Source organism: Motacilla alba, chromosome 5, assembly GCF_015832195.1.
Source record: "Motacilla alba alba isolate MOTALB_02 chromosome 5, Motacilla_alba_V1.0_pri, whole genome shotgun sequence".
In the NCBI taxonomy this organism is placed as follows: Eukaryota; Metazoa; Chordata; class Aves; order Passeriformes; family Motacillidae; genus Motacilla; species Motacilla alba.
This window is the reverse complement of record NC_052020.1, coordinates 9,695,964-9,756,911: the sequence shown is the minus strand read 5'-3', so window position 1 is coordinate 9,756,911 and position 60,948 is coordinate 9,695,964. Positions and strand designations below refer to the sequence as shown.

General features: G+C 51.5%; 2 protein-coding genes and 1 long non-coding RNA gene across 4 annotated transcripts in view; all 3 read left to right on the top strand.

The window, feature by feature from the left end:
* The first annotated feature begins 2,448 nt into the window (after positions 1-2,448).
* LOC119702152 lies at positions 2,449-11,517 on the top strand. The gene is made up of 3 exons (XR_005257263.1): positions 2,449-8,116; positions 9,301-9,344; positions 10,659-11,517. It is a non-coding gene; the product is annotated as an uncharacterized LOC119702152 (long non-coding RNA).
* A 505-nt stretch (positions 11,518-12,022) lies between these two features.
* BAHD1 (bromo adjacent homology domain containing 1) lies at positions 12,023-47,885 on the top strand. 2 transcript variants are annotated; one of them, XM_038138732.1, is made up of 7 exons: positions 12,023-12,324; positions 32,431-34,074; positions 37,166-37,527; positions 39,120-39,279; positions 40,242-40,318; positions 42,383-42,474; positions 44,701-47,885. In XM_038138732.1, exons 2-7 carry the CDS (start codon positions 32,448-32,450, stop codon positions 44,888-44,890), a joined length of 2,508 nt encoding a protein of 835 aa, XP_037994660.1. In that variant the 5' UTR covers positions 12,023-12,324; positions 32,431-32,447; the 3' UTR covers positions 44,891-47,885. The 2 variants fall into 2 exon arrangements, with proteins under 2 accessions (XP_037994660.1, XP_037994662.1); XM_038138734.1 differs by having other exon boundaries at positions 37,169-37,527; positions 44,701-44,890.
* An 11,063-nt stretch (positions 47,886-58,948) lies between these two features.
* CHST14 (carbohydrate sulfotransferase 14) overlaps positions 58,949-60,948 on the top strand; it is a 2,146-nt gene continuing 146 nt past the window's right edge. Inside the window, exon 1 of the mRNA XM_038139584.1 lies at positions 58,949-60,948. This exon is cut by the window's right edge and continues 146 nt beyond it. Within this exon, the coding sequence (XP_037995512.1) occupies positions 59,002-60,069 (1,068 nt within the window). The 5' untranslated portion in view covers positions 58,949-59,001 and the 3' untranslated portion in view covers positions 60,070-60,948.

Here is a 60,948-nt window from a genome sequence, read left to right as displayed (position 1 = left end):
GGTTGTCCAGCATTGTAATGGGCTCCCCATGGAAGCGGTGGAGTCTCCATCCCTATAGGTGTTCAAGGAACAATTGGACCTGGCACTCAGTGCTCTGGTCTGGTTGACAAGGTGGGGATTGGTCACCGGTTGAACTGGATGATCTTGGACATCTTTTCCAGCCTAAATAATTCTAGGATTCTCTGACCCTGCTGTTTCTGCTCACAGCCCCTGCTCTGGTAGGGACAATGACAGATAGATGTGCCCTGCACCACACGAGTCAGAGTGGCACTTGGATCACTCAGCATTGTCACCCGGAGGTGCTGAAGCACCTTGATCTCTCTGGGCTCTGCGGTGAGCACTGAACGACCCTGCTCAGCTCATCCATGGAACATCACTTCTGTCCCCAGCACTGTCCACATGGGCAGGGCACAGAGAGAACAGGGAGTTTCTGAAGGGTGTCTCAGTGGGCTGAGGGGCTCAGCACAAGCACAGCCTCCTCCTGTGTGCGGCTGTCTGGTGGCAGAGCTGGGACTGGCCAGAGGAGGATTTTCCACCCCTCTGCTGCAGCTGCCTCCCGGAAGAGAGGGCAGGAGTGAGCGTATTTTCCTGCAGCTGTTGGCAAGATGAAAATAATCCACGTGCCCTGGGTGTCTGCGGGTTGAAGGGGGCTGTATTGGATCGATGCTCCTCCCGTGAGCCAACCTGTGCCAGGGGCATTAGGAAACAGCCTGTGTCCTCTCTGTGCCTTGTTGCAGAGCTTGGAGCTTCTCCGGAGGGATGGTGTTGGTCTGAAGGAACGGAAGGAGTGGTAGCTGCCTGCTCAGTGCAATGCAGAGGAAAAAAGCAAATGGTTATTTTTGCAGCCCAGCAGAGGTCCTACTGTGATGTAGCACCTGGGCGCTCCTGCTGGCATGAGGAGAGGGAGCTGCAGAGAGGGGATGGCATGGCCCCATCCCTGCCGAGCAGACATGCTCAAGAAATCCCCAGGGATGATTTTTTTTGCTTGGGCATAGCTGCAGCTTCCAGCACGGGGAGCCCCCATGCAGCTCCCCTAGGCCCCACTTCCCGAGGGAGCTGGCATAGTGTCAGTGCTGAACACGCTCACCTGGGGCTGGTGTTCCCATGAGCCGGCGTTTCCAACACGGCTCCATGGAGCTCCCTTGTGGGACCGTGATGGTGTGTGCAACTGGAGGCTGGTAAGGTCTTTCCTGGATCTTTATGGGGACCATCTCCAGCTCTGGGGGCAGCCCTGGCTCTCACATACCTGCGGAGATGGGACATCACTCCCTTTGCAGGGGTCGCTGTGTCCACAGGAGTAGCCACTGTCTGCTGGGGACTTGGCACTGGTTTCTGCATCACAGCAGGCAGGAGCACCCACCCTCCTGTGTACCTACTCAGCTTGTCTTGGAAAACTGGAAGTCTTCCTGCAGCTTCCACAGGCTGATTTTGTTCTTAGAAAACCTCCTTCATCTCTATTTTCTCCACGGCAGCATCTCCCAGGAGTCATAGGTAGGATCGAGCCCTTTTTGCCTGGTGTCCTTTCCACACAGGTCAGAACCTCAGCACCCCTGAGTGCTCCAAAACTGCTGCTGGCAGCATACTGGATCCTCCTTCCTCTGCCACCAGTCCTGGGTCTAGCTGGAGGTGAACATCCTCAGAGGCAGGAATCCTTTGCTTACTGCCTTTTGCTGGATTTGCCTTTGCTCCCAAGCCAGGGTGCACCAGGAGAGAGGCTGTGCTCTGGCTTGGAGCTCATGCCAGGAAGCCACGAGGAGCCACAGACAGGCAGATGATTGAAAAGCCAACACATTCCAGCAGGGCTGGTCTGAATTGGAAAAAAAATCTGGTTTTGGTGAAATGTAAAAAATGCTGCAAGTTCAGGCAGGTCTCACCCCTGGGCTGTGGTTTGTGAGTGCATGGGGAGCACTGAGGCCCCAAAACTTAGGTTCTTGGAAGGGCACAGAGCAGAACCAGCCATAGCCTCCCTTGGGACAAGAGGGCTCATGAATTAGCAAGATCTTGGGATTCCAGGGAATCCTTACCTCCATGGCAGCTATGGGTTTGCCAGGGGAATTTATTCACCCCGCCTGGTGAGCACCTTCCCCAACAGAAGGACTGGGCCATGCTAAGGGGTTAAGTAACCTGCCCGAGGTTGCCAGGGTTGTCTGTAGCAGAGAAGGACAAAAATCCTGTGGGCTCCTGAGTCACCATCGCTTTTGATCCATCTTGTGATTAAAAAATGCAGTTTGGTCTGGGTCTGCATTTTGTGTCCAACCATCAATGGTTACTACACCTTTGTCTGTGGAATTACAATGCATTTTAAAGGCTCAACATATTCCCTTCCCTTCCAGAGCCCCAGGATAACCCAAACAGGCTCATTTCAACTGCAAGTGGACCAAGACCAAAATCAGCCTCATTTTCCTCTCCCTGCCTGATATTGAGGTAGAAAATCTCTTTATTGGGATAAAGAGGTAGAAAAGCCGCAGAACAGCCATAAAGGAAAGGCTGAGCACAGGCTGCATGGAGGCAAGTCACTGCTGCTCAGACCAGTGTCTTTAATTGCTGCATCTCTTCTGCCTGTGCCCAAGGAGCTGATCCCAGGTGACTCCAACAGACAATGTCATTTAAATCAATTATCTCCCTATTTGGAGCCATCCACCCTCTCCCTCCTTCACCATACAGCCACAAGCCCCATAATTTATTCATCCTCGGCTGCACTTAAACATCTGCTCCACTGCCATTTGAGTTTGGCAGAGCATTAGCTTTAAAATTTCATGAAACATAGTGCAGGTGGCAAAATCAGAAATTAAAGATTATAATCACGGCAAAGCTGGGTTTGTGAGCCAGCTCCAGCTCAGGACAAGAGGCGGCAGGAGAACCCCTGGGGATTTAATGCCCCTCAGGTGTTCAAATCACATTTTTATTCCCTTTTCCCAAAGCTTGTGGGGGGGATTTTTACATCACCACTGCTCTTAGGTAGATGTTAAAGTGAGGGAAGCATCTTGTGCTCATTGCTCCTTGGGTTTTGTTGCTCCACTGCTGCTGCCAGAAAATTTTTCTGGCCATCGGTTGTTTTTGTAGGCTGATGTGTCCCCTGAAAGGTGTCTGAAGACATCTTTGCTCACCAAATTTGGATTAGCAAGATTTAATGACATCCTCCACCCCTGCTGTGCTTGTGGGAAGAAAGAACCATGCTGGAACTGTGCCACAGTTCCCTCTCCAGCCCTAGGGATCGGCCACAAAGTAGGGATGAGGTGCTGGAGCAATGTTGGTTTTAAGAAAAAATCAGAAACCTATGTGTCCCCAATCCCTGCTTTCACCACAGAGCCACAACCCTCTAAAACACACTGGTTATCCGCAGTGGTTCCCTGTGTTTATAGCTAATGAAGAGAGATTTGGAAAGAAAATATTTGCTTTAGCAATTCCTCTTTCATCTATTAACCCAGTTTTCATCGTTGCGCAGAGCTGGGTCTGAGGGAAAAGGGACCAGGAGGGAGGGCAGGGGGCTAGCTGGGGAAGTTAGAGGGAATTGAGAGACCTCTGTGCCTCTAGATCTGGCACTGATGATGCTGAGGAGCTTCACCATCCAGCAATTTCTGAGCCATCAGGCATCCTGTCCCACAGAGGAGATCAACTCCTACTCCTCTTCCCAAGTGTTAAGAGGAAGACCAAGGGGATTATTTAGTGTTCAGCTGTACTTTGATGCCTGGGGAGCTTCTGGAGTACAGGAGATTTTAGATCTATTGAAGCACCTGGCAGCTAACCAGGTGATGAAAGAGCCAGCATGCATTTGTCACACAGAGATCACATCAAACCCTTGAATTCCCCTCTTTGCTGAGGAAACTGGATGTGTGGATGAAGACGCTGAAATGAGACACATCCTGACTTTAGGAAGGCCTTAGACCTCGTGTGACATTTTGGGAAGGAAATCAGGCTGTTTGGGCTGGACACAGACCCACAGTGCTGCACAGCTTGCTGGAAAATTCTCTCCCAAAGGCACAGCCGAGCTCCAGCCTTGGCAGGGCTCTGAGGGGCTTCCCTCCACACCAGCCTCCTAGTTGGTCCCCTGTGTTCAATCTCCCTGGATCAAGGATGTTGTTTTAAAGAGAGCAACCAGCCAGCTCTCCAAATCCAGTCCCTGCACAGCAGGAAGGACTTGCCTGCACACCACCAACTCTCAGTGCTGGGTGAGGAGGCACCAGCCTGGGCAGTCCAGGGCTGCACAGGTTCTAATGTGACAGAGAACAGCACAAGGACAGCTGGTACACAGATGATCCACTCGGACCCAAATTTAGGGCAAGACATAGGAGTAAACATGCACTGATGGAATTCTCAGGTTATGCTTTGAAGTCTTAATGATAGAAGGAAGGGAGGAGCCATCTCCAAGGGTTTGGGGCTTCAGTTTTATTGGGTTTATGGAAGGAAAACATGTGGGGGGAAAGAGGGTGACTTTTAACCAGTTTTATCTCCACAGGTTGGGACAAGACTCCCATCAGGACCTGCCTTGTTCCCCATTTTAGCTTTGAAACTTCCTACAGCTCTGGATTCTCACAAGTGCAAACTGAACTTTACACTAAGTAACCTTTTTGAGCAACTTTTCCTTCCATAAACTCGGAAAAGTGCTTTTATGGAGAGGGGTCTGGCTGGAACCTATACCAGCGTTCTGAGAGGACCAGTGCCCCAATTCCCCCTGGTTTTGAGGATAAGGCAGGGCTGGGGCAATCTCTGACCACAGTGATGGAATAAGGAGGATTTATCAGAGTTGCTGCTCTCAGGTGAAGTTTGGGAAGTTCTTACCTCACCAACCCCTCACACCCAAATGCATCCTCAGCACCCCCTGCAGATTTTTGTACTTCAAAAGCCTCCACTAGATCCTGCCTAAGCCCAGGCACGGACTCGAGGCTGCGAGGAGCCCCGGGCGTGGGTTCCTGGGCAGGAGCCTGTTTTGGGGTGTCGCTTGTGAGTAAGGAGCTGGGCGCAGCAGGATGGGACCTGGATGTGAATGGGCAATACTGGGGAAGGCTCTAAATAGGACAATCACAGTGGGACTCTTAGTACCTGAGGACCCCAAGGTACAGATCCAGCACTTCCATGTACCCCCAGTGAGCCAGGCTTGCCCAGGGCCTAACATCCAATTCAGAAACCAGGTCCCTGTGAGCGCGGAGCTGTCACTTTGACGGAGCGACCCGTAACTTCTCTGGCTAATTGTCAAAGCACAGCACTCAATCCAGGGCACTCTTCCCTCGGGAAAGTGGCTTCTCCTACCTGAACTGGCAGGAGAGCAGCCCTAGGAATTGGGAACATTGCATCATTCCCATGGCAACAGCCTGGGAGGCTGCGAATGGAGAATTATGACTTTGTTCCCCGTTCTGGCACGAGGAGAAGCTGGGCTTTACAGGATTAAGCAGATCCCAGCTCAAACATCCAGGGTACCACTGGAGGGAATAATGAATAGTAATAGCAGAATAAATGGGTTTTGATCCAAGGCTCTGTCCAAACAGTATGAACAACCCACTTTGTTTAAGTTTGGTCGGTTTCCAGGCCGAGTGTGAACCCGCCGGGGGTTTCTGAGCTGGGACACGAGCAAGGCTGTGCCACCATTCACTTCATGGACACTTCTGAGGAATAAACTGGTCATTAAACGTGAGGCCAAGAATGATCACTATCATCCAGGGTCTCCTGAATTAAAGTTCACTTTATTCTAGGCTCCTTTTTATCTCAAAAGAGCAGAATCTTCACACTGCAGGAATACTTTGGTAGACTATAAGTCCTCACGTGAGGATCTAATGAGGATATTTGGCTTAATGACTATTTTTGCAAGGGTTGCAGCAGCCAGGACTTTGGGATAAGCCTGTGGCTGAGCCCAGGGCTGTGGCCACCTGGAGCCATGGGGCTCACATCCTCCTCTGCAGCAGCTCCCCATTGTCCAGCACCCTCGTCATCCCTCATCCATCCCATGGGAAGATCCTGCCATTGGACATGTGGATAGGACCTCAACATCAATGGCTGTGGTAGCTCTGCCTGTTTTCCAGCTTTTTTGAGCATGGCTGTTCCTCCCTTGCTATGGTGTCTCTGCACCAGGGTTTTTCTCTGCTCTCCCCACTTGCTTGATGACTGTCAGCCCTGTGCAGCCCTGTGCCTCAAAACCCATCCTGTGTTTCAAAGTCTGGAGGAAATGATGCACAGACCCTTCCTTTCTTCCTTTCCTTTTTCTCTCTCACTGCTATCAAACAAGAGTGAGGAAAGATGTAGGGAAGGAAATTAAGGAGGTGCTGCCACCCAGGGCACAGCATTTTCCCCAGCCAATTGCACATCCTCCAGATCCATCCCCAATCCAGATGACACTCCACAGCAGCTCCAAATCCCTGAGCACTGCCTGATTTACTTCCCATAGGAGACCCCATCACCGGGCAAACCCTCCTTTGCTCCCGTCTCTCCCTTTCTGAGTATTTGTTATTTTAAGCCAACCCCTCAGGGATTCAATTTCTGTGCAGAATGTGGGGATTTAGCCACACAGCCCATGTTAATGCTAATAGGATTATCATTGAATCATGGAATCGTTTAGGTTGGAAAAGACCTTTAAGACCATCGAGTCCAACCGTTCCCCCGGCACTTGCGAGGCCGCCACTAAACCACGTCCCTAAGAGGGAGATTTGCACAGGGGAGCTCCAAACCTTCCCACCGAGTGCCTGATGTATGGCCAACAAGGAATGGAGATGCAGCAGCTTCAGACTGTGAGTGTTGAGCCCAAATTCAACCCCCGACCCCTGGGATGAAGCAGAGGATTAACAGATATGTGTGTATGTGTATTTTCCCCCAACACCGAGATGTTGTTATTGTCCTAATGAAGATTTTGGAGCTTTTCCTGATGTCCCACAAAAAGCCCATGGAGATATCAGTTCCTCCTTGTGCTGATCTTGCCTCCAGCTGCTGAAAGTAAGGAATGAAAAACAATGCTAAAGGCTGAAAACATCTCTGAATGGGACACTGGGTGGGCCTCAGGGTGCTGGACGTCTTTGGGAGCCTGGGGACAAGGAAAACAGTAAAGCATCCAGGAGTGATGTCTCCTTTTCACACAGAAAATTAGGAATGTCCCTGTGTCCCTGTGCTGGCAGGAGTGTGAAGGAGCAGACACATCTCCCCCACTGAGGAATGTCCCTGTCCGCATGTCCGTGTGCTGGCACGAGCTCCCGCCCACCTGAGGGACACAAAAGAGAGATGAAGATTTCCTGCTGATCCAGCTGTTTCTCTGGAAATGCAGATTGGCTGAGCGGTGCCTTTGGGATTTCTTATTAGGTTTTTCCTGTATTAATTCTGTGCAAGGAGTTGTACAAGCAGCCATGGGTTTGTTCCCACTGATTTTTCCAAGCAGACCACAGCTGAAGTGTTTGCCCCAGCCCAACAACCCGCAGAGGGGTGAAGGACCGGTGCTGGTTCTGCCACAGCCCATCCCACAGCACAGATGGTCCCATAATTGCTGCTCGCTTTCCCATCCTGACTTTCTGGGACATGTGTTTTGCATTGCGATCCCCTCAGCCTCCCTGGTTTTGTGAATCACACTTCATAAAAGAATGGCTACCTTGGGAACTCAAGGCAGGACATTTATTCTTCCTGTGCATGCGAGTTTGTCACTCCCTGCCACGGCCCAGCTCATAAAGCAGAGTCTTTGCTTTTAATCCTGATTTTTCAATGTACTGAAGTACACACATTCACCTCTACCCACCGTAACACTCAGGGAAGTTCTTAGCTCTTAGTCCTATGATTCTCTGCTTTAATTCAATCTGGTCTCATTTCCTGACTGTGCTGGTCCCCACTGAGCTATTCTCATTGTCCCTTGTTTTTGCCCTCCATCAATAAATTACAAATATTATATCTATTATATATTCCTTACTAAAGCACTTTAAAGTGTTGATGAGAGGTGAAATAAGAAATAGAACACAGTAATCCCCTTTCATTTGCTGAACTTCCTTGGCACTGCTGCTTCACAGACAATGTCAGACACAAACAGCACAAACTTTTCTAAAACTAAAATAAATTAAAATAAGTGATATATTAAACCTTTGTTGCAGCAACAGCACCAAAAAGCTGCAGATGATTCCCTGAGATGCCAATACAGTAATTTGGATTTTTCCAGGTAGGTAATGAGATCCTGTGTGACAGCTCTGTGCTTGCAGAGCCCTCTCCTGCAGCCTGAATCCCTTCTGGCTTCTTCCGGTGGAAAAAGGGGAATATTTCACCCAGCTAAAAATGAGCAAATGCTGATGTTTAAACAGAAATCTCAGAGGAAGCTGCCTCTGTAACCACAGCTGGTTTGCTGCAGACCTGAACACTCACAGCCAATTTGCTTTTTTGGTGTAATAGAATTCCAAGTCAGTCCATGGAGCTCCACAAGGGATTCATTTGGCCTTTTGCAGTTACTGGGTTAACCCTAGAAGGGAGAAGGAAAGGAGGGGACCATCAAAACCCATCTCTTTGCCAGCAAGTCAGTGCAGCACCAGCACCTTTTCTGTGGAGACATCAGGAGGCATGGGATCACACGGCTGGATTTGGGGATGTTTCTTGGTGGGCATATGCCTGGAAAGGGCAGGATCCCTATGGGATGCAGCTGAGATGCGCTGAATGAAAGACTTTTTAACCCAACCCTGTCACTGCTGCCTGACAGGGGCCACATAAAGACCCAAGGATGGGTTTATCCCCATCTGTGGCCACCAGGCTGTTTGGGAAGGTGGGGCTGGCCATCCTCCCCCTCGCAGATGTGCCTGCAGCCAAGTCCTTCCCTGAGGCCCAGCCAAGGAACCAGTTGGTGCAGGATCCTCCACACTGCTGCTCTTAGTGTGTGAGCTTACTCAGATTAAGGTTGTTGCTCAAGCTTCCATGCCTATTTGCAAGCTGCCAAGGCAAGGGAAGCTCTCCATCGGCTTGTGGCTGTGCAGGAAGCTCAGGTGTTCCCAGGGATGCACTGCCTCCCAACTTGGATTAAAAAGAGGTGCTGCCAGCCTCCTGCCATCATGGACACCAGAGCTCCAGGCTCCCTTTCTCTGTCCTTGCAGCCCTGCTGGGGGAGTTTACCTCTTGGATTTCCTGTGACTTTTAAAAACTCACCACAGTTGTTCCTGAAAGTCAGAGAGCTCTGAGAGTGCGGTGCAAACACCCTTCTCCCAGCCTGACCCACAGTGAGGTGCTTGGGCTCTTTCCCATTCTCCTGTGCGACAGCAGAAGTTTTTACTCCTGAAACTTAAAATCAGAAAATGCAAAGATCCTTTTCTCTGTTTTCCCTGTGTTAACGGTGAAATCCTCTTTTTCCTTCTTTCCCTTTAGTGCTGGCTCAGCTGTGTGTGCCTGTCCCACCCCAGTACCTGGAGGTAAGGTGGGCAATAAAGGATAATCTCTGAATCCCTGCTGGTTCCTGGCCCAGCTCCCCCACAGCCATGGGGGCTTTACAACTCTTTTTACCTCAGCAAGGTGCTGCCACAGCCCAACTTGTGAGTTGGGGACAAAGATTCTTGTTGTGCTACTGTTCAGGCAGTCTATAGCCCTGGATGTTATTATCCCTTTCCCAAAAAAATCAGGCCAGAATTTGGGGTAGGAAGATCTCGTGTTGGGGCTTTGGTGGTTTGTTCTTCCCAGTTAATAAGGGGAGAAAAAGCCCAAACGCTGTGTCTCGGCTGTGTCACTGCCTGACAGAGGCTGCAGCCCGGCAGACACACAGACATATTGTTCTGGAATCAGCAATTAGCTTCCCATTTTTCCCCCTCATCCCTCTGAGAAAGGGACAAGGAAAGGCTCCACTTGAGAATAAATTAGTATCTCAAAAGAGAGGGAGCTCTGCAGATGGCTCCGTTGTGCTTCCCACTCTTGTGCAGCTCTGGAGCACACAGTTCCCCATCCTCAACCTGTCCGTCGTTCAGATGTTCTCCTACTCCAGACACCTGGAGGAGGGAAGGTGGCCTCACCTCCATTTTCCCCAAAAAGCAGCTGTTAAAATGTATTTGTCATCAAACTTCAGCATAAATTTTGCCCAAGTGTTTCCCTCTGGAACACTGTGACACTGTGGATCTGCTGCTTGAGTTGCAGGGGGGTTTCAGAACTTTGGAATTCCCAGATTCTTCACTTTTCTGCTCAAATATCATTCTGTTTAGCTATGGGAGTCTGAGGTGGTAGATTTAGGAAGTCACTTGAACACATCTAACAACTGGAGTTAAGTGTGCTCTGTGTAACACCAACATTTAACTCTGATCTCAGAGTGCTGTGATTCCCCTCCTGTTCCTGTGGCTCACAGCAGAGGGAAAAACTCCAATAAAATATCATTTTTAAGGAACAATTTGACAGCACCATGAGCTGCCTTCTCTTTTCAGGTGGGGAGCAGCTCTGGTCTGAGGAGACAGAACCTTTGGGTATGTGGAGCAGCTCTTGGTGATGCCCAGCTGCATTAAACAGAGCCTGGAAAAGTCTCATCCAAAGGTTCCATTTCCAAAGGGCAGCAGTGAAATGGGGTAATCACAGAATATCCTGAAGTGGAAAGGATGCACAAGGATCATCCAAGTCCAACTCAAAAACAATATCAGAGAGTTTTTAAGGAGAGTAGCCCTACTGCACCTTGAGGGCTTCCAGGGGTGTAGCTGTTAAGTTAATTTATTTTTCCCTGCTCCATCACCAACGACTGGTATTTGTTTCAGGAATCAGTGTCTCCAAATGGCTGAATTTCCTCTCAAGCTTCTCCTGTGTAACATCTGGATCCTGCAATAATCATACCAGTGCTTGATCCTGCTGTTGTTTGCAAGATCCCTGTGGACCACCAGAACAAGGCAGGAAGTATTGCAGGCTCTTAGGTCTCCTGCAGTTTAGCTGAATTTCAAGCAGATCATCAGGGTCTCGCCCTCATTGTGTGTGTATTTATCTCCTGGAGCCCCATGGGTTGCTTGTTCCATGTGTCAGTTCCTTCCCAGCTGTTTCCCAAATTTAAGAGAAATAGGACAAATTTGGTACTGGAACAGGCTCCTTGGGGAAGCAGTCACAGCTACAAGCCTGAGGGAGCTCAAGAAGTGCTTGGACAATGCTCTCAGGCACATGGTGGGATTTTGGGGCTGTCCTGTGCAGGACTAGGAGTGAGGCTCGATTCCTGTGGATCCAGCTCAGGAGATTCCATGATTCTATGGAAAAACCCCATTCTGCAACTGATGGAGAGGCTTCAGTGATGGGGACTGTGGTACTGCTGAAGATACTGAACAAATAACTTCCGTGGCTTGCTGGGTCTGCTTTAGGGCTTTAAACTCATGTTTCCAGGAAAACATGGAGTTTTCCAGATGTTCTCATTGCTGCCATGTCACCTGTTGGTCAGACCATAGAAGCCATGGACACCTGAGTGTCCCAGTGAGGACAGGGTCTGTGGGGAAGCTCTGGGACACCTGAGAACTCCCTGTTGGCCTTATTCCCCCTAAAATGCAGCGGGATATTCCCCTGGTGCTGACTCACAAGGCTGCTCAGATACCACACAGGGGGTGTCCGTGGCCTTTCCAGTGCCCATTTCGGTGCGGGAATGACGGGCGCTCAAACCCGCTCTGCCTTTTGCCTCTCTCCCTGGCAGCTCTCAGCGGAGCTCCCGCCGGACCCCTGGGACATACAACTTTCCCAGAGTTTGGATGCAGGGCTCGGTTTGAGTGCGACTGCCCCCGGGATGCGCCGGGCACACCCGCGAGGTGTGAGGCGCCTCTGAGGGAACCATGGGGGGGGGGGGCCTGACTGGCGCGCGAGGCCGCCTCACGCCCCCGTCCTGTGAGGGAATCGCGGCCACCGGGGGCTACCCCAGAGCTCCGGCGGGGCGCTCATCCCGGCTTTCCCGGTTATCCCGCGCCACCGGCGAGGGGCGGCAGAGCGGGGGGCTCCGTGAGGGGAGTGGGGGGGCGCCGAGGGGGGCTCGGGGCGGGGGCGGGCGCGGCGGCGATTGGCCGGCGGCGGCGGGGAGAGGCGGCCGCGATTGGCCGGCGCGGCGGGGCGAGCGGCGGGCGGCGGGCGGCGATTGGCTGCGGACGAGGAAGCAGGAAGGAGGCCGGAGGCGCTCGCGGCTTGCGGGGAGTTCGCGGCGGCGGCGGCGCCCCCGGTCCCTCCTCCGGTCCCTTCTCCGCCCCCTCCTCCGCCCCTCCCGGCCCCTCCGCCGCCCGCTCCGGCCTCCGCCCGCCCGCTCCGCGACGCCCCGCGGCCAGGGGCGGGCGGCGGCGGTGGCGCCTCGTCCCCATCCCGCAGCCGAGGAGGCGGCGGCGCTGACGCAGCAGCAGCGCGGAGCTCGGGACTCGCGGCGCTCCCGCCGCTGGATTTCTCCCCCCCGGGGCCTGCGGCAGCCTCCCGGTGAGTCCACACGCGGTCCCCGCGGCGCCGGCTCGTTCCTCCGCCCCCGGGAACTCCGCCGGGCCGGGAGCAGGTGCCGCCGCCCCGGGGTTTGGGGGGCGGGGGGTACGCGGGGCCACCGGGAACTTCCCGCGGCGGCGGGGAAGCGCCGGGAGGGCACGGCGGGCTCGGTGGCGGGTGGGCCGGGCCGGGCCGCCGTTAACCCCGCGCGGTCCCCCCGGTGCGAGGCCGGATCGGCCCCGCCGAACCCCCCCGGGCTCCTCCGCCCCTGCCGCTCGGGCAGCACAAAGGCGGCGGGGCCGGGCGGGGGGGCCCGGGGGAGTTGCGGGGCTCGCGGCCCCGGGGGGCTCCTCGCCCCGGGGGCCGCTCGCGTCGGCATCGCCGGATCGGGGGCGATTCCCGGGGAAAGCCGTCGCTGTCCTCGGCCCCTCCGGATCTCGGAGCTGAGCCGGCGCTGCCCGGCCGGGAGTTGGCACAGGACGGGCCGGCCGGGGGTGGGTGTTTTGGGGCTCCCCACGCCCGAACGGGGCGATGAGCCCCTCCCCTGAGGGTTGTGCGGTTGAGCGCGTCGAGTTCCCGATGGTTTGCAGGATGTGATGCCGGGCGGGCTGTGCGCCCCGTGTCCCTGTCAAGCAGGTACCATCGAGCCTCTTTGGGGGACAGCGGAGCAGTTTTCATTTCCATCGTGATTTTTCCCACTCGCCGTGCGCTCCCCGTGGCTCTGGACATCTCTCCTTTCCTGCCGGCTGCTCCGGTGGCCGACGACTTGTTTCCTCTTCTCCTTTTGTGTAGCGGTGGCTCCTAATGGAGGCAGCTCCGCTGGCTCCCTCTTTTCCAGCTGCTTCTATAAGGCGCAGGAGCCAGCACATGTGACTGGGCAGATCTCGGGAAGACTAGCAAGTGCTCCCCGGGCTCCTGCTCGGCAGCCAGCCCCAACACGGGGATACCCACACCCCGATGTCCCTTTCCCTGCCCCGGCACAGGGAGACACAGGAACCCCCTCTCTTTCACGAGAGCACCCATGAAAACTTAAAAAATACGAGCATTTGGGATCTATTCTGTTTGCCTCTCCCCCTCCCCTCTCTCTTGCCACAAAATGCTTATCTGAAAGAGGTTCTGGTTGTGTTTTGTTTTAAAGAATCCAGCTGCCCCTCGTGCTCGCTCTCCATCTGAAGTCATCATTGTCAGGAGCAGGCGAACCTCAAAGCGAGAGGCTTTGCCGGGCTTTTGCTTGCCTGGTTAATTGATCTGTCCATCAGTTTGCCACAATTAGCGAGAGCTTGCTCCACGCTGAGGGGCTCTGTGGTGTTCTGGGGGGCTCGGGGTTTTATTTTAAGGCTTCTGGTCCTCGTGGTTGTGAGAAAGAGTGACACGAGCTGCGTGATAGACTGATGCTTTTGAAATCTTAATGTGATTTAAATACCAGCACGCTGCTGATCGCTTTAACAGAAATATCCTGCTCACATATTCATCCCGGGCCATCCTTCACGTTTGTCATGTCCTGGCTACCTGAATCGTTCCCGAGCTTCAGCTGGAACTGTCTAAATGTTTGCTGGTGATGGGAAATCATGCATTAGTGTGATTTACCAGGATGTTTTGGATTTAAGCATTGATTTCTGTTTGTTTTCCTCATGAAGTCAGTGCAGCATTTCCAACTGCTTTCCAGCTGGAGCAGAGCAGTGAAGTGTAGTGCTACTGATAGGTGTAAAATCAGCTGGAAAACACCAAGCCTGCAGGGAAAAATAATTCCCTGAACTTTGTGCCAGTGGATCCTTTCTGGATGCTTTGTTTGCTGGGGGTTGATGGTGACAGTTGCACAGAACAATAAGATGCAACTTAGAAATGTGGGGTTTGGGGGAAAAACAGTCACACTCTTGTGTCTTAAGAAATGTTATTTTGGAGGCCACTGACGTGTTCTCATCCAACTGAATCATTCACTTAAGTGTCGGTACTGTGTCCTTCTTGCCAGTTCATCTGCATCACCTTTCTGTTTCCACTCTGAAAGCCTCGGTGTTTATTTGCCTTTTTAACCAGTATCAGGGGACAGTTAGGGCTGGAAGGGCCTCTGGAGACCATCCCCACCTAGAGCAGGTGACACAGAAATGTGTCCAGGTGGGTTTGGAATGCCTCCCGAGAGGGACACAGCCTGAGCAGCCTGCTCCTGTGCTCTGCCACACTCAATGGAAAGTCCTTCCTCCTGTTGAGGTGGAACTTGTTGTGTTTTGGGTGATGCAGGTTAATTTTGTTTGCTGTGGTGGTGTTAATCGCTGTTGTGTGACTCGGAGGCTCTGTGGGACACGTGTGCTGGTCCAGTCTGGGGAGATCCGATTTAGGGAGCTCCTGGCCGTGATTTGGGGGGAAATCCACCCTTCAGCAAAAGCTTTTCTAATGCTGCTGCAGCACTAAAAATAAGCCCTTAGCAGCAAATCTGTCCAAAGTAAACAATTGAAAAATAATTAGGAGTGGTAGGCAAAGGCATGCTCGCTGCTTGGCATCATGTTCAGATCACAAGCAAATGAATGAATGATGAGATCTGGCGCTGCAAGAACAGGAAGGTGTGCTCAGATGTGCAAATATCACATCCAAAAGGAGCTGTGTGGGGCTTTTTTTTTGCCCCATCTCCCAGTTGGTTGTCTCCGTTTGGACATCAGGAGGGATTTCTTCCTGTAAAGGGTTGTCAGGCACTGGAAGGGGATGACAGCAGGGAGGTGGTGGAATGCCCATCCCTGCAGGTGTTCAAGGAAGGGCTGGATGTGGCACTCTGGGCTGAGTGACAGGGTGGTGGTTGGTCACAGGTTGGACTTGATGATCTCAGAGTTCTTTTCCAAGCTCATTGGTTCTGGGATCTCAGTTAACCATGGGGATTCAACTCGTGGAAGCAGCGGCAGAACAGCCTCGGCGTCACACCCAACCAGCCGAATGAAGAAGTCATAACTCTCATGTTGATAATAATAAATGTGGCAGTGTTCAGATGACTGGGAAATACAGGGGAAAAAAAAAACCCAACCAAAAATAAGCGGCCCAAAGAAGTCATAAATCTGAAAATAGCTTCAAACACAAGCTGTGAGCTGGCAGGGGCTGGGGTGGCTGGGCTGTGACAGAGAGGGATGTGCTTCGATCCTGGGGGATTGCCCCATCCGAGGACTCCCACCGTCTGGTTTGCTCTCCTGCTTGAACTCACCCTGTGAGTGATGATTTATGTGCCTGTTCCCAGCAGCTCATAGGTGAGCTGGTTATATACCCAGCTGCACATTTGGGCTGTCTTGAGCTGTTCTCTGAGTGTGAAGTCTGGAAGACGTCGCAGTTTTGGATGCAGGCAGTGTTTAAAGGGAAGACCAGGGGATGTTTAGTGGAGGATGCTCAGAAGGAATTGTTCCTTGTGCTTCAGCATGAGGACTGGAGGCTTTGGGTCCTTCAGCCATGATCACAGCTGTCCAGCATGGCAGCTCCTCTTTTATTGAGACCAGAGATGTGGATTTATTGGCAGAAAATATTGAAATTTGTGGCCAGATTGTTGTTCTCAGTGAATGAGTTACCTGTAAGAAGACCATCATAATTTAACTCTCTATGCTTTCACACTTGTACTGGCGCCTGATATCCTTGAAATGGGGAAAATACACTTAAATTTGATACTACTGGTTTTATTTCTTAAAACACTTCTTAAAACACTACAATCTTGAGATTGTATGGGACAATGCCATAACTTTGTCCAGTTGTTGCCCAGATTTGCTATTTTAGCATGGAGCTTTATTATACATAAAGTAGAATAGAGTCACAGTAATATTTCATGTGAATTTAAAAAACCCTTCCATTACAAGAACTAGACACTGGAAAACTTTATCATGCAATAAAGTGAAATGAGGGACTGAAGTTATTAAAAAGAGAAACCAAGGGTATCATTAAGAAAAATAAATATAAATCTGTTTTAAAATCAACTCATTTGGGCCCTGTCAATATTTGTGCCATTGGAGTTTAATTGATCTGTTCCATGTTATTTTTTCTCTGGCCATGTGGGTGAAACCCCTATAAAATCAGAGTATGGAGAGCTGGCAGGATATAAGAAGTGAGGTCAGCTGAGAGAACTGAACCTGAACCGCTTTGTGAAATCTCTGGTCTCTCAAAATTACAATTGTATAATTTCCAAAGAATGATTTGATTTAAATCATAGTGGAAGTCCCTCAGTGGGGATGGCAGTGCTGCTCTGCTTCTGAAGAAAAGCAGCTGAAAATGAGGATGGCTGCCCTGGAGGAGCAGTTGTTTTCCCTTCAATCTGCTACTTATTGATACACATTAAATTTCAGGACATCTTCCATAGAGGGCGGGTGGTTATTAACTCCACGTGGGTCAAAAATAATTCAAGGGACGCTGTTGATTTTGGCCTGATTTGTGAGCGACGCTCACATTTGGCGGTGCTGGGCTCTTGCTGGTTGATGGCGGGGGAAACGCGTGGATGTGTGTTTCCTTGAATGCAACCCGGTGGGAATGAGGGATGTAGCGCCCTGCGAGCCCGGTGGCAGCGGGCAGTCCGTCCCCCCTGGGCTCCGAGCCGTGCCGGTGGCGTGCAGCTCAATCAACACTGTTAAATGGGGAGGGAATGTGTGTCACTCCTCGGGAGCACGCCGTGCTCGGGGCCCTGCCGCTGCGCTTTTCCCACGTGGCACGGCCGGGAATGCCGCTTTTATCGCCTCTCTTAGCAGCTCTTAGATTAGAGGTGCATTTTCGGGAGAGGTGTTTGGCCGGACCCTGTCCGAGGGCTGCTTGGAATCCCTCGGTTTGTCATTCCCCTTCCTTCGCCGTTTAAAATTCCCAGTGCTTTTGGAGACTTGGCAGCGCGGGATTTTGAGGGGTGTTTGCTGTCACACGTGCAGCCAGGCGCCGTGACGGGAGTCTGGTGGCATTGGCAGGGTGTCAGCTCATCCCATGGGATGGCACAGCCGGCACGGGGATGCTGGCTGCAGGGAGGCTTCGGGATCCGTGTGTCTTGTGGCTCCCTGCTTCCCCTGCCAGAGAAGGGGATGCAGCCCAGGTGGGATTTTTCTCCTGCTGTATTCCCTGGGCACTGCCCTGTTGTGGACACAAGTGCTCCAGGAAAAGGCACGTGGAGAGCAGGTGGGATTTGTGTTAAACGTGTGGCGCTCGGGAATAAGATGATGCCTGGGCTCCGAGCTGCCGGGTGCTGCATTCCTCGTGTCCCAGTTCTCCTAAACAAAGGTATGACTAAAGAAAAGGATGATGTTTAGGTTTTCCCCCTTTGTAAGGCACATCACAGGAGCGCTCACTGGCACCCATTGTTCTTCCCGCAGTTTTTGAAGGGCTTTCTCACGCTCAGCTTTGAAACTCTACAGCTCAGCAGCCTTGATTTTTTTTTTTTTTAATGAAAGATCTTGGCTTTTAGAGGCTGCCTGTATCTCAATATTTCAAATTATTTACGAGGCTCTTAGAAATAAAAAGCAGACGTTTCCCTCTCATTGATTGCAATAAAACTGCTTTGCTGGCAGCTGATTTTTCAGTGTCTGAATTATCATCCTTGAAATAAAATCTCAGTGCTAGGGAAGCATCGAGATCCCAGGCATCGCTTCCTACTTACACCGTGCCTGGCCTTCTATTGTTCCTGCCTGTGGCCTGTGGGAAGCAGGGAAAATCGGGAGCTTCAGCCAGCCTTCCCGCAGCACAGCGTTATCCGGTGCTCGTCTTCATTGTGTCTCCGGGTGCCCGCGGAATACCTGGAACGGGCTTAAACCGACAGCGGAGGAGAGAAGCGGGGGGTTCCGGGATGCCAGGGAAGGATGGCTGAGCCGAGTTTCGGAGGCAGGAGGGAGCAGGCGGGTGAGCCGCGGGGAGCGCGGCCGATGCTGCTGGAGCCGGGAGCAGCCTCGCCCTCCCGGGCTCCACATCCTCGCCCTCCCGGGCTCCACATCCTCGCCCTCCCGGGCTCCACATCCTCGCACTCCCGGGCTCCACATCCTCGCACTCCCGGGCTCCACATCCTCGCACTCCCGGGCTCCACATCCTCGCCGGGCGAGTTCGGTGAACTAACGAGCATCCTAACGGGAAACGGATCGGGGCCACGTCCCTGAAATCCCTTCGGGAGCGCTCGCTCTGTTCGGGCACTTGGCAGGTTGAGCGTGTTGTGGCTGGCTCAGGGTTGGGAATTCTGTAAAAAAGAGCAGGATTTGAGGCGGGGTGGAGAGGAGCATCGAGGTCTCTGCTGAGGGAGGATGGAGAGGCGCCAGGGGGGAATGCAGGCAATGAGGATTAAGCTGCAATAATCACATATTGATAAATATGAATGGTTTAGAAGGAGAGAAAGCAGGAAAGTGTAGGCTTGTGGAGGGAACTAGTGGGCAGCAGGAGGTTTATTTTTAATGAATAGAAAACTCGTAGGAAACAGATGCAAGAGGCATGTTTGGGTTTGTTCCTTTGTTCAGCTCAGCCAAAGTCAGTGGAAGGATTCAAGGTTGGAGATGGCTCAGAGTGAGGAGACAGAGCAGCTCTCTCCAAGGTGAGCAGGATAGTAAAGGAAAAGGATTTGGCAGCTATAATCACGTGCAGACAGAGAAAAAAAGAGATTTTATTAAAATCCTGGCTAAATGCCAGGTGTCAGAACAGGTACAGAAATGCTGAGTTGGACAGGTAAACCCCAACCCGGGAATTCCTTAGCTTTCAGCAAATGGCACAAGCAGCAGAAGCAAACCAGGCATTTTGGGGATCTATTCCTTAAAAATTACTTGGTAACCCTGACTCTGTGGCATGTCCCTAATTCCTGGAGGTGGTGATTACCTGGAGATGGCCCCTGCCATAACCAAGCATGTGATGGGCAGAGCTCCTGGTGAGGGGGAGTATGCAATGCCTGCTGGCTGCCCCGCTGTTCCTTCCCAAGAACTCTGTCATGTTGTCCTTCCTGGATGCTGGATTTCATCAGGGATCTCTAGGGATGTAGTTATGTGGGATTTCTACTGTCCTCCTTGTGTTCTGGTTGGAAAGAGGCGAATCCTTTCCAATCCTGTCAGGGTAGACAGTGTGGTTGGGAAGCAATGTTTAGCCAACCTTACAAAAAAAAAAAAGCTATTTTCATTTCTTCAGGGTTCTGTTTCTTCTCATATAGTGGAAGAGGACCCAGGGAATAATTCCCACTTGAGAATAAATTGCCAGCTTTGCTGAAAGTGCAGTCCTGCCATCTCTGGGGCTGTAAAGGAGTGATACAAGCCCTGTCCCTCTCCGTGTCTGTGGGTCAGGATGAGTTACCAGGAATAACTTCAGCCTAGGGATGAAGTTTTGGATGCAAGTGGCTTAATTACAGTGCGAATGGAGCATCGCTGTCTGTGCTCAGCCCACATGTGATCTGCAGCAGTTCTCCTGCCTGAAACCACTAATGAGCTTAAGAACTCCCCTGTTTTCCCAGCGCTTAACAAAAATTAAATCCTTCCCTCCCAACAAAACTGGTCGCGTGCTCAGCCCGCTGCTTTCATCAGGAACAATGGGTGAGCGCTGACCTTCCTGAGATGCCACCTCAGAGCTCGTTACTGAATAATTAGGTGATCCTTCCCCTTCCCACAAAGCTCGGGGGCTGTTTTTTGTATTGATAACGTGACATATCCCAAGGCTTGGCCTTGAATTTCAGGCGCTGGGCTGTTCCAAACTCCATCTGTCCACTAAGTGAATGTCAATCCAATTTAAGCTTGCATATGTTTCCAAGGAAACCATGGGAGGCAGTGGGGAGAAATGGATCATGGAGGGGCAGGGAGGCTAGCGCAGCAGCAGCGCTTTGACTTTTCACTATTTAAATATAATTAAACCCCAGTTCAGTGTAATAACCCTACATAGAGCAGCGTCTGGAGGCCTTGAGGGTCAGATGGTTGATCTTGGCATAGCCTGTGTTATGTGTAAAGCAAACACAGTGAATTTAAAAATAAGAAAGGAAAAGGAAAGTGGCCTCAAGGAAAGTGGCTTCAGGTGCTTCTGTGAGGCCTCAGTCCAGCTCATAGAGCTCTGCACTTATAAAGATCCCAGAATCATTTAGGTTGGAAAAGACCTCCAAGATCATTGAGTTTTATGTGTTGCTGATCACTGACTTGTCAACCAGACCAGAGCACTGAGTGCCATGTCCAGTTATTCCTGAGACATCTCTAGGAATGGTGACTCCACCACTGTCCTGGGCAGCCACTTCCAATGCTTGAAATCATGGATTAGGGTAGTGAGGTCCTAATTTTCTTTCTCTCAGGCTGGAGAGCTCATGCAGCCATATAAAAACCTGTCCACCCTCAGCTGAACAAAGCAAGCTGTGAATAGACCCAAAGGAGTTGTCGTATGTGTATTTAGACCCCCACGAAAATATAAATGGAAAGTGTTTAGATAAATTTAAAACCAGTGTCCTGGTCAAGTTAAAAGGGCCAGGTTGGACGAGTCTTGCAGCAGCCTAGGCTAGTGGAAGTTGTCCCTGCTTGTGGGGGGTGGAATGGGATGATCATTGGGGTTCCTGCCCACCCCAAATCATTCCAGGATAAAACACCTTAACGCTGCACACTGATGTACTTGCGCTTGGAGGGCAGTAACTATGACAGGCCTTGCCTGGGGAGCAGGAAAGTCCGTGAATATTCGGATATTTGCTCCCGATCCCTCAGATAAGCTGCAGGTGCTGTGGCTCCCCAAGGGCTCATCCTTCACCAGAGGTGTGAGAACTTCCAGGCACACCCCAGCTCGAGCAGAGGCACAGAAGGAAAGCTGTGAGGTGACACTGAGCAGGAGGCCCCAGAGGTCATTTGGGATCTGTTCCTTTTGCAGACCCCATGTCAACCACAGCAGAGACCTGACAGAAGTTGTGGCATCCTCTAGGAAGTGTCACTCAGCTCTGCTGGTGCTCCCACGTGTGTGGCAAAGCTGTAAGCAGGGTGGGAAGCAGCAGGGCTGGAGGCTCAAACGTGGACTTTGTGCTTGGTTTCTGTTTAGAAGAAATGAGGGTTCTCCCGCCCCATTTCCAGGAATTCATCTTGGACTGAGAGTTTAAATGCTGCAGAAGGCCAGGGCTATAAGTCTGCCTGGCTTTCTGAAGCAAAGAGTGTTTCTACCTGTTAATACAGCTGTTAAATAAAATGTTTATCTTAGTTATTGAAATGAAAAGTGAGGAGCTAGCTTTGGAGCTCTAAAATGGGATATTATCTGTCATTTTACTTTGAAGAATGCCGCTGCCTTAAAATGTTTTACTGTGACAAATAGCTGGAGCTGAAATTCTGGTGTCTGGGGATATCCTGCGTGGATACATCTCTCCTTGTGCACTGTAACTGCAATCTGAGGCAGAAACTCCTCAGCTCTTAGTTCTTTGCAGCTGTTGTCCAGCATCAGATCCTCTTTGGAACAGATCTCCTGAGATTTGGACTGCCAGCAGCAAAACTGGCCGAGGGGAGATGTGTGCTGGGCACGGGCACTGGGAATCGTCCTTGGGCCAAGCTGTGGCATAGCAGGGGGGTTCTGGCTGCTTGGGGGGGCTTTGCAGCACATTCCTCCTTATCAGCTGTTTACCCTTCCACTCTGGGCACAGCCTGGGAAAGCAGAGCTTGCTGCAGCTTGCTTGGATCTTCCAGCAGCTCCTGGAAGCTTCCTACCAGCTCTCCCGACATTCGACCGGTAGCTGCGAGCGTCTCCCGCTGCCACTTTGGCTCTGCTTCAGCTGGCAGCTCGTGCAGCTCAGGAATCCCTCTGGGATGGCCGCTCCGGTCGCGTTGTCCGCGGTCTGGCTTCACACGTTGTCTCCTTGTGCCCCGCTGCTTGGAGCTCTGAACCGTGTGCATCTTGTACCCTGGTGCTCCTGTGCAGGTGACTGGGATGGGTGAGGGCAGTTTTCCCTTCCCCATCCCTCTGATCCACACATTGAACACCTCAGTGTGCAGTCAGCGTTCTCAAATCCTATCACTGATAATGAAGGGGATAATTCTGATTACTTTTTTGTTTCTCCGCTTGTCCGTGCTAGGAGTTCCTCAAAAGTTTTGCTGTTTTCTTCCCTGTAATGAATATTCTCCTCAAGGCTGGAGGAAGCACGTGGGGGGTGGTTTTGCAGTATCAGAGCATCATTTGGCAGAACAGTACTTGTAGGATTCTTCTCCCTGCTGCTGAGCGCACCTGGGTGTTTTGAAGCCACAGCCTGACTCCAAGGGATCTTCCTGAAAATTAGTTGGAGCACCTGTGGCATTTCCATAAAACTAGGCTGCACTGTTTAAGAGCTTTGTGGCTCCCCAGAGGAAGTTGTAATTAGGCTCCTTTGCCAGAGAGCTGATGGTTTATCCTCTGGGGTTCCCACTGGCTCCATGGTGACCTGCACTGGTGGGAGAATAGAAGCATTCAGCATCCCCCTGGAATTCAACCAAGAGCTCTTGGGACCAAGGCTGTGACTTAGTCATTGCTCTTAACCATTCCTGATGCTCTTGAGTCTATTTTCCTCCTGGCTGTGCAAGGTGCAGTGAAACTCAAGCAATATTTCAGTGTGACGGAGTCTATCAGACCCACCTTCTTGAAGAAGTCTGATCCTAGCCCTGGCTTGGAGAGCTGAGCGTGTTTAATTGCTGCCTTTCCGAACGGCCGAGCGGCATCACGCCCCGATAAATGCGCCTTAATGAGTGCATGTAAACCAGATCACTCCCAGCACGGGCTGCAAACCCTGGCCAGTCTGCTTAAAGGTGGTATTTGTTGCCTCGACTGATCAAACCTGGGGCACAAGCAAAGGTGTGTGTTTAAATACACCTCTAACGATGTGGGTAAGGGATGAAAGAGCTGGGGCAGCTCCTAATGGGAGTTAAACGGGCTCTCGGGGAAGCAGCGTTCCAGCAAGCTGGGCTTCTCCTGGTCTAAAGTGGCTGAATTGCCTGCGTTTGGCTTGTGGTTCCTGGGATTTTAACATGTTACAACATCCAGCTTCTGCTTGAGTTTTCTCTCACCAGATTTCTGATCTGTGCCAGCTGCTGGTTCCTAGAAATGCTCCTCTGGCTGTGCTCGGGACCTTTGGCAGCACTGAGTCCCCTGCTTCCTGGGCTTAAATGATCCAATTGGACCCAAATTTAAATGATTCCTCTGCTAACACCCTAGGAATTAAAGAACTTGTTCTCCTTGGAGATGTCAGCTGCTGCAGCACCATTCAGTTAGACAGGATATTGGGTTAGACAGGATATTGGGAGAAAATTCTTCCCTGTGAGGGTGGAGAGGCCCTGGTACAGATCACCCAGAGAAGCTGTGGCTGCTCCATCCCTGGAAGTGTCCAAGGCCAAGCTGGACAGAGCTTGAAGCAATCTGGGATGGTGGAAGATGTCCCTGCCTGTAGCGGGGTGTGGAACGAGATGATCCTTGGACGGACCTAATACCTGAAACCACTTGAGATGTGAAATTTTAAGTGGAAGTTCTTCCCTTACTTTGTGGGTTGCTGATTTGTAAATACTGTCTCTGGAACTAATGAGAGGGAGGAAAGGGATTAAAGCAGGTCTAGGTAGGCTTGGTAGTTCTGCCTTGGCTAAAACAGTGTCACTAGAAGGTGTGTGAATATGCACCAGTATTTGTGGTGGTGATTGGTCCTGTATTTTGTGAAGGAAAAAAAAAAAAGTGTATTTTTTTTATTCCAGAAGTTCCCAAACCATTCTTTGATTCATGGAATGCCAGAATGTTTTGGGTGGGAATGGACCTTAAAGCTCATTCATTTCCACCCCCTGCCATGGGCAGGGACATCTTCCACCAGCCTGTGCGAGGACCTCACCACCCTCACAGGGAAGAATTAGATTCTCTGATTCTAGTTGAAATCCAGTAAGGGTAGCTCTGGATTTAAGCTCTGCTCAGCATTCAGTGCAGCACTGTGGATTACAAGACATCAGGGAATGAGAGGCTTTGGTTCCAGGAGTTGCAGTGGGAATGCAAGAGTTCTGTAAAGTCTTTCTTTGACTTGAGTTTTGGATGGGGATTGGAACTCTCAAATGGAAAAATGCTCAGCATAACTCATCCTCTGTCACCTTTGTCCTCAGCTGGGAACGTGTGGGGTTAAAGCTGGTGTTTCAAGTGATGATCAGAAAGTGAGAATAAAGAAGTAGAAAGTCTGTTTTCTTTTGAAATGTCTGTTAAACTTTGAATAGAAAGAGGAATCAAAACCTTTTATGAAGGAAATCCCAGAGAGCTGTTTTACTGTATGGACAACTCGCTACCCAGCTGAGGGTGAAGTGGTGTGCTGCTACTTTTTAAACCATATAGAAAACAAAGGTATTTCCAGATGCAAGATGATACTGTCTGAAGTACTTATTCTAGAACTGAAAATAATTCAAGTAGCAGTTTTAGTCTGAAGAGGTAGTTCTGGTCAGTGTTTTTCATCTGGAGATGAGTCAGAACACAAGAATCCTCGAAAATACTACATGATCTTGTTCTTTAACAGAACTTAGTTTTGCCTGCTTGGGTTTAAATCTTCTGTGAATTTAAGTCGAGGTTATAAACATGCATGTCTGTTACATTTTCAAATTCAGGCTGCCTTTTGCACTCCTCAAAGATGATAATTCCTGGAGTCCATACCTGGAACCATAGTGCGAAGGATTTGGACATTGAGGTGGGGCACAGTCAGTTTTGAGGGACACTGAGGTGAGGAAAATAAGATTAAGATTATTTAAAGGAAAAAAAAAATTAAATCAAACATTTAGTTATATGTCACGTTGAATGAATGCTTTGCCCTTCCCTGAATTTCTTGCATTTCTTTTATCTCCCCTAAAGCCAGTTTTGAACTTGTGGAGTAGGAATGTGTTGTCTTTGGATCCTGAGGGTGCCGTGCCGGCAGTTCCCAGTCAGGAGAGAGTGAATGGAGACCTTTGCGGGAGAGATGTACCCGAGGGAGGAGAAGGGAAATCCACATCCAGAGATAGGATGGCAGTGACAGCTCCGTGACATGGAGAGGAGCTGGCAGGGATGCACCTGCCCTTGAAATTCCCACCGGCAGCACAGTTTGCAGCCGCACGTGTGGAGCACAGAATCGCGGCGCAGCTTGAATTATTTAAGCTCAGCAGTTTGAAGGAAGCTCCTAAAGCAGTCGTGGAAGGGTGTGATTATAATATATAGAAGAGCTTTTAATATTTACTATAGAAAAACCTTACACCTTGTTCTTCAAAATAAAGCCTTGGGAATAATTTGTTATTCCATTTTACCCGTGGAACAGGAAGGGTGCCAGAGCTATCTGAGCAAAGTGACATATGATTGATATTTTACCAGACTCAGCCTTCTGCCGCGAAGGAATCGAGTTTGCATTTTGCATATATGAAAAATCAGATGAGCAGGGCTTGTGTGGGTTATTTTTTTAAAAACCTTGATTGGCAAAGCTTGTGCTTTTTCTATAAACACGACTGTAAAAGCTGTCCCGGAATATTTTTGACTTGGTTTTTCAAACTACTTATAGGCATGTTTTAGGGTGTTGTTGGCATAGCTGTCACATGGCAGCTTTGTACAGAACCTATTTAAAGTTGTAACAGGCAATTCTGTGTAAAAGGGTGGTATTTAATAGATCTGGTATTTTATAGAGTCAGAGAATCCTAGAATTATTTGGGTTGGAAGGGTCCTTAAGGATCATCTCGTTCCACACTCTGCTACAGGCAGGGACACCTTCCACCATCCCAGATTGCTTCAAGCTCTGTCCAGCCTGGCCTTGGACACTTCCAGGGATGGAGCAGCCACAGCTTCTCTGGGTGATCTGTACCAGGGCCTCTCCACCTTCAGAGGGAAGAATTTCCTCCCAATATCCTGTCTAACCCTGTGCTCTGTCAGTGGGAAGCCATTCCCCCTTATCCTGGCACTACCTGCTCTTTCAAAAAGTCCCTTTCCTTCTCGCTGCGGATGTTCCCTGGGATATTTCAGGATTGCAATATCTGTGTAAGCTTCAGCCTTCTCTTTTTTCCAAGTGGTCTGGTGTGCACCTCCCATCCTTTCCCGTGTTTCTCTTGCCTAATCTCTGGACTCTGAATGCCTTCATTAAAAGGAAACCGTAGTAACTAGTTCACTGGGGAGTGATGCCTCAAAAGCCAAGTGTCAAAGCATCTCTTTCCATCCAATTGTCAGCCTGGAGACAAGCTCAGCCTCATTTCTACCCCCACATCCTTGTACTTACCTGCAAATGCCAGGGAATTCCTTTGCCCTACCCGGGCTTTCCTTTGCAGCAGCATGCTTAAGGCTGCTTATCCGTGGTTCTTCATGGGTTGCTGCTGCTGCTACAGCTGGGAGGGTCCTGTGGGAAGCACAAGTGATGGATGCTGTTTGGGAATTGCCATATGCTCTATCACACTCTAGAATCCATTAATTCCAAATTTCCTTCTCCTCCTGGTGCATCCCTCCCTAACTTGTTGAAAAGCAAAGAAAATACATCCCCTCTTGAGAGTAGGGAGGTAGTCATGTTATCCATCTCTGAGCAAACTAAGGGCACAGAAACAAGTCCTGGTCTCTGCTTCCAGTTTTTTTCCTGGCTTTGGAGTGGATTTGGAGTTTTGGGGAGGCAAGGATAGCTTTGCCTGTAAGTACAGCGTTTGCATCTCTTCTGCACAGAGTGTGGAACTGTGGCTGTGCCGTTGCCTCTCGAGCTCTGACCCCACTCGAGCCAATTTCAGTGGGATTTGGAAGGCTGTGAAGAGCAGAAGAGGCACCAGAGCTTCCAGAGACACACAGAACAACACTGCTTTATGTTGGGGTCACAAGCAAAAGGCTTGTGACAGCGCTTGGGGTGGAAATCTGCAGTTCTTCAAGGCTGTAGGAAGTGGTTTTGCCAGTGTTGATCACGGGTGTTCAGTGAAGGCATTGCTCTCAGAAACTTGGGGTTTGCTTTAATGCAGGTATGTGCCAGACCCCAAAGCTTTGGGGCTCCATACTTGGTCGGGGTTTGGTGCCTGATGTTGGAGTTGCTGAGGTCACTTATCAGTCCCCACATTAGTTTTTCACTTCATCATTTCCTGCCTATTTTGCCGGGTGGCAGCCTGTCAGTGGCGACGTGACACAGTGTTACAGCTTCTTGCCATGGGTAAAGGGGAAAGGAAAGCCGGTGCCTATGAGAAGGAATGTGCTTTTCCCGGGGTTGTGTTAGTTGCCCAAACAACCTGCCCTGCTGTGGATTTTGAGGAAATATCCTGTGACTCTCCCCCACGCTTGTACATTGATCACATCCACTGGTATTTTCCCACTCTTCCCCTTATTTCCTGCCCTCTTTTCCCACCCCATTGTCACCCCCATTCCCCCCCCACTTTTTCCATTTTCCCCCACTTTTTCACCCCCCCTATTTCTTTTCCCCTTCTTTTTATCCCCCTCTTCTTTTTCCCCCCTCTGCTTTTCCCCTTTTTTTTTCCCCCTTTCCTCTTCCCTGAGAATGCTGCTTGCTGAGGCTGCAGAGAGTGTGAGAACAGCCGGAGAAATGTAATTTTGGCTTCCCCAGACGGAGCACTGCCACTAGGCAAGATCTGAAACCAGATAGCCGAGGCTGAGGCAGACCTTCCCAAGGAATCAGCCGGGGAGCTCCTCGGGGTGTTCCCAGCTGTGGCTCCGGGCTCAGGCCTGCGCCCAGCCGGATTCGCTCCCTGTGCCGCTGCTGTCGGACACATTTGGCACTCGGGGTGTGAAGCCCCGGGCTCTCATTGCAGTTGTCTGTGATTTATCACGGCCACACACGGGCTGCAGAACTCCCAGCCGGGTGGCTGGAGCACACACAGGCTTTCGCAATGGGGGGATAATTACGGGCGTTGGAGCAGGGAGTGAAGCAGAGCCCAGTCTGGGACAGCTCCCAGAGATCCTCTGGGCTGTGCCAGAGTTGCCCCACATCCCTTTTGATGAGCCTTTGGAAGCTGTGGAGGCTGCGTGTCCACATGGCTTTTCAGGAGCTGCTGGCAGTGAATCATAGAATCCTGGGATGGTTTGAATTGGAAGGGATCTTAAAGATCCATCTCCCTGCCATGGCCAGGGACATCTTCCACTATTCCAGGTTGCTCCAAGCCCCATCCAGCCTGGCCTTGGACACTTCCAGGGATCATGGGGCAGCCACAGCTTGTCTGGGCAACCTGTGCCAGTGCCTGAGCACCCTCACGGGGAAGAATTTCTTCCCAGTTTCCCATTTAACCCTGCTCTGGTACAATGGTCAGAGCTATGCTGATGAGTGAGAGAAGCCAGCCCTTGCTGCAGCCTAATGAGCTCTGTATAAACAGTTTCCTCCAGAGCATGTGAATGATGGAGCTTTCAATGGATCTCAGGAGAAAAATCAGGACTGGACCCTGGGAAGACAAATTGTAGCTTCCAACAGCTACAGATTTTCTGAATGTTTGAGAGGGAGGCGATGTTTCCACTCACAGGATGTGCATGGCATTCAAGGAACTCAGCCTGGGATACCTGACGCTGCTGCGATTTATCTGGATTTCCCAAAGCTCCCGCAAGGCTTCTTCCACGCAGCACGTTCCTTAGAGCACTGGGAATTACTCGCCTGCAAAAGCAGCAGGGAGAATGGAGCCAATCCTCCAGATACTCACAGTTATAGGGCTGTTGTCACAGCAGAAGCTGTTCCAATGGAAATGGATAGACAGGATTCGAGTAGATGGGGCTGAGAATCATCGGAGCGGTGCCGTGTGTGGAGAGGAGGATTGGTGTTGTCGTAACTCTTTGTGTGTTATTGAAGTGCCAAATGGATTAGGAGCTTTAAAAGCTTTAATTTCTGTGCTTTTGGCATCGTCTCTTGGAACGCACGCGTCTCCGTAGTGAAGCTCTGGAGAGGAAATGGGGCTTGAAGGGGTAGTCCCAGACTAGTTTCTTCTAATTTCACTTGCAATCAAGTGCTGGAGAGAGAGAGACAGATGCTGCAGCTGCATGATTACAGAACATGCAGCTGTTATCCCACTTGCTTCTTTTCCTGCTAATGAGGCATCAACTCTCTCCTGAGTTTGCTGTTTGGGTAATGGTTTTATTCTAGCACGAAACTAGAAGTGGTTTTATTTTTTCTTGATTCTGGTTTGGGTTCAGCAGCTGGAAAGATGGTTTTTCAGAAGAAGTCTGGTTTGAGGAAGGGATTGCCCAGAGAAGCTGTAGCTGCCCCATCCCTGGAAGTGTTCAAGACCAGGTTGGATGGGATTTGGAGCAACTTGGGCCAGTGGAAGATGTCCCTGGCCACAGCAGGGAGTTGGAATGGGATGAGCTTTAAGGTTCCTTCCAATTCAAACCATTCTGTGATTGTATGATAAGGAGGCAGCAATTTCAACCAGCTTTAAAGTGCTTGGTGGACTCTGGATGCAGCTGGATAGACTGAGCTGCTTTAAACTTTAATTTCCAACACCTCAATGTCTTCTCACCATTGATCCAGTTCCTCAGCCACGAGCAATAAATGGGTGGCTCTGATTTAAGTAGCTTTCAGTTCTTCACATTGTTTCGCACTTTCTTGGAGACTTCTGGGCACAGGCAGCTTTTCTGTGCTTTGTGAAGCAACACAAAGGTGGAGAGAGGATGAAGAGCTCTGCCACTCTCCCTTCCCAGCTGGCAGGAGCACAATACTCGCTGGAAGGAAGCTCGGCAGGACTCTAATTTTGAGGAACGATGCATTTGCCTGTCAGAGGGCTGAGTTTGAGCTGCGTTCAAAAGCTCTGTCTCTGTGTTGTGCTGAGGGAAGAGGAGCGATTGCTGGATCCCAGGTGAGCTGGGAGCAGGAGCATCCCCCTCACAAAGCAATCCATGCAGTGCAGGTGATTGCGGAGGTGTGGAAAAGCCTCTGAGTAGTCCATACTGAGGATAGGTTTTGTTCCATAGGTGCTGGCAGTGAATCATAGAATCCTGGAATGGATTGGGTTGGAAGGGATCTTAAAGCTCAAACAGTTCCACCCCCTGCCATGGGCAGGGACACCTTCCACTATCCAAGGTTGCTCCAAGCCACATCCAACTTAGCCGTGGACCCTGCCAGGGATGGAGCAGCCACAGCTTTTTTGGGCAACCTGTGTCAGGGTCTCACCACCCTCACAGGGAGTTTATTCCTAATATGCCATCTAACCCAGCCCTCTGTCAGGGTGAAGCCATTCCCCCTTATCCTGTCACTCCAGGCCCTTGTTCAAAGCCCCCGTCCAACTTCCCTGTTGGCCCCTTCAGCTCCTGGAATGGACAATTAGGTCACCTCAAAGCTTCTCCAGGCTGAACAATCCCAGTTCTCTTACACCCCCTTCCCTCAGTCTCTCCCAGCCTTTTCCCAGCTTTAGAGCCTCTGTGGCATGGACAGTCACAGCTACAGCACCCAGTTTTTAGCAGTTACCCCAACTCATGTGAGCACAAATCCCCCAGGATGTGTGGTGCTAGGCTGGGTCAGGCTCCTGCCTGTGGACACCTGAGAAGAACAAGGTGCCTGATGCTGGCTTTAAGGCAAACCATGCCTTTTTATTTTGGGATTTTCACCTCTGCCAGAGGCTCAGTCGCTCAGTAGGGACAGTAGAAAATAGGATCAAAGTTGCAAGGAAATCACTGGTCCATATAGCCTGTGAAGAGTTGTCCTCCCCAGGGCATGTTCTGCAGGATACCTTTTCTGCCTCTGCCAAATCCTGCTCTACCTGATCCATTTTTTAAAATTGTAGTCCCCTTCCAAGCTCCAGAGGTTGCATGTGGTCAGTTTAGCCTTTTGTGTAAGAGTAATTCAATTCTGGAGGAATTTCTGTCTGACTTGATCCTCCTAATTCCCAGAGCCTGATTTTCTAATAAGAAAAATGTAGACATATATAAGTGTTTGTTCCCCACCAAGCTCTCTTCCTGGGGCACCGCCATGGGATATACCCTGTTTAACGGGGTGGAGGAACTCAGTCACCCCAAAAACACATTGCCAAGAGGATGACATCTAGAAAAGCACCATGCAAACCCCAGCGGGTTTCAATTCCTGAATTTCCCTTAGTTAATGCATATATAAGTAAGGCAATTAAAACACATTGGGCTTATTTCAAATAGATAATCTAATTATCAGCTTGATTAAACCATATCAAATGAACAGTTCTTGTAATTCGGGAGCTTTGTTCTAATCACTGCCAAAGCAGTAGGAGCTTTAATTAAAAGCCTCAAAAGTGGCAGACCAGTGTCAATTGAGGGGAGTTACAGCCTGAATCCTGATTGCAGGGAAGAGCAAACCCATCCTAGGTGGATGCTGATAAAAAGATCAGCTCTTTGCTGCCAATAAATGGAATTTGACTGTTTTGTAAATACCATTGAATGAAAGTAATTGTCCTTTGCTGCTGTTTCTGGTGCTCAGAGACAAACTTCATTAAATCTATTCCACTATCGCTCATTTACACTGACATTTTTAATGTCTGTAGGTTGGTATCACCCAGCCATATCCTGTCTCAGCCTTGGACCTACAGCTTCTTTATGCTAACATGTGCTCCTTCAGACTGTAGAATTTTTTAATTAAAAATTGGGCGCTGGATAACTCGGGAAGCCCAGGCTTCTTTTTCCTGCCATGAATGTATCTTTGGGGCCTCTCTGCTCTGCCCATTGTGATTTGGTGTTCAATGCCCACAACTTTTATAAAACACAACTACAGGGAATGACAAGAGCAGTGGGCAGCCAGGTTCCAACCTGCACAGAGATTTGCATGTATTTAATTTATTAATCTTGGCAGGTCTCTGCTTAATAGCCCAAGTTTTCTTTTCACCTGAGTAGGTGGACTTTTTGTTTTTCCTTTGCCTAATTGTCTCAGAAAATGAATCTGGAACAGCCTGCCTGTATCAACATGCAGGCAGTCACAGGCCGGGGGTTATTTCTGCTCCGTGCCCTGGACCAGCCTTCAGATTTTGGAGATTTGATGGGAATTTGTGAGGCGTTAGGAACAGTATCAGTGGAAGAGGGAGCTGGGTGGACAGCTCTCTGTCCGGACCCAGCTTTCCCCAGCTGCTGTGGCATTTGCCATCACCCCCTTGCTTTTAATTACTGTCGTGTTCCGTGGCTTAATATTAAACCACATCTAATTGCATCCTGTCTCTTAATTGGCTTAACTGGCCATCACCCAAATAGACTCTGCTGTATAGAAACAAGCTTCCCCAAATATTTCCTAATTGGCAGTTGGTGCTTTGTGAGGAGATGGGACCCTCTCAGCGATATTAATAGATGTTTTCTCCCGTTCGTTCCCAGGATTGGACATTGATCCTATGACGCATGCCCGGAAAAAACAACTTTTCCTTCTGAAACATCCAGCTGGTTCTGCTGGCCAGGCCTCGTCGCCAACAGGCAGCAGGAGGATGGACAGGGCCAACGCAGAGCAGCGGGACGGAGATGCCTCGGAGGCTCCAAAGTGTCCCAGTGGGTTTGTAGGGAATAACAAAAGCAAGAGTTTGCGTGAAGTGCGAAAGACATACCCGCTGCGGAGGCGGCTGCTCCCCTCGGTGAGCAAAAAGACCTGCAAGGTCCTCCTCACCAGGCTGGAGGATGTGGCTGGCTCTCTGTCCAAACAGACCCCGAGCTGTAAAAAAAAGCACCTTACCAGCTGGGTTGAGGGTTTGGGATCTGCTTTGTTCTCGGAACAAGTTCAGCCTGTGGGAGCGGGCAAGAGTGACTCATCCGGGGAGAAGTGCACAGTAACTTATCCCGGGCTGGAGCAGGACTTTGATCCTGCTCCCTCGGAGCCCAGGAAGCGGCGGCTGGCCTCGCTGAACGCCGAGGCGGTGAACAACCTGCTGTTCGAACGGGACGATGGCTTGTTATCCGGCAGGCGCTTCCGCAGGGACTCTGGGAAGGCTGCTGGGGACTGTACCCTCAAGGGCTTGCAGTGCAAAGCCGGTGACAACTGGCCTGCCCTGGAAAAACCGGCTGTGAAAACAGGGAAGGGAAAGAACCGGCATGAGCCCAGTCAGAAATGCAATAGCTGTGAGCATTCGCTGGATGAGGTCTTTGATGATGGGGCAAAGAGGGAGGATGGTGCCGTCTCCTACCATCCCACCCCAAAGAGACTGGCCAGCCTGAACGCCGTGGCCTTCCTGAAGCTGACCCACGAGAAAGACCAACCCCTGAAACAGAGGAGTAAATCGGACGGGGAGGGCAAGTCCGAGAACCACTGTTCGAAATCCACACTTAAGTGGGCCAAAGGCGGACGGAAGAACTGTGTTAAATCCAAGAAGGAAGTGGCTAGCTTAAAAGTGGATGGGCAGCACGGCTGGCAAGGCCAGACCCTGGGCACGTTTGGGAAAGGGGAGCAGCGGGACTCTTCCAGGCTCTATGGGACGACAGAGCCCGTCCCCTACGAGTCGCTGTCTGGCTCCTACGCCAGCACGGAGGGCTTCTACCACAGACTGCCTTTGCTCATGGGAGGACAAGCTTCCATGAAGCCGGAGTATGGAAGACCTGGAGAGAAATCCCCAACCCCCAAACAGGAATTTCATCAGCCTTCCTTTCCCGTGCAGCAGTTCCCTCCCTTGCCTGTGCCCGGGAATCCCGCGGATTGTGCATGTCTCTATGAATCCTCAGATCTGACTCCGTTGAACGGGTTTTATGTTTATTATGGCCAAAGTGGATACAGTGGCTATTCCCCCTGCTCCGTTTATCCCAAGGACGAGCTGTCGCAGGCTGCGACCTGCGAGGGGCTCCTGGTATCTTCCGGTTCCTTGCCATCAGGTGCTCATTTCCAGCCCCTGCACTGGTGCAGCTCTCCGTACTGCTGCGGGGAGGGAGCAGCCGTGAGCAGCTACAGCGTCTGCGGCGTGGTGCAGGTGCCGGAGGGCAGGATCGGCAGCGTGCATGCGGGACGGAACAGCTACCCCTACAAAATGCCTTTTGCAGCAGGTAAGGTGCAAAGTGCGCGCAAATCCCGGCCGGCGTTCCCGGGAGAAGAGGGTGGCTCGGCGCGGTGCCTGCTTGCCCGGAGGCTGGTTCCCTCTGCGAGCAGTTCTCAGCTCCACGGCCGAGCTGCGGCTTGGAAGGGATCCGCCTTCCACCTCCCCTTCCCCCGTTTTTTTGCCCGGAGGGTTTTTCCCACCGAAAGGTCTTGTTGGTGTGGAAAGCGGAGAATCGGTGAAAGGATTTTGGCAGCGAGGAGTTGACTCAGGGTTTGTCACGCTGGAGCTGAGGCTGAGCTTTGATCTGTGTCAAACGAGCAGGGTTCAGTTCCTGCACGCCATGCCGCCGTGCCGCTCTGAGCGCGGGGCCGGGAGCGCACCGGCATGAGTTACTCCTCCCAGCCCAAAACCTCGCTCCGGGGGCTCAGGCATCCTCACAGAGCCTGTGGAGAAGCAGGCATTGCCTCTGCTGTTAGACTGTAGTGGTGCCAGCCGGGGGCTGCAGGCTTTTTGGATTCCATGGATGGATCAGAGCTGGCAGGGCTGCATAGGGAGTTTTGCTGTGGTGGTCTAAGTGCCAGGCACACTGTTAGTTTGGGAATTCTCGAGCCCATCTTTGCTTTCTGTCTGACAATGAAGCACTGGAATGAGGAGCGGTGAGGGGGTATGGAAACGTCATTACCTGCTTGGCTCTCCTCTGTCCCCGCCTGCTTCTCAGACTTCCTGCTTTATCTTGGAGCTTTGCCGCTGCCATTGAAAAATACCTTTTTAAATATTTAAAAGTGGAGTGCTGTGTGGGGGTTATCAGACACCAGTACTGTGTGTAACGCTGGGCTGGACAGTGCTGCAAACGGTCGGTCTGTAGAGGAGGCTGCTCTCCAGCTGCTGGGAGTGCCAGCGTGGGATCTTTCCACTAACCACGTGTTCCAGCCAGGAGCTGGCATGACTTACCCACTGAGAACAGATTTGCAGGTAGGTGGATGGAGTTTTGGTTCAAGCAAGGCTTTGTCATCTTCCTTCGCTGGAGGAAGCTGCTGAAGCTCAGGAGCGTTTGGTTGAAGTGTAATTTCTGTTTTCCCGAAATATCCCCGCTGTCATGGTGCTGCTTCCTACGGCAACAGCCAAGCAGGGCTTACTGGTGGCTGCAGAGCTCTTGAAAGGGGAATGCTCACAAGACAACCAGCTCAGCAGTGTGTTCTTGCCTGACAGTTTCTGTGTAGTGCCCCGAGGTCATACCAGTCTACTTTGTTCCTCAGCTTTTGCATGCTAGTGCCTCTGATTTTGTGCAGCCAGAAGGATGCAGGCAGACACAGACAGAGTATTTTCCAGAGCTCAGCCCTCCCTGTGGATTCAGTGATTTCTCCTGGTGCTGGCAAGGGCAGCAGCAGTTCCAGGAGTGGGTATTTGCTAGTGAGATCTCACCCTGCTACTGAGATCTCCCTTGCTGCGATTTCCTTGCTGGGAGCGACTTGGATTTAAAAACCTGTAACATCAGAATCTTTGACATTTTGGTTTGTGGGTTGAAGAATATAAGGAGGTCTCAGAGAATATTGATGGAGACTCAGGCTTAGGGATTGATTTTTATATAATTATGCACCTCTGAAACATTTTCCTTCCCTAGAGTGGGGCATTTTAGTGAACTGAAGGAGCACTTTGGCTGCAAGCAGCAGGCTCCCATCAGAGAGGGATCCAGCCTGACATGCCGAATGCCGTGTGTTACAGCTGTCCGATTTGGTGTCTTCCAGGTGTTTGTAGGAAAATACCAGCGTCTGTGTGGTACAAATCCAGGGACTGGGCTGTGATCTTGGGCAATGGTTGGGCAGTGTGGGAGCAGAGTGGTGGAAAGGAGCTGGGACAGGCTGTGAGAGCTGCTTTAGTGCCAGTGCTGTTGGAGAGGCTGGAAGTGTGTATGACCAAGGAAGGAGTCCCAGGGGTGCCAGCAAGAGCAGTTCTGCACCAGGGCTCTGGCGTTCAGTAAAGATTTTTGTGAAGCTTTATCCTGCTCTAGCTCAAGCTTAAAAGCTGCTTTTGTAAGCAGAATACCTGAGAGGTGATTCCTTGCTCCATGTGTCCTGTGCCTGCCAGTGCCTGCATCCTAATGTCCAGGCACTCTTGGGGGTTCCTGTGGTGTTTGCTACACGGGGTTGATTTGATTGATTGATTGATTGATGAGGATGATCTGTGGCATCCCTTGCACTCACGGCTCCACAGTGACTTGCCTGCGGCCCTTAGGGAGGGTAAGGTGGGGAGGCAGGAGTCCCAGCAGTTCTTTGGCTGGAGCTGTGTGGCTTTGGGTGGAATTTTCCCTTCAGATTTGCAAGCTCTGCACTGAGGCATCTCCCGGAGCCTGACTGGAGCTGTGCTTTGGTCACCCCAAAAAGCACAGTCTCCTCTTTAGAGAACGGGGTGGTTGATGTATTGGTCCAGGAGCTCTTTTCCCGCTGATGGGGCGTAATTACAACTGGTTCTTCCATTGGCCTGGGTTGAGACTTGTTTGTGACTCCTGAGCAGAACAATGTATTTCTGGGATGCTCTGAGAGGCGGCGTCAGCCAAATTCCAACCTGCTGAGGTTCCTGTGTCTGCTGCAGGGACACAGTTTTGCTGAGGATGCAGCATCTTGTGGTTGTGTTCCACCTTGTTTCATCTTTCTGGACTTAATTTGGAGAATCTTCTCAATTTTCCCTGATTAGTAGAATTTGGCTTTTTGAAAGAAGCTGGCTGCTTTTGGCAGTGTGATTTAATCCTTCTCATTGTTTTGATAAGCCTTTTATTTCTTTTATACATATTGACAGGCAGGAACTGCTTTGGACACTGGCCAGCCTTGTGTGTATTCCTGGCTGGCATTACTTGGGATTCAGATGGGTTTGTTGTGGTGCAGTGTCATCCGCGGAGCGCTGGAACACGCAAGCTCGGGAATGGCTTTGCTTTTACAATCCAGTGACAGTGCAAAATGAAATTACAGCCTGGAGAGTCTTTACAGCTATAATGCAATAAAGGGGATTTCGGGCAAAAGCGGCCGTGGTGTGGGACAGTCCCGGCTGCGGAGTTTCTTTATGTTCCAGATGAGATCCGTGACTCATTTCTTCCCTTCCCTTAGAAGGCTGCAAGTCTCTGGACCAGCTGAACCTCACAATCCCGGTGGCAGGACACCCCGCGTCGCCTGCCCACCCGCTCTCAGGATGTCCTGTGCCCAGCGTGCCGCCAGCCGCAGAGCCCGTTCCTCACCTGCAGACCCCCAACTCTGACCCTCAGACCATGGCCCGGGAATGCCCTCAGAGCTCCAAGCCTCCCAGCGGCTCCAAGTCTGGGCTGCGGAATACTCCGGGCTGCCTGCACGCCTCCAACAGCAAAGCGGCGGGGGGCCATTCCCACCCCAAGCAGCAGCGGATCAGCCGGCGCAGAGCCACCAACGGCTGGATCCCCGTGGGCACGGCCTGCGAGAAGGCTGTCTATGTCGTGGTAGGTGTCTGAGTGCTGGGGCTGGGCGGGGGCAGCTGCCTGTGAACCTCCAGGCGAGAAGGCTTGGGAGTTGTGGGGCCCTCTCCCAGCTGGAGATGGTCGCTAGGTGCTGTCTAGAACCTCCCGGTGACATTCTGATGGGAGCAGAGGCACTGCTGGCTCTGTTCCCTGTGTGTCCTGGTGTTACCTTGCACGGCGTGGTTTGGGAGGGGAGGAGAACCTGCTGCTCCTGTGCTGGCCTCAGCTCAAAGGTGACGAATCCTCCCAGCTCCGGCATGTACGAGGGTGGCACCCGAGGCACGTGGGAGTCCATCCTACTGGGATCATCCTCCAGCTGCTTTCTCCTGGGTAGGGCAAACCTGTCCGAGAAGCTGAGGGTTGTTGTAGCCTCAATTATAAGGGGCACATCTAGAGGCAGCTCTCATAAGGTGGCTCTCACTTAGGGTGTCTGTAGCCCCTCAAGAATCTCCCAGCCTACAGAGGACTGAGACAGTATAGTGGCTCCCAGCTGGAATTTTTCTAGCACCCAAAATCCCCTTTCTTGTAACTTGCATGGTGGCACGTCCAGTTGCTTCTCCAGGGATTTCCTGTCTGTACTTTCCCATTTGTTGCATTCAGGGGCAGAGACTGGTTCCTGTAAGATGGGAGATTTCCTGCCAGAGAATTCAATTAGGTCCAGTCAAGTCCACTTCAATTGTGAGAGAAGGCAATATCCTTCATCTTATTAAAGCATAAGAGCTTGAAATGGGCCCCACGTGGTGTCTGGGAAGGTGGGACAAGGCACTGATGTGCAGTAGATGTCAGGAGGAAGGAAGGCCATGGTCCAGGCAGGATCTGTGCTGCTGCTTGGTGTGGTGGCGCAACCTCAGGCTGCTGCTGAGAGCAGCAGCCAGGGCAGGTTTTGGAGCTCTAGCTTTTGGGAGTGTGTCCAGGTGCCAAGGACTGTGTCAGAATGAAGCCTGTCAAGGCCAGGGACTGGCCTTGTGCATCCATCCCTCAGGCTGTCACACCCCAAAGGAGCAGTGAGGTGTTAATCTCCTTAAGATGCTTCCAATCCTGCCTGGGAGATCTGGCAAGAGGTTAAACCATCCTGCTCAGGCATTCTGAAATGAAACTCATAGCAAAAGCAAACTAAAAATGCCTGGTTCACAGTCCCAAAAGTGATTATTTTGTACTGTCAGAGGGTACAAAGGAATTATTGGCAGTCCTGCTAAGGAAGGCTTTGTGCCACAGCCTCCCTGCCACTCCCTGCCTTGCTTTTGTCAAATATTTCATGTCTTATTGGTTTTTACCATGTTTGTATCAGAGAAACAGCATTCAAAACACACCTAGTTTTTGGTGCCTTTGAATGGGAAGGAAAAGCAGGCCTCCAGGTGGAAAGGTGATTTTCCTGAAGATTGTGATTTTGCGGGCAGAATGGAAGGAGCGAGTGTGCTTTGATTTGACATCAGAGTATTAATGTCAGCAATTAGGGCTTTTGTGAGATGTGCTGTCCCCCCGGTGAGCTGCTCCTCACTGCCAGCACTGTGGAGGAGAGCCGTGAAGTCTCCCTTTGCCCGTTGACTGGGTTGTTTTGGTTCCTGTGTGTGCAGAACGAGCCGGAGCCGGCCGTGCGCAAGAGCTACCAGGCCGTGGAGAGGGACGGGGAGATCATCCGGGTGCGCGACACCGTGCTCCTCAAATCGGGGCCCCGCAAGAAATCCATGCCCTACGTCGCCAAGATCTCTGCACTCTGGGAGGACCCCAAGACAGGTACTGTGCCAGGAGAGTGTGCGTGTGCTCGACAGAGAGAGCTGGAAGCGGGGAAGGAACGGATCTAGGGAGAGCTGCGGGCTGGTTAGGGTACCAGGGTTATGGAGAGGAGATGAGCGCCATGGCTTCCATTTGGATTGTTCCAGGAACTGAAGTGCTCCTTAATCACTTGTCTGGGGCTGATAAATGGAAATCTTCCTGGATATGGAAGCACAGAATATTTGCCAAGTGCCCGTCTTAGCAGCCCTCTCCTGCATTATTTCATTGCTCAAACATCGAGGGAGCTGCTGTTTGCTCCAATCCAACATCTGGTCTGGGAGCTGTTGGAAACAGGGCTCTTCTGCAGCAGCTCTGATGGACCCCAGCAGAGCTGGGGATGGGAGTTGTGGGGACTTGCGGTGAGATCTGGTGTCTGACTGGCAATCCCTGAGCCAAGGATGCTGAGCCAAATGCTTTCAAATAGAGGTTGTGCTTAAAATTGGGGAAAAGAAACCCCAAAAATTCTGTGTAAAAGACATAAATCGAGGTGTGGTGAGGCCCATTGTGGTTGTGTCAGTGCAGCAGCAATTCTGCCCTGAACCTGGGAATCAATGCTGCAAGTTCCCACCTTTGGACGAGCATCTTTTCCAGCTTGTGTGCTGAATAGATTGCTTTTTTGGCAGGTGAAAGCATTTGATTTTTGAATCTTCGGGGAGTTGTTTGTGCCTGACTTCTGTGGGATGTTGTAACCTGAGTAGAAGGAGGCGAAGGTGTAGTAGGAAAGCAACACGACCGACTCCATGCAGCTTCTTGCTGTAACAAAGGGACACCTAGTTCAGCATGAAATATTTATCAGCCACAGCTGCCTCTCCGTGAGCACTGTGGGAATGGAGGGGATGGAGCAGCAGGAGGAAGCCAGGAATGAGTGGGAAAACACTCACAGAAAGCTGAGGCTTGACTTGTTTTAATCTGTGCTGTTGCAGGGGAGCTGATGATGAGCCTCCTGTGGTACTACAGACCAGAGCACACTCAGGGAGGCCGCAACCCCAGCATGCACCAGGTGAGTCTGGATCAGGGCAGGGCATCCCGGGCTCTCCGTGCTCCTGCAGGAGGAGGGCACTGCCCCAGCGTCTCCCTGCATTCCTGGGTGGCCTCAAGCTGAGTACAGCAGAGCGCTCTTGGCTGTCATGCAGCTGTTGCCAGATGTGCTGAGTGGTGGTGTCCTATAGTTGGGCTTTTCCCCCAGATTTATTGTCCTGTGGAGAAAATCTGGGCTCTCAGAAAAGCTGCCGAGTTCCTTATATGGAGGCTCTAACAGAAACTGCTGAGTGTTGGTGATTCTCCCTTTAATCCACATATGAGTAAATTCCACATATTAAGTAAAAAGTAATTTTGACTGTTACCTTAAGAATAAGGAAGAAGTTTATACTGAATCAAGATCAGACACCTTTCCAAAAGCATATTCTAATTCCCAAAGGACTGCAGAGCCTGATGCAAAAGCTCCTGCTGCCATTTTGCAGGAAACTGAAGTGCCTGTGTCATGTGCTGCCTTTTAATAAATCCCTTAATCTGCTTCTTAAACTCCAAAAACGTGTTAGTTTTGTACAGAAGCGTGGATGCATCATCCATGCCCTGCATAGATTTAAGATGAGAACTAAAGTCTGGCTTGAGGATGCTGTGCCAGGATAATGGAGTTGCTTTTTAAAGAAAAAACGTGTGAATCACTGTGACTTCACGCCTTGCTCTGCTTTGCATGGGCTTGTGTTGGGTGACAGAGCGAGCTGGTTTTAACTGGGAGTGAAGAATTCACTGCTGTGTTCAACCCAATTTTAAAAACTTGGTGCTTTCTTTATTTCTATTACTTTTTTAAATAAAAAGGGAGGGAGGGTTTGAGAGCAGCACTCGTGAGCAGCCAGGGAATTGTAACTGCCTCGTTCGCAGGGCACAGGTGAGTTTCTAAACCAAAATGTGGCACTTTATAAATGAAAGGTGAGCGTGTATCCAGTTGTATTTCAGTCCAGGGAAAATGCCAGGAGGAATTTTTGCAAACCCGTTTAAATTACACAGTTCTTCAAACAAGAGAGAGCTTGGGCTGAGGGCTGGGCCAGGCTTGCCAGGGTGACTCAGGTAGTTTTGACTCAAGGAGTAAACCAGAACCCCAAGGTGCAGAAGGCAGGTGTGGCATTCCCAGTGTCCCTGATCAACCCTGTCCCCAGATGTTCAGTCTTTTGTGAGTTTTCCCTTCCAGCAAAGCAGAAATGGAGCCTGCAGGGAATGCTTCCAGACTTGTGCAGGGCATCCACGTTCCCAGAGATCATCTGTGCTGATCTAACTATACCTGAAATTCTTCTCAGTGCCTCTGTCTGGGTTACCCTGTGTATAACCAATCCTGCCTGCTGCAGAGCCAAATTCCCAAAATTACTCTGGGAAAAATTGAAGAGAAGTTTGCCGGTAGAGGTTGTGGCTGATCCTGCTTGGATGTGTTCCAGGCCAGGTTGGATGGGGCTGGAAGCAACCTGGTCTAGTGGAAGGTGTCCCTGCCCATGGCAGATGGTGGAATGGGATAATCCTTAAGGTCCCTACCAACCCAAACCAGAGCAGGATTCTATTCCAGGATTCTGAAAAAAGCTGTTGCTACTTCTTTCACTAAACCAGCCTTTTTAATTAAATTGGGAGAAGGAAGTGATTGGATAAAAAGGGTTTCTTTAAGTTTTTAAGACATAAAGATGGATTAGAGAATCCAGGAGGAAAGGGGAGACCGAGGGGTGCAGCCAGCCACGGCCTTGCTGCTGAAGAGCTTTGTGACATTGGAAATTCATGGGACATTGGAGCACTTGGTCTCACAAAATGTGCTGGGCAGGGTGAGATGGCGGGAGAGTCCTTTGCTCACTGCTGCTGGATAAAACTGTGGTGCACAGAGCACAGGGCAGGTGCCTGGTTTGTGTGGGACACTGGCTCTGAAGAGTGTTCACCGTGGGCGTGCTTTGGTGACTCCACGTGGAGGTGATGGGTGAAGGTGCAGAGCTCCCCATTCCCTCTCTGGGTGGGCGAGGGTGTGGGGCTGGCCGTGCCTCCCGGGGCTCCGGGCCAGCTGGGTGACCTGTCCCCTCCCCTCCTCGCCCAGAACGAGATCTTTGCGTCGCGGCACCAGGACGAGAACAGCGTCGCCTGCATCGAGGAGAAGTGCTACGTGCTGACCTTCGCAGAGTACTGCAGGTAGGTGGAGCTCTGAACCTGCTGCACTTCCCAAACCTCCCCCTGCCTCCAGCCTCTCTCACCCTGCCCGTTCCAGCCAGCCCAGCTGTCCCAGCCCTGCGGGCTGTGGTGTGCCTGCAGCTGGGGTAGTGACACTTGCTCTGCTGCAGGCAGGGGGCTTCTCCTGCTCCAGATCCATTACACGTCTGGATCGTGTAGGATCGTGGAATCTTTTGGGTTGGAAAAGACCCTTAAGAGATCATCGAGTCCAGCTGTTCCCCTAGAGCTGCCAAGGCCACCACTGACCCATGTCCCCAAGTGCCACATCCACACAGCTTTTAAATCCTCCAGGGATGGGGACTCCACCACAGCCTGTTCCAAGGCCTGGCCACCCTTTCCCTGAAGGAATTTTCCCAATATCCAGCCTAAATCTCCCCTGGTGCAACTTGAGGCTGCTTCCTCTCAACCTGTCCCTTGTTCCCTCGGAGCAGAGCCTGACAGCCAGCCTCTGGCTGTTAGGGAGTTGTGGAGAGCCAGAAAGTCCTTTTCTCCAGGCTGAGCCCCCCCAGCTTCCTCAGCTACTCCGGGTGCTCCAAACCCTTCCCCAGCCTCTTTGTGCTCCTCTCAAAGGACTCCCAGATATTGATGCTTGTATGACCACTGCACGTGGTTTCAAGGAAAACAAGAACAGGTTACAGGAAAACATGGAACTTAAGAGCTAAAAACTAAGTGAGCTAGGAAGGGATCCTATATATCCATCCCTTGGAGGACACAGGTGCCAGACTACCCAAAAACCTGCTGATACAAGTGCCAGTGTTCATGCTGGATGCCAGATCCTGGGATTTTGGCAGCAGCACCCCTTGGAGCAGTGACTTGGGCTGTTATAGTTGAGCTCTTGCTGATTGAATTGCAGCTTTGTCAGTCAGAACTTCCCAGCATCCATGTTCCAGCCTGCCATCCTGTGATGGATACACAGAGCTGAAGGAAAATAGGGATTGAACGGGCACAAACCCATCATGCAAACCAGTGCTTTAAATCTCTCAGTTCTGCTGGGTGCCTCTTGTGGTCTGTGCAGCCCTGCCACGGAGGGGATGCCTGAGGCCTCCTCCTCACCCTGCTCCTTGCCCAGGGCTCTGCTCTTGGAGTTTCTAAAAAACAAACTGGCTTACAAACTCTTTAGTAGCTGAATTTTGATCTTTCTTTTGAGAACACTAAAGAACTCCAAACAAACAAAAAATACCCCAACCTAACCCCAAGAATAACAAACCAAACAAAGCCAACCAAACAAAATCCCCCATCCCCAAGCTTTGGATCAAAGCAGTTCCTTTCCATTCTAACACCCCAGTCTTCTGGAACAGCTACTGGCAGGAATTCTTTCATGCTCTTGTGGGTCAGGTCACCTTTGAGAGATGTTCCCTGAAGGCATCCTGAATTCTTTGTTTTCCTAAATATTGGTTCATAAGCATTTATTAGGGGCTAATTAGCAAAAATTAGGCCAGAGCAGTAAAAAACAAGGTTTCAAAACTTTTTTTTTTTTTAATTGCTATCATCTTTGGTGCTGTACAATATTCACCAGTATGGAAATGCAAACTTGTGTTGCTTCCTGCAGGAGTTCTCTTTGAACAAAGCTTTGTCCACATTCCTTCCCTTCCCCTTGTCCTCCAGCAGCTGCAGTTGCGGCTCCCAGCAGGACACAGGCAGCAGGAGAGGGAATGAGTTCATGATCCCCAGCACAGGAAGGACACGGACCTGTTGGAGCGAGTCCAGAGGAGGCCAGCAGGTCGATCAGAGGGATGGAGCACCTCTCCTATGAGGAAAGGCTGAGAAAATAGGGATTGTTCATCCTGAAAAAGTGAAGGCTTTGGAGTGACCTAATTTCCCCTTCCAGTACCTCAAGGGAGCCTACAGGAAAAAGGGAGAAAGGCTGTTTACAAGGGCCTGGAGTGCCAGGACAAGGGGGAACGGCTTCACACTGCCAGAGGTCAGAGATAGATGGGATATTAGGAAAAAGTTCCTCCCCGTGAGGGTGGTGAGGCCCTGGCTCAGAGAAGCTCTGGCTGCCCCATCCCTGGAAGGGTCCAGAACCAGGTTGGATGGGGCTTGGAGCAACCTGGACTAGTGGAAGGTGGAACCTAGTGGAAGGTTCCTGCCCTCGGCAGGGGTGGGACTGGATGAGCCTTTATGTCCGTTCCAACCCAAAGCATTCCAGGATCCTCTGATAACTCTTCCGATGTGATTGCCCCGCAGATTTTGTGCCTTGGCAAAGCGTCGAGTCGAAGGGATCCCGGGCAGGAAAACCATCATGGTTCCTCCCTCGGAGGAGTATTCCACCCCTCTGCACCGCAAGGTGCCCGAGGACACGGACCCCGAGCTGGTTTTCCTCTGTCGTCACGTCTACGACTTCAGGCACGGGCGCATCCTGAAGAACCCGCAGTAGCACAGCCTTGGGTCGGAGCGCGGCGGCAGCGGAGCGCCCACGGCCTGGGACACCTGTGCACTGTCACCCACCTCATGCTGCTGCAGGTGGGAGCGCCCAGCGCTCCGCCCTGGGACTCGGGAGCGTGCGAGGAGCGGAGCCCGTGGAGGGGGAGGCAGCAGTTGAAAGCACAGCACTTCATTAAAAGCATAAATGAAAATATATACGTAAAAAAAATAAATATATGTATATAGATATAGGGATTTGCATAAGTAAATCTATATCTATATATGTATGTAGAGCTGCATCTGTCGGGAGGGTTTGCAGGGGATAAAAGCCAGGAAGCAGTGCAGAGCCGTGGCTGGGGGAACGGCGCGAAGGTGCAGGAGGGATGTGTCAGTGCAGCGTTTGTGGAGTCTGGCTGGGACAGCCGGTGGTTTCTGGGTCCTGAACTGAGCCCAGTTCTTGGCAGAGCACAGGAGAGTCTCCTTGGTCCCGCAGGACAGACTCTGAGGATTCCCACGGTGAGAGCTTCAAAATGCAGCTTTGGGAGCTGCCTGGGTGCAGAGTGGCCTTGTGTCATGCTTGGATAGGTGTTGCTCCAGCAGGGGAAGAGGTGACCCCTGTTCCTCCCTCGTCTTTTCCCTCCCCTCACCTCGCTGCTCTGTGATTCACCACCTAGACTGGGGCTCGGAGCCTGCTCCGTGGTGGAGCAGAGGGAGCTGGCAAGGTGGCAGGTGTCACACTGCAGTGTAGGGTTAGAACTGGTCCTGTCCCAGGTGTCCTGACCGAGCCCACAGGATTTTATGCCCCATTCCCCAGCCCCAGCACTCACGGGCACTCGTTGCTTGGAAGCTTGGAGCTCACAAAGTGGGCACTGCTGGGGGGAACCATGTTTCTTCTTCTCTTCTGAGTGTTGCTCTTCCTCTGATGGCTCAGGGGGCCCTGGATTTTCTCTTTCTTCCCAGTTTGTTTCCTGTAATGTCGTTTACAGACCCTGCTTATCCCCGTGTGTCTGCAGTGGGAAGAAGCCAGAGGGGGAAGTGGCAAACCCTTTTCTTGCGTGTTTTTGGCTTTTTAAAATTCCTTCCCCGTGTGACTGTCCTGATGCTGGGAGTGCTGTTGAAGCCATCAGCAGCCTCTCCCCCTCCAAACTCATCCCGGTGTCCGAGCAAGCTCACCAAAGTGGCTTTGTGGCTCCTGAAAGGACCTGAGCATCGGGAAAGGTTCGCACGGACCACGCGAGCCCCGCAGGTCCTGCCTCTTGCCTTACCTGTACAGATCCCAGACAGACCTTAGATCCCAGACAGATCTTAGCTTATCTCAACGCTAACTTGGAGTTAATCCCAAAGCAAACCAAAGGACAGTGTCACACCCTGGGGAGTCACTGCGCCAGGCTGGGAGCCCAGCCCGAGATTGCACTAACTTACAGCAGAACTGACTCCGTGCCACCCACGTTCCTGCTGGCTGGAGCCACTCACTGAAATGAGGGATCTGCGTTCTCCCAGTCTTCTGGGGCTTCTGAACGTGTGTTCCGTGGTGGAAGCGTCCATTCTGTTTTAATGTCCTATCAGTGGAAGCAGCACTCCCCAGAGTACTCCCTGGGGACACAGGGCTTGTCACCTTGCTCCAGTGGCCGCACACCTGCCTGGCCTGGAGAAAAAGCCCATGGCATCCAGTTCCTTCCATGGAATAGTTCAGGCACGCAGGAGTTCTCCAGAGATTTGCTCTACATACCAAAGAGGGGACCGTGTCCGGAGGCGATGGCTTGAGGGGATGACAAGGTCTGGCGCCCGCCGCAGCGGGCGGGCATCTCCCTGCAGCTGGTGGACGATTCCTGCTGGAAAATTCCTGTTTATTCCCACCTGCGTAGCCCGGGGAGAACACGCAGCTCCAAGAAGGGGGATCCCAGGTGTGCGAGCAAGAATTGTCAGGTGAAGCATCTTCTCTCACTTATACCTCAAGATACTGTGGGTGTCAAAGGGATTGCCCAGATCTCTCCTGAACAATTCGCTTGGCACTGGGGGTCTCTTGGAATGATGTGGTGGGGCTGTGTTGGGTTGGGAAGTGGTGGCACTGTGGGGACACTCGGATGAAGGGCTGCAAGGAGACCTTGGAGATCGCGGTCTCTGATGCTTCTGGGGGAGGATATGAAGTGGTTTTCCCCTGTAGCAGGGAGGGAGGATGCTGGAGAAGTGGAACTGCTCCTGCCTGTGACACGGGGGGAATGGCAGCTTCCTGGCCATGGGGGGAGCGCAGCAGCTGCACCCCGCAGTGAGTGGAAGGTGATGGAAAGCCCTAAATCCACGTGTTTGGTGTCACGGGGACTCCTTTGTCCCTGATCCTGAAGCAGGAGAGCTGCTGTGGCCATTTCTCCCCGGCAGTGCTTTGGACATGGAATGCTGCAAGACCCACCAGCCAGGTGAGCCTGAGCACTGCTGCAGCTGGGCCCGGGTGTGAGACCCAGCCTTGGAACCACAGTAACTCACTGAAATTCCTCCTTCTGCCCCATCTCCCCCTGCTCCCACCTTGTCCTGGCTCCTCTCCAGGTAGCAGGGAAGTTATCCTTGTCCTGGGTCTATAACAGGCTCCGGTCCAGCTCTGGAGAGGACAAACCTGACTCTTCTCATGTTGAATCTGCTTCAGGCCATGAACATTGAGGTTCACGTGGTTGCTGATGCTGTTGTGCAAACAGCATGTAAATGAACTGAAATGTCTTATCCCTAATGAAAAGATTTCCTGCTTTTTTAATCTATTAGATATGGAAATATTTTTTGAAACTGAAAAATGCAGTCGGTAGAATTTAAATTGAAGCGTAATACATGTAAAATATATTTTAGTTGATAATTTTGTAAAATGCACTTTTTTGTGTCTCTTCCCTGGTTTCCCAGATCTGTATTTCATTGTTTACAGATGGAATGAGAACATTCCCTATTCCCTCCTTCTGTGAGAAAGATATATTAGAAGTAATTCTTAAAAAATAAATTTGAAAAATCGTATTGATTTAGAAAACAAACCAGTGCTGGACTGTTCTTCCCATTCCTGCATGAACTTCCCGCCTGGACCTGGTGGTTGCAGGAGTTAGGAGTGCTTGGGAGCAAATGCGGGTGCTCAGGGTTGTGGGATGAGCGATCTGTTGGGTTTTCCATGGAAATAGAGCCAGTGGCAACAGGATAGGCAGGGATTGACTGACTTTTCTCCAGTCTGCTCTTGACAGCCGCTGTCAGTGGAGTATTTGAGTCTCTGGTGTCCAAGCAGGGCAGGTGGTGGTGACAGATCTTGTTTCAGCTAGGCTTTAGGAACCTTGAAGGAAGCATTTGGGAATGTTGCTTTGGAAAAGTGTCTCGCTTGGAACACTGTCTCCACCAGCCTCTCCCATCTCAGTGTCACGGCCCCGTGGCACCAAGTGCCACATGCACCCTGAGGACAGGTCCAATAGCCGAGCCATCTACACAGACATCCCGAATAGCCAGAAGGATTCCAAGCGGGAGAAGAGCAGACAGGAATCAAATAACCTGCTTGAGGAGCAGTGAGGAGCAGGATAATGGGATTGGGAGTACCTGGTGGAAGTGTCTGCAGCCACGTGCAGGTGAGACCTGTTCTGGGGTGCTCCCAGCCAGCAACAGAGCTTGGAGGTGGATGGCTGAAAGCACAGGCACGTGTGGAAGCACTGGCATGCTCATTGCAGGAGCTCCTGCACGCTCATCCTCAGGGGGAGCAGCTCCTGTGGCCCTGGGTGGTGACACAGCCACTCCCACACAGTCCTGAGCCATGGCTCTTCTGGAGCTGTCCCGCAGGCTCCTCTTTGACTTTCAAGTTTTCCATTCCATGTTGAGATGTTCTGCTGCTTCCTGGGGCTGTGGCCTTGCACACCTAGGGAGGGAGGGGATGAGTTCTGGGAACAAAATGGGCAGAAGGAAAGAGTAATGTCTGACATGGAATTAGCTCCTAATTACAGAGAAGGGAGTGAGGGGCACATGTGGCTTGTGGCCTCAATGCACATTAGCTGGGCATGGCAGAACTGCATCCATAGCCCTTGGATAATCCATTAGACCCTGGCTGCATCTTTCCAAAAATTTGCAGCATCTTTCGCTCCCAGGTCACCTTGAGCAGGAGATTCTGAGATGGTCCCATCGGATGAGCTGGGGCTGCTCGGTCCCTGTCCCCCTGCAGCCCTGCTGGCATCACACCTGTTCTTAAATTCCTGATTAAATTTCTTCCTAGGATTAGGGATTTTGCTAGAGGATCCCTGCCTTTTGCTTCCTGCTCCCAGCCTTGTCAGCACAGCTTCTTGCAGGGACCTGCCAGAGCACAGACCTGGAGAAGCAGATCAAGAGAATTCCTGAAAAAAGGAAACCACAGTGATGAAGTGAATTTGTCTGGGAATTTTTCTCCCAAGGGGAGGAAGGAGCTCATCCAGGGACACGTGCATTTGTGAGCTGCTGTGGCATTACTGAGCAAGATATTCCCAACCCCATGGCCTGGGATTTCTGCTGAAGAACCAGTTTGAGATTTCCCAGTTGGATTTAACGTGACCTGGTCACTGGGAGCCATCAGCGATGTGGGTGCCAGAAATGGAACAGAAACCTGCCCCCTGTGCGTGACCCACGGCCAGCTCTGGTGCTTATCCAGGTGTCGATGCTCCCTCAGAGAGGTCCTTTGGAAAGACAACCAAGAAAAAGCTTTTCCATCCCCTCTCTTCCTGCGTGGTGAGCCGTCACCAGAAGGATAATCTGTGGCGGGCTGAAAAGTTGGGATTAATGTCAAACAAAATTGGATTTACTGTTGAAATCTGCTACCCGAGGGAGGCGTGCGGAGCCATATCCGGCTCTCCTGGATCTGACATTCAGCAAAATGCTCTTGTGTCATGACTGATGCTGCCAGGAATGTTCTGCTGCCGCTCTGGCAGAGTCCTTTTGGCCACAGGTTGTCCTTGGAGTCCCCCGTGTGTCAGGAAGGCATGGGCTCACCGGCTGGAAAGCGTGAGGTGTGCGGCCATTGGAATCCCGCCCGGCTCTGGCCAGCTGGGCATCCCCTGGCAGGGTCTGGTGACCAGCAGTGGCTCAGGTACCTGGCAGAGCCAACGTGCTGTGTCCCATTTCCCTCATTTCCACGTGTGGTGTCTGAAGGTGACAGAGCCTTGTGGCAATTGCAGGGAGAAGGAGGCACTTGGGGTGCTGGGAAGGAGCTGATGGGGCTGTGGGCACTTCCAGAGACTTCGGATGAAGTTTCGGCACCAGGATGAGCACGCTGAGAGGGTGAGAGCTGTTGAAAAGTGCATCCTGATCTTTGGGAATTAATCCTTTGAGAGGCACAGCAGTGTCCTGCAGATTCAGGGATGCTGGCATGGCTCTTTGTTCTGCTTTGGAGCAGCTCTTTTTTCCAGGGAAAGTGCCAGCTGGTCTCCTGATGCTGCTGTGGGAGCCTTCCTGGGGTTTCCTCACCTCACTCCCCACATGTCCCAGCCAAGCAGATCCAGAGCAGCATCCAGGACTGGCTGAAGTGTCTTCCCACCTGGAGTGAAAGCCACGAGTTCCTGCTTGCGTTTAACTGGGACTTTAATGCTGCTAATTATAATTGGCTGTAATTGTGCCAAAATCCCTGCAAGCCAAGAGACAGGAGCAGTTGGGACTGTCACATGAACGTGACACAGTGCTCCAGCACCCGCCCAGCTCTGTCCCTGCCCATGGAGGAGCCGTGCAGGGAGTGGGATTTGTCCCATCACCGGTGGCAGGACCACCCCTGGCAGGGTTGGTGCCACACAGGGAAAAGGGATACACATCCCCTTAACCTGGTGGCTCCAGGGACCTGAGCATGGGCAATTCCCTGTTCTGCTGTGCGTATGGGATAAACACTTGGCTCACCGAGCTGGGGGCTTGAGGGGAGAGAATGGATAACTGCTCACTAATCCCTGCATTCCAGCGTTGGCTCTTGCTGCTCCAAATGCTGCAGTGGCAGCACAGGGAGCCCCCAGCTCCGCTGGCACAGGCTCCATCCATGGGAAAGCAGCCGCAGCCTCGCAGAGCCACTCTTGGAATGGCTCCTGCACTGCCTGTGTCGCTCAAAGCTGAATAAAAAGGAGGTTGAGCTTTTCGTGTTCTTCTCCAGCTGCTGCTCCTGCCATGGCTGCATCCCTGTGCCCAAAACTTCTGGGTCCTGGAGCAGCAGTGCGGGGAGCCGTTTTTCTGGGAACATCAAGCTGGACATTCCTGGAGATGCTTTCCTGTGAAAAAGCCTTTGGCAGAAAGGTAATTCCTATCTCACCCTTGGGAAGGGAACTGTGCTGAGGGGTCACATGGGGACTGGCCAGGACTGTACTGCTTCAGCCTCCTGCAAGACCCCAAAATCCAGCTAAATTACCCCTTTATACGTGAATTTTCCTTAAATTCCAAATGCCAGCCTGGAACACATGTTGAGAGCTCTGCAGGGCCACCGGGAGTGGCTGGGAATTGTGAGAGACTGAGGCCAAAAGTAAGAAGAAAAGGAAAACAACGAGCCCAAAAACCAGGGGAACAGAGGAGGAATCAGGTGAGCACTGCCAGGTGTGCTGGGAAAGGCATCCAACCTCTGTCCATGCGTTCCACAGGGGATGGAACTCACCGAGGCAGTGGGAAGCTGCAGCACAGCGCTCAGTGCTGGCCTCAGGGTTGTAATTAACAGTGGGAGATGCTGATCAATAATTGGAGGTGGTACAGAGGGGATACCTGGACTGGGATGAAGGCGAGGGGCTGGCACGGAGCGAGGGGTGTCTCGGAGCGCGGCGTTGCCATAGGGATCCAACAGCTTCTCCGTCAGAGCCTCCGGCGAGAGCAGTTAATCCATTTTTAAGAGGAAAGGATATTTAATAAAGGGAACCATTTAAACTGGATTTACAAGGCACACTGAATGGAGGCCCCATTTATTCCGTGACTTCATATTTAATTTTAATATCTCTATAAACCCCTCCAGAGTGTTCTGCACAAACAAGCCGGAGCCAGAGCAGTTCGACCGCCCAGTGATTCTTAAAAGCAAATCAATTTAACAGGGCTGGAAAAAACCTGCCTCTCCAGGAATATTCTTCCGCTCTCGGAAGGAGCACCGGAATAGCTGTATTAGAAAACAACAAACAAGCTCTTCTGATGGAGAGGGATTTTGGAAGGGATATGGTGCAAAGCGGGGCTGGGAGCCCCCGCAGCGAGCCAGGTTGTTGGGATTTTGCTTTGTTGCTCTGTTTTCTCTGCACTCATAAATAATGTAATTAATAATCATATAGCTTCATCAATAATCCAGTTTTTTTTCTGTAGCCGTGCTCGCTGCTATTCCCGTGCTCCTGCCTCAGCAGGGATGTGGCTGTAAAAGTGACTGTAAAAGTCCCTACAAGAGCTGGGTTAGGGACGATGGCACCTGGCAGCATTTAGCACTCCATAAATGAGAAAAGGACAGGAAGGCAGCCAGATTTCCCATGAGGAAGCATTTTGTGGCTGTTCCCAGAGTGTTTCTGCTTCCCACACTGGGAATGTCGTGGTTTTGGAAGAATCAAGTTCTCTGGGAAGAGCTGGTGAGAAAATTCCCTTCTCCCTCTGCAACAGGTAAACTCTCCTGCTCCTCAGTGCCTGGCTCAGGGCACAGAGCAAATTCCCTGGGTTTCCTTTGTCCCTGGAACATCTCATTTTTATTTCTTTTTAATATGTAGAGATTGTGCTGCACAAAGCTGTCTCTGATTTCTCCTCCATCTTTTGGGTGGTCCCTGAACCCAGATTTAAGGAGCAGAGCAGGTGCCTCTGGCCACTACCTCCCAGTCAGCCTGTGCAGTGATTTGTGCTCTCAGATCACAGAATGTTCCCTCACCTCCACTTAATCCCTTTTCCCTCCTCTTTTTCCTTCCACACAAATGGCCCCCCTAGCAGGAAACAGCATCCCCTGCTGCCCTGGGTCACAGAGATGGATTTCTCAAGGATGAGGATGGATTTCTGGAGTGAGGGTGATTTAGTCATCAGATGTTTCTCCCTGTCCCAGGCTGGGGGATGTTTCTCCCTATCACAGCCAAAGATCCACGAGTGGGATAGGATTCGTAGCACATCAGATAATTAGTCTATAAAAAAGGAATTACATGGCATGTTAACGAGCACGATTGAGTTTTGTTCTCGCCTCCCTGCGAGATGAAGACTTAGACTCCCCGTGGGAATTGATTTCCTCAGGGGACCTCCCTGTCTCAGGAGTATGATGTCCCAAAAGCAGCCCCATGGGTACATGTGGGTCTGGAAACTGGGATCCAAGCAGGCAGCAGTCCCCCATTTCCAGGGGCAGACCCCTTGCTCCCAACCCTTTTTTTTCCCAATATTTGAGCAAATTTTCTTGTAATTTAACTTTCCCAATTAGTTTTCTTCTAAAATCTGGAAATAATGCAACTTTTTTTTTTTTTAATTGATAGAGTGGGAAAAAAAAGTTTTGATCCCTCTTTAACAGAAAGCCTCAGTGGTTTGGTCCAGAGCAAGAGGAGGCACAAGTGGACTGATTTATCTCATTCTTCCTGATGTTTATTTTAAATTAATCCTGTTGGGACAGATGTCAGGCCAGAATTCTTGCTGGAGTCACTTATGTTCTTTGATCTAATTAACAATGGCTCGTGTTTTATAATAACTCATTTTTCTAATAATTAATTTTTCATGAGTGATGGGATTCCCTTACTCTTTGCTTTCCCCTAGATCCTGAGTTTCCTCCCTCATTTTTCTTCCTTTCAGTGCTCATTTTCCAAACCACCTTGATGCTGATGCATTTCAGGCTTGAAAACTCTGGGAATAACTTTCCAAAAGTGCTGCATTTAGAGAAAATTTCAGATTAATTGTACATATTTATTCATTAAAAGCACCAGTAGGATCCTGCTGTGCACACACAGGGAATTTGACATGGAAAAACAAATGGATCATGTACATAAGTGTGTGTCAGTAATAATAAAATAGGAATGATGCTGCTGTGATTCACTGACCCAGGATTTCCGGCTGGAATTAACAGTGGGCTTGACGATAAACCCTCACACTTTCCTTGGGAAGTGCCCCTGGAATACTCAGGAAAATGCTTTTAGGGATTACACAGCAATTTCAATAACATGCTGCCTAGGATGGCCTGCAGGCACAAAACCTCCCGTTCCTATAAAATCCAGGTTACAAATAGAAAACCTTAGCAAGAAGAATAGGGAAAAGACCAAAATGTTGAGAAGCTTTCCACAGTACCACAACTGAAGATTGCACCTGATGATCTTGGAGGTCTTTTCCAAATTCTGGGATTCTGCGAGTCAGCCAGCCTGGGCTCCACACAGACGGCACCATTCCTCCGATGTCTGACTGTCCCCTCCAGGATAAATTTGTCCATGTTTCCAGCCAGATCACCCCCTTTCGCTCAGCTTATCCCCACAACTTCTCAGCACCCATCCACCGTCAGTCTCCAATATCCCAGTCAAATACTTTCCCTGGGGCAAAGCACGTCCTTCACAGGCCATTATCACTCCTAGCACATGGAAGGATGTTACAAACCTAAACGGGATTCAGTCAAACGGGTCCTTATCGGTCCCATTGCCTTGGGAGCAATGATTGCTGGTGTCAGGGATGAGATGCTGCAGGTTTTGGAGGTGCTGGAGCAGATTCGGTCCTCGTCCTGCTGCCCGTGGAAACACAGAAGCATTAATTGCCTACAAATTCCAGCAGGAACTTCACACACACAGAGTCACGACTTCATTACAGCCCCGCAGGAGCCACCTGGGAGCCTCGGGAAACTCCGTGTAAAGAGCAGCAGATAGACCTGGAATGAGTTAAGAGACTTGGAGACTCTCCTGCGACCCAGGTTTGGGAGCTGTGTTGGATTTCATGCGTGTTCGTACTGAGCGCTGGTGGTAAAACCCCGGCTGGCTGCGACTGCGAGGATGTGTGCGCGGGCATCCAGCAGCCCTGGGCTCAGAGGGATCAGCGGGATCACAGATGGGTCAGCGGGAGGATAAAGGGTGCAACAGGGGAGCTGTGGTTGTTACTGGCTTAAAATTGGATACGCTCAGCCTGGCGGTGGGCTCTGCGCGTCAACCTGATTTTTGGAGGGGAAAGATCCGGGGGCGGCAGAAGAACCGGGCGAGCTCTGCCCGAGCCGCTGTCCCCGCTGCGGTGGCGCCTGCGGTATTCCTGCCCTCGCTGCGACCTCCGGGCCAGCTGGAGCGTGTGGCAGCCCCGGGGATGCGGCTCCGAGCAGGGTCTGCCCGCCCTGCTGGCTGCTCCGGCCATCCCGGCCAGCGGCCTGCGCTCCGGCTGGCTCCCTGCCTCCTCACCCCAGGTCCCAAGGGGAAGAGCTGTCACGGCTGGCTCCCCTGGCGCTCAGGAGCTGCGGTGGCTCCCTTGGGAAGCGATTCTGCAGAGCCCAGCGGAGCAGGGAAAGCAGAACGGAGCCCGGCGTGAGGAACTGAGCGAGGATGAGAGCTCGGAGTTAAGGCACTGAGCTCAGAGCAAGGTCTTTGCAAGTGCAGCCAAGTGCATATCAATGAATTTATAACCAGGTCCGTCAGCACAAAGTTTTCCTTGAAAACAGTGATTTTTGTGTTCGACCATCTCCTTGGAGTTACTCAGTGTATTCATCCAGAGCGTTTGGCTTTGTTTAAAAAGGCTTTTTCCCCAGAGATAAGAAACTCTGCCTCGGTAGTGAGCTGATTGTGGAGTGGCTTCTGTGCTTATCCCCTTGGATAAGAGGCTTTATTATACCAAATTACGGGATAATCTCTGGACACGCAGCCACGGCATCGGATCTCTCCTCCTTTGCTTGTTTTACTTTTTGATCCAGAGCTGCTCAAACCAATCCAGGGGGTCTCCTCTGATAGGAATCACCGTCCTGTTTCTTCTCTGGGAAGCTGGCATCGGCCCAAACTGATGTTTTTCTAATAAACCTTCTTTCTCTTGCTCAGCTTTTCCAGAGGCCTCATCCGTTTGTCCTTTTTGCAGTTCTTCAGACCAAAATAAATATCTGCTCTCACCCCAAAGGCCAGCAGAGCCTTGGCAGGGCATTTGTGATGACATCAGCGTCCAGCCTGACTCCGAGCTGGAAGGACAGGGGTGTCCCTCAGTGTTTCTCTCCAGCCCCTCTGGGAACTGGCCTTCTCCTTGTCACACTGATACACATTCCTGATTTCTGACAGCCAAGGTGAGTTCTACGGCCTTCCTTAAACTTGTGTGTGCATAAATGCTGCTGGAAGACTGGCTCAGTGTAATGTGGTTGATATTAAAATGTAATATAATAATAATAATAATAATAATAATAATAATAATAATAATAATAATAATAATAATAAATTTCAATGTTGTTTTTCTGCTCCTGTGAGTAAACAGTGAGGAGAAGGCTGAGATTTACTGCCCCAGTTACCCAGCATGGAGGCTGTGGTGCTCTTAAGGTGAGTATTGGGGTTTGGAGGCATTTTGAAGAGGGCTGGGGAGTACAAAAATCTTTTTATACCTGTAAGTGGGAATTTTAGGGATGAGGCTGCTGCTCCAGCCCCTTGGAGCAGATCACACAGAGGCCTGGCAGAGCATTTCCCTGGGAAGGGCTGTGTGGGTTTCCCTTCTCCCACAGAATAGAGAACCAAACCCTTCCATCATTGCGGTGTGTTGTATAAACTTGTAGGCAAACCACAGCAGCCTGAAGTTGGGTTTCCTCAGTGACATTTTATTTGCTAAATGTGCTTTTTCTGAAGGGATGGATCTGTCTGGGAAATGTATTCCCATAGTTTTGCACATTCTGAATGTGAGGCAGCTTTTAACTGCTTTGGAAATCAAATTACTGCTCACTCTGGGTGTTAATTAGGCACACTGAGTGTAACCACAATTCATTTTCCCTGGTGACACAGGGTTTAGCCCCGCAAACCAGCCCCTGAACCCTGTATTTGCTTGGCCATGCTGTTCCTGTAGAAACTCTGCATCCCACTCCATGCCTTTGCTCTTAAGACCAGTCCTTAAATCCAAGTTCCCTTTGGAAAATAGCCCCTCTGACCTCGTGGGCAGTTTCCTGTTTCTCTGCATTTCCAGACCCAGTGGGCTATCCTGTATGACTGCTCCTGACCTAGAGATATTAATGGGGAATAGGAACAAAAAGGAATGAGCAGTGCCAGACTAACACGCCTTCGAAGCAATAAAAATTCCCCTTGGCTGCTTTGGAGTTTGCTGCAATCAGGCTTTTTCCCCAGGAGGAGGGATTGATTTTTGTCTCAGTGACACGGATTATATATGTTGGCACGACTTCAGTTTGGGCTGGTGTTGAGATCAGATCAGGGCCTGCCCTCTGAAATGAGAGCAGGAATCTGATAACACCTCGTGCGTGCAGCTTTGCTGGTGGCAGGGTCGGATATCGGTCTCTTCCCAGAGCTAATGCTGTATTTACATCCAAATAAAACTGGGAAATGTGCAATAATCTAGCTGCAGGCTCTCACGCTGCGCTCCAAGTGCTTTGTCTGCCTTGGCTGACAAAATGCTCTTGGCTCCTGATCAAAGGAAAGTAAGTGGAAGCTGGTTTTCTCTTGATGTTAAGAAAGCTCCTGACAGAGAGTCCCTGCAAGGCTGGTTAAGAGCCCGGGCCCCGTGGTAGGCTAGGAGAACTCATTGAAGGAAAATTCGGAGAACAATGGCAGTGTGGAACGGCTTGGGGAAGGGCTGTGTGAGGGAATGGCATCCTGATGGCTGGGTTAGTGCCGCAGGCATCCAGGGGATGGCCCGAGGCAGCAGGCGAGCGCTGGGGTCCCGCACAGAGGGGCTCTGCGGGAATGCCTGCCGAGCGCTGGGCAATCCCTGCCCCTGGCTCTCGGTGGCCGCACAGCCTCCTCGGCTCAGCACACAGCCAGTGCCTTCCCCTTCTCCAGGTGCTGAACCTGTGCAGGAATGGCAGAGTTCTAGAATCACACAAAGCGGAGCACCATGCCTAATTATGACAGTTCGGCCGGGTATTGTAAAACCCATCCATCATCACGGCACAAGGCCACGGAAGCACTGGGATGTGAACCGTGCTGCCAGCAGCGCCCGGCACCTCGGAGCAAACCTGGTGATGATCAGTTTGAAATGACCCTTCAATGTATTCTGGGATGAGAGCAGTGTGAAGTGTTGCTCGGGCCTGACTGACATCCCGACACGCCGAGGTGCTGGTGGATGGAAGGCTCTGGACTCGCTCCAGAGGGATGATCAGTGGGAATAAGTGCTCTGAGGGAGCTGGGGGCTCAGCCTGGAGAAGAGCAGGCTGAGGGGGACGTTCTCGCTCTCTACAACTCCCTGACAGAAAGGTGCAGCCAAGTGGGGGTCAGGCTCTGCTCACAGGGAACAAGGGACAGTAGAGGAAATGACCTCAAGTTGCACCAAGACAGGGTCCGGTTGGACATCAGGAGGAATTATATCGTGTAAAGGGATGTCAGGTGCTGCAAGGGGCTGCCCAGGTGGGTGGTGGAGTCCCCAGACCTGCAGGTGTTCAAGGAATGACTGGCCGTGGCACTCGGTACTCTGGGCTGGGTGAGAATCAGTCACAGGTTGGACTCAGTGGTCTGGAGAGTCTTTTCCAACTTGATGATTCAGTGATTCCGTGATCAGAGGGCTGGAGCAGCTTTGCTCTGGAGACAGGCTGGGAGAGCAGGGCATGTTCAGCCTGGAGAAAACTCCAGTGACTTTAGAGCCTTTTCCAGTGCCTAAAGGGATCCAGGAGAGTGGGGGAGGGACCTGGGACAAGAGGTGGAGGGACAAGACAAGGGGGAACGGCTTCCTACTAACACAGGGCAGAGTTAGGTGGGAGACTGGGAAGAAGTTCTTCCCTGGGAGGATGAGGAGGCCGTGGCACAGCTTGCTCAGAGGAGCTGTGGCTGCCCCTGGATGCCTGGAAGTGTCCACGGCCAGCTTGGATGGGGCTTGGAGCAACCTGGGCGGGTGCAAAGTGTCGCTGCCCAGGGCACGGGGTGTCACCGGACGGGCCCTGAGGTCCCCGGTTATCCCGTGGCTCCGCCGTCCCCGCCGCAGGGCCCCGGCCGGGGCGGGCTCAGTGCGGGGCGGTGCCGCCGCCTCTTCCGCCCCGCGCCGTCACCGCGCCCGCCCCGCCCCGCCGAGCCCGGACCTCCCCGCAGCCCCGGCCGAGCCGGCCCGGCCCGGGAGCCGCCGGCCATGCAGCCCCGCGCCGCCGAGCCCCGCCGGGCCGTCCCGCCGGGCCGCAGCCGGGCGCGCTCCCGGGGCGCGGCGGGCGCGGCGCTCCTGCCCTCCATGCTGATGTTCGGCGTCATCCTGGCCTCCAGCGGGCTCCTGCTCATGATCGAGCGCGGCATCCTCGCCCAGGTCGGGCCGCCGCCGCCGCACCCGCCCGCGGGGCCGTCCCGGCGGGACGGGCGGGACTCGCCGGCGGAGCTGGAGCTGGAGGTGCTGCGGGACACGCGGAACCGCACGATCCGCGCCCTGTGCGGGCAGCGCTCGGTGCCCCGCAGCGTCTGGGAGCTGCCGCCCGGGCAGCGCCGCACGGTGCTCCGGCACCTCCTGGTCAGCGACAAGTACCGCTTCCTCTACTGCTACGTGCCCAAGGTGGCCTGCTCCAACTGGAAGCGCATCCTGAAGGTGCTGGACGGGGCTCTGGAGAGCGTGGATGTGCGGGGGAAGATGGACCACAAGAGCGACCTGGTGTTCCTGGGCGACATGAAGCCGGAGGAGATCAGCTACCGCCTGAAGCACTACTACAAGTTCATCTTCGTGCGGAACCCGATGGAGAGGCTGCTCTCGGCCTACCGGAATAAATTTGGGGAGATCAAGGAGTACCAGCAGAAGTACGGTGTGGAGATCGTCCGGCGGTACCGAAAGAACAAGGGGAACTCGGCCGGCGATGATGTGTCCTTCTCCGAGTTCCTGCAGTACCTGCTGGATGAGGACGTGGAGCACATGAACGAGCACTGGATGCCCATCTACAACCTGTGCCAGCCCTGCGCCGTCAGGTACGACTTCATCGGCTCCTACGAGCGCCTGCACGCCGACGCCAGCCACGTGCTGGAGCACATCCAGGCGCCTTCCTTCGTCCGCTTCCCTGAGCGCCAGGCCTGGTACAAGCCCGTCACGGCCCAGACGCTGCACTACTACCTGTGCAACACCCAGCGCCGGCTGATCAGAGAGCTCCTCCCCAAATACATCCTGGACTTCTCCCTCTTTGCCTACCCCCTGCCCAACATCACCAGCAAGTTCTGCAGGCAGTGAGCAGTTCCTGTCGAGAGACAGTGGGAATTCTGCCTTGGCTACAAGGATTTGCTCGCACAGCCCTCGCTGCTGTGTGAAGCACGCTCCTCTATGCATTATTTCCTAATTTTATGCTTTGCAAGCACTGTTTATATGAAATATTCTCTGCTGCCTTCACTACTTAGGATCCTTTTTGCACCTCTCTGACTTTCCCGTGTACACTTTTCCGTGTACAGACGCCACTGGCTCGAGCACAGTAGCTTTTGTATCTCTATTTTGCTCTAAATCCTTTTTTTATGTCACAACGTGGAGAACTCCTGTAAGGAATCTGAGAAATTTATATATTTTAAGTATTTTTGTTCCTTTTGTGGGTTTTGTACTAAGCGTTGGTTGAATTGAGATCATAACATGGCAGTTGATGCACTAAAAGTTAGCGTTGTTAAACCAGTCCTGGGTGGGTTTTGGGTGTAAGTAGAAAAAAAAAGGTAAACTAGGCCCCATTTATCCATTATTTTTAAATTGTAGATGGTACTTAAATGAGGCTGGTAATTTTTTCTGTATCAGTAGCGCCTCTGGTTTTTATTTTTATTATTATTATTATTTACCATTGAAATATAACTAGGGATAGGATAATACCCCATTTTGAAGTGATTTTGGGAGTACAACTATTTACCCAACATTGTGTATCAGATGCAATATCCATCCCATTCTGCTCTTTTCTCTGAATTGAAGCAATACAGACTCGGGATAAGATCAAAGCCCCTCTTGGTCCTTAGGATGGAAAACAAATCCCATAGGCCACGTGCCAGCTTTCAGCCTCATGGGTCCCCGCATGGAAACCACTGTGGAAAAACCCTTTCTCCAGCCATGTTTGAAAAAATGGCAATTTGTGGATTGATT

Coding starts and splice junctions, on each gene's coding strand:
- BAHD1 (XM_038138732.1), top strand. CDS start 32,448: ATGACGCATGCCCGGAAAAAACAACTTTTCCTTCTGAAACATCCAGCT. Junction 34,075..37,165: donor CAAAATGCCTTTTGCAGCAG/GTAAGGTGCAAA, acceptor CCCTTCCCTTAG/AAGGCTGCAAGTCTCTGGAC. Junction 40,319..42,382: donor GCAACCCCAGCATGCACCAG/GTGAGTCTGGAT, acceptor CTCCTCGCCCAG/AACGAGATCTTTGCGTCGCG.